Source organism: Eucalyptus grandis, chromosome 6 (assembly GCF_016545825.1).
Source record: "Eucalyptus grandis isolate ANBG69807.140 chromosome 6, ASM1654582v1, whole genome shotgun sequence".
In the NCBI taxonomy this organism is placed as follows: Eukaryota; Viridiplantae; Streptophyta; class Magnoliopsida; order Myrtales; family Myrtaceae; genus Eucalyptus; species Eucalyptus grandis.
The window spans coordinates 797,580-856,580 of record NC_052617.1 but is presented as its reverse complement, the minus strand read 5'-3'; the positions used below and the strand labels follow the sequence as shown (position 1 = coordinate 856,580).

Genomic DNA, 59,001 nt, shown 5'->3' with positions numbered 1-59,001 from the left:
TACCTTGTGTCAATGCACTTAAAAGTATAATGTATGCTCGAATTTGCATTGACGAGACTTCTAGGAAGATATCAGTCAAATCTAGGATGCGATTACTGGGTTGCTGCCAAGAAGATTTTAAGGTACTTAAATAAGATAAGAAATTATATGCTAATTTACAGACATGTTCAATTCTTGCAGCTAGTAGGGTATTCAGATGTAAGCTTTGCTGGCTGTTAGGATGACATAAAATCAATAACGGAATACATATTTATGTTAGCAGGAAATGCAATAAATAAAGTTCTATGTTATCTTCTACTATGTAAGTAGTGTTAGTAACATTTTTTTAGGCTGTTACTTAGGCTATTAGGCTCCGGAACCTCATGACGGAGTTGATCATTTTAACTTTATGGATAGACCCATACGGTTGTATTGAGATAACAAATTTATAGTATTATTTATTTACTACAGAGGTTTCAAGGGGTTTTAATATATGGTAGTAAAATATTTTGATCAAAAGGAAACGATACAAAAATGTGACATAATAATATAACATATTTTCACAAATGATATGGTTGCGGATCCACTGATTAAAGGCCTATGCCCATGTGTATTTGAGCGACATGTCATTAGCATAGGCCTAGGAGGATCATGAGATGCTGTTGTTTAGTGGGAGCTATTTTGGCTTTACACTGATAAATGTTTCATCTGTGTTCGTTACACTTTGTAACGGTTTGATATGTATCAACTTTTGCATTCAATAAAATATTTTTTAATGTGTTGTTATTATGTTGAATACATATTGATAAAGTCTCAAGGGATTGTATAAATCTTGAGTGAAGGCTAGGGGCATCCGGGTATTCGGTTATTAGCTTTGTGCATATGTCTTGTGATACATAAAGAAATGTTAACCATAAAGACAAGACATATGTGAGTTCATTGGAACCATAAAGCATTATCTAGTGGCACAAGTTTTTGTGACACCTAAGGTAAGAGAATGGTGACTGACAAATGGGATCTCTCTATAAGAGATATAATCCATTTGACACACTACCATATTGAATCCATATCAATAAAGTTGAGAACATTCGTGACCATGGAAGGCTTTGTGTGTATACATGCAATTATCGGTGTTTAAAACTTTATGGAATATGATTGACTATTAAGAATTATCTCTGGACCAAATGTGCGCACATATGATACAATTTCAATTAATAAATTCTAAGTGGGAGAATGTAAGAGTTTTCATAATATGGACTACATTAATTGATATTGTAATTTACTGTTTTTACGGTTATCGTAAAACAGGGTTGGTCTAAGATGAGATAGAATGTTTCTTAATTAGTCTAATATGAGGCTGGCTAGTGTGAACCGAGTTGAGCCTAACCCGTAATGAGGGGACCTGGCTGGAAACTCTATAAATAGTGCTCAAGTCTTTCCTCTAACCCTAATTCTCCCATGTATCCTCACCTAAGAGCCGTTTACCTAACGCTACATGTAAGGGGGCCGCCTCATTGAGCTAGTGATACGGAAGGCAATAGAGGAGAATGATTTGATTCGTGGATCCCCTTAATATGTGGGTAATCTCTTTTCTGCTTCCGTTTTATATTCGATAGATCCCAAAATAAGTGTATTAATCTTTCTACTCAATTATGCATGTTCTTATTTTGGTTGTGGAGATCTTGGAGTTGCACAATTTCCGTTCAACACCTGATAGTACAAAGTTGGTGGCATGCACGATTTGTAGGAAGAAGTTATTCACGAAATTCGGAGGTGGGACTGGCCATCTAAGGAAGCACCAAGATAAGCATGAAGCTTTAATCTCCGGGCTCAACGAGAGTAGTCAATACTTTGACATATCGGACAAAGATTACCTTCAGACAATGTCACTGTGACAAACCTGTCGCTGGGACCTCGTTCAAACGGTTTCGGCCAGTGTGCGACGTATTTTTGCCATGCACGATGCCATGTATCATGTTAAGTAATCTCTTCGTGCAAGATGGAGTGCATGACTTTTGCACACATCGTATACGGAGGTGGGCCAAGCATTGGCATCAGGGGTATAACATATGGGGTCGTTGTGCATGCAAAGTGGAAGGGGACACGAGAAGCTGCCGCTGCCGGCAGATGCGAAAATGAGGTGGAATTCCACTTATTTGACGTGGAAGAAGGCATGCGATCACCCTTAGATGCTGGCATTGATTTTTACCTGCTATCACATGACTACCAAGCTACAGCCATTGAAACTGTTAGGGTTCAATGCACAATCACAAAATAATAGAGTAAAAGCGAGAAAAAAAAATTGAGACACAAGCTTTTATCATGCCTCACTCTTAAATTAGAGCTACATCTAACAGAAAATTCTACTATAATTAACACGTCGCACGTCTCTATAACATCTCTCAATTTTAAGAAAAAGAAATTATACATTGCAGTAGCTATTCATAGGTTCAAGTCCAAACTATCAAGAAAATATGAGCTGAAACTATAAAATCCCTCTTGCTTCACAAAAGCCCTGCCCCTTAGAACCCCACCGGAGCAGCTCAAGTTCAGCAGAAAAGCTTTCTTCAATGTGTGATGTACACGAGGTTGATGGGCACTACCAACATATAATCCATCCTATCTAGCAATATCTAGATGCTTTGCCTTGGGCAAATGCAGTGAGAACCTGCATAGATCAGATGTGTACGACTGTCATCCCATAGCGAAGACCCTCAAATTCTCATGTCCAACATAATTCATAGCTTGAAATGTTCGGGTGCAAATGTGCTATCGAGTCCTTTTACAATATAATGAGTGACCAAGTCCTTCATCGTGATTTCTCAATAAATGGGGGGGATTTTCTTCTTATAGCAACTCCTTAATCAGGCCATACAACCTTGAAATATACTCCGGAGGGAGATGCTCGAGGAAATACGCCACTGAACTCTGAGACTAACGCTTATGAACTTATCTTTCGTTCGAGATCAGCTGCAAGATGGAGGAGGAAATATTGAAGTGATGATGAGAAGATCAAAAGCCAAACATTTTCTGAAACAACAATCTGCTAATTGAGATTGGATCGCCAAAGCAAGCCCCTTTTCCACCTCGGTGTCCATTAAAAGACCAAATTGTCAAATCAGCCAAGACGGAGAAACGCTGATGAGGCTAGAAATGCATCGGCTCATGCAAGAACATAGGAAAAAAGAAACTCGCTGATAGAAATGGGAATTGCGAATCTCCTGTCTACTGATCTGCATCATGTCTCCCAAGTTTATAACGAAGGCTCAGGAAATGGGGTAACATTGACCCACCGGTTGGCGGACCTGGAGGCCACCAACATGGTCTTGAAGAAGAATAGTGATAAAGCTACTGTCGGTATGATCACTAGACCCAAGGGTTAACTCCGGTTCCAGACACCAGGATAGTAATGGCCGATGAAGTAGAGTCCCTCCCCACAATGGATGTTTCTCAAATAGTTCAGATCGAGGCCAAGAGCTTCCGACAGCAATTCGAATACTGTATATGCTAATTCCAGGATTCTGCCCTTGTACTCGATCATCATGTCTCTGCAAGTCGATTGAGAAGCCAGTATGCAATGAACATCAGGCAAATCAATCTTCACCTCATTCTCTCAAGAAGGATCCTACCAATAATGATGTCCTCAGGAACTAATCTCGGCAGTATTTGGATTGCATAAATTGGTTTCAAATGTGGGGATATATATGAACCGGGTCAATATACTTTGCCTAAAAACCCGGCTCAATTACTAAATGATCACATCCTAAATCATAAAGTGGGGCTATTTCAACCCATTTTATGTCTAAATCCAACCATATAGTAGAAAGAGACAAAATTGCCCTTAAACATCTAAGCAAAGTTGAAAGTAGTGAACTCTAAATTTATTTACTCTCTTTCTCCTTTTTTTTTTTATTTAAAGTTTTTCTATATCTATGAAGATCTAAATGTCATAATTAGAAATGTCACGTGTTTTTTGTTATTACCTTGCATATTAAAAGAAATTTTTCTTTTTAATTTAACACTATACATATTAGCTTTTTTGAAATAAGTAATTTCCAGAAGACCTTATTCTTTTTCAAGTTGTCAAGTGAATGTATGGATTAATTATAAGAAAATCAAAACAAATTTGAACGTCAACAGCTTTTTAACATTACAAAATTTTATTTGCATTGTGCATATTGCCACCGAGCTATCTAACTTTTAATATACACATAATGAGATGTTTGGATGAAATAAAGAAAACACTCTTACAAGATTTGTTGGAATAAAATTGCTAACTACACTCCCCAATGCAAAATTTAATAGATGAAAAATAATTAAATAAAAAAAATTGCATGAAATAATCAAAATGACTGTTACATGTAATTCGTTTTGGACAAGGAGTTTACAAGAAAAATATCAAGGTGTCTACAAAAACTTTTTACATCGTTGTTTTTAGATACTTTTTAGATACTATTTTCACTCTCCCATTGTCTATACAAAAGTATGTAAGTAAATAATATCAAAAATTATAAACATATAAATGGCTTGATTATGTTTTTAAACTAATCGAAAAACAAATTCACCATGAAAGTTACCATTTGAGGTAGAAATGATGAAAAATGGATAAGTTGCGATAAGATTAATGATGATGTAAGAAGCTAATTTTTATTCTCTAAGCAACAATAAGTTTTTTTCTTTTTTGGTCGAAAGCAACTATAAACTTTCTAAGCTAAAGGAAACTGTACAAATATAGATATTGTCAAGAACGATTTTGTGTGTCTATTGCAAATAAAAATGGATTTTTTTTTTTTTTTTTTTGGTAAAATGGTAAAAGGTATATGTCGCGACCTAATTTTTTCGAGGCATGAACCACCTAGGGTTTGGCTAATGGATTGTTAAGCCTAGACTTAACTCGGGCTCTCCCAAGCCCATACCAATTCGCGACTTAGGTTTGAATTGTTAACATGCAATTTTTTTAATTAGGAGTCGCCACTAATCTATTTTTGGTGGGTCGATTAGAAACCCAAGTAAAGTAATGGGAGAATTATTTTACTTCTACGAATCAGAGATTATGGGTACGGGGACTTGGTTACACTAGATTTCTCTAATGCCCTTTCGGTACCATTCTTTTAATTTTGAAAAATGTTTGGCAAGGAGTTTGGATTGATTTTAAACTAATTCCCTAACATGTGAGGTGTTCATGCAGGTGCGCAAACCACCAATTTAACACTCAAGTAAAGCAGAAAATAAATTGCAGGACTTACCTCAAAGCAACGAAAGCATCTGCAATGTTAAATTAAAATCTACATCAACAACCCTAGATATGGTTTCTAATTAACACGCAATTTTTGTTTTGTTTTCACTTAATTAATGAGAATCATGCTTTATGCAATGCATGCCACTAATTTAACATGAAATGATATGACATGGCAACATGACTTAGCTATATGACCTAAACAATATGACATAACTAAGCATGTAGTCTATCATAAGCATGAGATGATTTATTCTAAATAATTTTTTTTTTGTATTTTCTATGAGATTCGAAATTAAAGAAATGCAACATTTAAATATGCAATCTAAATTAATCTAATGACCTAATTCTAATGACAGGCAATTTCTAATTAAATGCATCTAACAAAAATCACTAAATGACGTGCATTGTATGAAACTAATTCTATATGACGTGCACATGATTTTTATTTTCCTAATAAGCATGCAATCTATTTAGGAGAAATTATCTAAACCTATAATATGCAATCTTAGCATGCAATGACGTGCAAAGAATGCCCTAATCCTACATGACATATGCATAATGACATTTTTTGTGTTTTTCCTTTTTTCCCCTTTTTTAAATTTCGAAATTAACAATTGCCAAATAATTAAACATGCAATCCAAATTAAAAAAAAGAACTAGCAACCTAAATTAATTGATTTGATTTTTTTATTTTTGAAAATTCGAAATAAAATTCCTATTATGAACATGCAAACCCTAAAACTACATTTTTGATTTTTTTTTTTTTTTAAAGAAAACTAATTTAAGTAACACCACAGCAAATCAAGCCATATTGATTTCCAAATCGACGAACCATATCTCGCGCATGAGATCGGGTTGGCCAATTTCACATAAATCACGAATCGGATCTCGAGCGGGAGATCGGATTGGCAATTTTTTAAAGTAATTGCGAGTCGGATTTCGAGCTTGAAAATCGGATTTGACAATCACTAGTTGCAATTTCATATCATGGAATTTCAATTTCACATTAAAGGAATAATTACACTAAAAAGATAAAATAAAATAGCAAAAATAATAAAACAAAAATAAGATAAAGAAAATACCTAAATTTTCTTTTGTTTTTTCTTTTTTTTTTTCTAAAAAAGAAAAAGAAAAACAAAGCCGTGGCCGGTCCGGCGAGGGGGATCACCGGGCTAGGGTTCCGGCGAGGCTCGGAGCGGCGTGTCGCGGCGAGGCAGCAGGAGCGTCGCGGGTCCGCTCGGGCTGGAGGCGAAGCGGAGGCGGCGTCGGGCGGCACGGGCTGCGTCGCGGGGCTGCGTCGGGCGCTCGGATCACGGGCTTCCCGCGGGCGCCGCGAGGACGGCGGGGAGGCCTCGAGTGGCTGCGATGAGGAGCTCGGCGTCCGGATCGGGCTGTTGGGCGCGGCGTCCGGTGAGAGAACCGGATCGGGGCGGCGTCGCGGCGAGGAGCAAGGGCGGCGTCGGATGTGGGTCTTCAACGAGGCTCGGCACCGGTGAAAGGGAAGCCTCGAGCTGGGTTCGGGCCTTCGTCGTCGGGGACCTCGGATTTGCGGCGGAGGGACTCCGCCGGGCGGATCTCGGCTCGCTGCGGCTCTAGGTCACCGGTGGCTTGGGATCGACGGCGGAGACAGTCTGCGAGAGGAGGGTTGCAACGGCAGGGATTGGCGCGGCGTCCGGGGCTTCTGTTGCGGCGCAAGCGAGAGGTGAGGCGGAGGCGGCGGGTCGCGGGCGGAGCGGGGCGGCGGCGTGTCGTCGAGGCTCCGGGGCTCGGCGTCGGGCGGCGCAGGTCGTCGGGGCTCGCGGCTCGAGCGCCGCGGACGGAGATCGACGACGGCGACGGCGGGGTTCGACGGCGACAGGGCGGCTAAGGCCCCCTTCGGGGAAGATGAAATCGCGCAAGGGGGCTTTTCTTTTCTTTTTCTCTTTTTTTCTACTTTTCCTCTCTCCACTCACTTTTTCACCCTTTGCTTTTTTTTACCGACGGAAAGGACCCCCTTCTCTCGTGCTTTTCTCTCTGAATTTGTTCCCCTTCGATATGACCGAATGTCTCAAAATGCGTGGCCTCCTCCAACCCTACGCATTTATTTATAAGCCACGGTTAGGGTTTTAATTTTTCCAAATCCGTATCCACGAAAATTCCTTTTTCCAAATGCAATATTTGCTTTTGATACGATTTAGGATTGCAAAAGGATTCTTCCAAAATTTGAAATTTCACACAAATCAATCCGTAAAATCTTTCCGAGGATACGGGCTTGGGCCTATTTACTCCCTTCGTGGGCTTAGTCCAATTGTCAAATTAATATTCGAACCATCAATTTGAACACATTTGTCACCGGCCCAATGTAAATGCAAATTAAAATGGATGCACCTAAAACTATATGCTATGCAATTAATTAATTAACTAATATTTTTTAGGGCTTAAAATTAATCCCTAATTTTTAATGCAACTAATAATTAAAGGGTCACCAAAATTTAGGTGTCAACAGCTGCCCCTCTTTGAAGGTGAGCTCGCAGAGGTTGCATTCAAAGATAAATTGAGACCTAAATTTTGATCATGCACATGTAATGAATGATATTTTTGTTAGAACATGAATTCCATTTTTAATGCAACTTATATGATGCATGGAAATGCTAATGCCTTACCTTCGAGGAGGATAGAGTAACTCGAGGTAGTGGGTGTTACTTGTCCAGGACCCGTACCATTCTACGGTCGCCTAGAATAGTAACATGACTTTGTGAAGATGCTGCTTTCCCAGGACCCGTACCATTCTACGGTCGCCCGGTATGGCGAGAAAGGAGCTGCTTTCTCGGGACCCGTACCATTCTACGGTCGCCCAATACAGCAGAAATGTTTTGTAAGGGCGCTTTCCCATGACCCGTACCATTCTACGGTCGCCCAGTACAGCAGAAATGTTTGGTAAAGAAATGCTTTCCCAGGACCCGTACCATTCTACGGTCGCCCAGTACGGCATAAATGTTTTGTAAGGAACTGCTTTTCCAGGACCCGTACCATTCTACGGTCGCCTAGTATGACAGTGTTTGGTTGTGTCTAGGACCCGTACCATTCTACGGTCGCCTAAACGGGGATTTACCTTCCAGGACCCGTACCATTCTACGGTCGCCCTGAATAGGGAAATAGGTTTTGTCTAGGACCCGTTCTATTCTACGGTCACCTAAACGGGGGTTTACCTTCCAGGACCCGTACCATTCTACGGTCGCCTAAATAGGAAATAGATGTTGTTTAGGACCCGTTCTATTCTACGGTCACCTAAACGGGGTTTACCTTTGGGACCCGTACCATTCTACGGTCGCCTCGAATAGGGAAATAGATGTTGTCTAGGACCCGTTCTATGCTACGGTCACCTAGGCGAGGTTTTGCTTGGCTAGGACCCGAACCATTCTTCGGTCGCCCAACCTTGCAATAGAGATCAGCGGCGGCCGGGACCCGAACCGTCCTTCGGTCGCCTTAATCAGATTGACTCTAGAGGAAAAATCTTTGGGGGACAACTCAATTGAGTGTCGGTATGCTTAAAAGGGAATACCTGTGCAATGACAAATATTCAAGGTATGGATATAGATATACTTACCTGGTGATATCTCTGATTCCTGGGGATATGACTTTTGAAATTTAGATATCATGTGGAGGTCTTCCACTTCATGGTGGAGGCTTCTAATATCATGAAACATTCTGAAAGGAACTTGAATTATCTGTCAGACATAGTTTAGAGCAAAAACTGATATGCATTCATCAAAGAGATAGAGAATCTAAGCTACTCTAGAATGCACATTTCAAAATTCAGTGAGATTTTTATCAACTCAATCGGGGTTCATGCATAATGACCTTTGCATCACCCAAATTTCCACTGGAGAGAATTGTCGTTCAAGACAACGACATGGATTTCTTAAAAATGCTAAATGAGAGACTTTTAGTTAAAAAGGACTTTCACTCACTCTCGTTTAGAATAGCTATTTTGTGAGAATCACCCAATCTCATCATCATATCAACAAGGATCCAAGTATTCTCGCAAGCGGTACGATCTTACCAATCTGAGAGGTCTTTAATAGGGACCATAATGTGGGCTTGGTCAATGGCTTAACAAAGGGACTCTTCGAGTCAAGGCAATTAAAAGAACAATTCTATAATTATCTCCGGGTTTACAAGTCAAGAACCCTGCAAAATGAGAAAGAAATAATCTTGCTCGCACTTCTTGAGCGATGCTTATAAACATATGAACTCCTACGTTAATTTAAGTGCCATAATCTGAAGAGACTTTGTGAGGGACGTAACGTAGGCTGGGTTCATGGGTTGAGAAATGAAAGGATCATTAGGCTCAAAATGTGTGTGAATGGTGAGAGTTGGTGATCATCTTGGCATTGCCACCAGTTTTCTTTTTCAGTATTGGGGATTGTCTTCATGAAATGCCCCATTGATTGTAAAAACTCAACTTTTGAGTTCTTTGAGTATTGCTTCATGGGATTCAATTCTTGCAATTGAGTCACCTTATCTTGACTCTCTTTTTTCATCTATGGGCATTGGCCTTGCTTTTACCAGGCACACTGCTTTTCATGCCCCAAGTTCTTATTCTTCTTTTTTTTTTTTCACCTTTTTTTTTCATGGGCATTGGCCTTGCTTTTACCCGGCACACTGCTTTTTCATGCCCCTTAGTTCTATTTTGATTTCTATGCATGCGTAAAATAATGACACTCGAACTTTCAAGGGTCTTCATCTGCCTTTTGCCTTGCCCCAGTGTGAGGGATGATCACCAACTAGGTTTAATGTGAAATGAATTCATAGGCTCAAATGGGCTATGCAATGGATAAAAGTGTGTACGATAGAGAAAGAACTGCTCTTCATCATTCTAAGGCACTTAAATTACCACATGAATTCAATGTAATAGCATGACAAGAAGATTGATGCAAGTGAAAGCAAGAAAATTTCAATCCATTTTCTTCACCTTATGGTACCATCTTACCTCCAATTTGCCCCGATGTGGGGTGGCTCTTGACAGGGGTAATTTGAAAAGAATCTCCACGAGTGTATGGGGCTCAAAAGGGGTTAAGCAATGTATCACCTGTAGTGTTTGGGATAGAGAAATGAACTGCCCCTCATCATTTCGGTCATCGTACATTTTGCGAGAGAACTCTTTACCTTATAGATATGGAACTTCCTACACTCATCTCACAAGTGTATAAGTAGGGGTTTGTGTATAGGATAAGACTTGCCTTTCATCATACTGACACGTCTCATTCAGCATTCTTAAGCAGTGATGTCACTCCATTAAATTGTCTATCTTGACAAATCTCCACATGAAATTGGTGAGCTAAATCAATATGAAAATTTTCTTTTCAAAAGAGTTCAGCAACTTTAAGCATAAAAAGCGTTTGTGACCTCAAAACAAACAATTTACTACACTAAAACATGATTTCAAGCATTCATTCAAGGAATTGTCCCATGAAGGGATTGCCTCGGCAATGGATGTCCCTAGATTGCCTCTATCGAAAGGGAATAAACATACAAATTGATCAATCGATGATGAAAATCCGATCTTTGATTTGATGAAATCTTGCTTTTGCCCCTGCACAAAACAACGTGCATGAATAGGATACTATGCAACATTAAAATAAATTCAAATTGCACAACCATTTTGGCTCGGATCGAGATTTTGTCTCAGTCATGTCACTACTAGAACCTGTAGTGCCCCCAGTTCGTCATCTGCAAGGAAAAGAACAAAGCGTCATCACCCAAAATTATTTATGTTTAAAGACGAGATGTACCTCTTTCATCAAAGATGGATGATCTTCTTTTAACTTGCCCCTCATTTAATGGGCGAGAATGAAAATTCCGTCAAGCATGGAAATGGAACACACTTTGTTTGGCCCTTCAAGATGGATATTTCAAGTAGTATCGAGATGTGACCGACATTAACTCTTTAGAAACTTGTTGAGTAACAATTGAACCAATTGCAACCTGATGTGCCTTTTTCAGATGCTTTCTTATCGGGTCAAGAAAGTAATGCTCTGAAACATGAAGTAAATGAGTCAGAAAATTAAACAAGGCTAATCTAATGCATGCTTTTTGGAAAATGCTTGAAAAATGATCTTTTTTTTTTTCTTTTGGAAATTTTTGGATGAGGAAGCATGAAGAAGCCCAGTTCTCAGAATTCTCCTTGGATGATATTTTCTTTTCATTGTTGGATATCGTCACCGAGCTAGTTTGGTGTACCCCATCATGTCCTCAAAACAAAACTTGTAATTCTATTGATATTCATCAATCAAATTACATTTATTGGAATGTGATGCTCAAGCACAGAAGAAATTGAAATCAATCCCTAAAAAGCAATAAGAATTTCCATGCGGGGAAGGTGCATGCCCCTAATTAAATGAGGAAATGGAACAACTTAGGATCATGAATCATGTGTACTTGAATTCTTCACCCTTCTTGATCTTGTGAGGCGAACCCTTCAGGTCAGATATTTTCTCTCTATATATGTCACTGGTCTCTTCATGATGGCATCAAATTTGGCTACCTCGGGAAAATCATACGGTTCAAAAAGTCTTCTTGGCTCTCTCCTTAGAGTCACAATTTCTCATCGAAGATAGATCGCAACACTTTTGCTTGATGAGATTAGCTCTTTTTGATTCGTCATTTTAGCTCTCGATCATGAACAAATGGGTGAGCGGGATCGTTCCATAATCACCTAATTCAAATGAACGGGAACATGTAAGCATGAGGATAAATAAAAAGTCGATCCATGACAATGATCTAATCGATTTTTCCATTTTTTTTCATTTATTCATGAAAAGTTCTTACAAGAAGGGCATTTCCTAAAAATGGACTAGGAAAATAAAGATAGACACCCTAACAAGACCAAATTTCCTAAACATGAATTGAAAACAAATTCTCCAAAGCTTCTTTTTGGCAAATGATTCATTGCATAGCAATTTCCTCATTTCATTTCTAATTGACAAATGAATTAGATCAAACGACTAATCTAGATTGTCATGGATGGACCAAAAGTAAATTGCATAGTATAGGGATAGAAGACTTACTTCACCAAGGAAAATCAATGGCAATCACATAGACATGCGCATGATAAGTGGCTCGATTTCTACTCTATAAGGCTTATCAAGGTGGAGCCACAAGGATGATCGGACTAGCCACGAGCTTGTGGACTATGTCGGGTCCTCATGACTCCGGCTTGGTCAAAGAGCCGACCCGGGTCGCGAGCATGCGGACCGAGGTGGGTACTCTTGACACCATGAAAGAAACTTCGGGATTGAGATGGGCGGCTCGTACCGCGAGCATGCGGTCGGAGTGGCAAACATCTCAATACCATCCTAGATGATCCTAATGCGGCGGAGTCCGGCGGCGGGTTGTGTGTGCAATAGTGTAGTGCAAATGCAAGGCATGCACAACAGTTTATATCAAGCAACACTTCGTGTATGAAAATAAACCATACATTCCTACATCTCCTGCAAAACAAAGGTCAGCAAACACTTCCCCTTATACCTCCCATCTGCAAGAACATTTAACACCTTAATGTTAGGGACGTGCACAGGATCCTTGCTGCCAAACAAAAATATTTTTCAAAAAAAAAGAAAATTGGCCTAAGTCCACTAAGAGTTTCAACTCAATTCCCCGGAGTCGCCAAGCTGTCGCGACCTAATTTTTCGAGGCATGAACCACCTAGGGTTTGGCTAATGGATTGTTAAGCCTAGACTTAACTCGGGCTCTCCCAAGCCCATACCAATTCGCGACTTAGGTTTGAATTGTTAACATGCAATTTTTTTAATTAGGAGTCGCCACTAATCTATTTTTGGTGGGTCGATTAGAAACCCAAGTAAAGTAATGGGAGAATTATTTTACTTCTACGAATCAGAGATTATGGGTACGGGGACTTGGTTACACTAGATTTCTCTAATGCCCTTTCGGTACCATTCTTTTAATTTTGAAAAATGTTTGGCAAGGAGTTTGGATTGATTTTAAACTAATTCCCTAACATGTGAGGTGTTCATGCAGGTGCGCAAACCACCAATTTAACACTCAAGTAAAGCAGAAAATAAATTGCAGGACTTACCTCAAAGCAACGAAAGCATCTGCAATGTTAAATTAAAATCTACATCAACAACCCTAGATATGGTTTCTAATTAACACGCAATTTTTGTTTTGTTTTCACTTAATTAATGAGAATCATGCTTTATGCAATGCATGCCACTAATTTAACATGAAATGATATGACATGGCAACATGACTTAGCTATATGACCTAAACAATATGACATAACTAAGCATGTAGTCTATCATAAGCATGAGATGATTTATTCTAAATAATTTTTTGTATTTTCTATGAGATTCGAAATTAAAGAAATGCAACATTTAAATATGCAATCTAAATTAATCTAATGACCTAATTCTAATGACAGGCAATTTCTAATTAAATGCATCTAACAAAAATCACTAAATGACGTGCATTGTATGAAACTAATTCTATATGACGTGCACATGATTTTTATTTTCCTAATAAGCATGCAATCTATTTAGGAGAAATTATCTAAACCTATAATATGCAATCTTAGCATGCAATGACGTGCAAAGAATGCCCTAATCCTACATGACATATGCATAATGACATTTTTTGTGTTTTTCCTTTTTTTCCCCTTTTTTTAAATTTCGAAATTAACAATTGCCAAATAATTAAACATGCAATCCAAATTAAAAAAAAGAACTAGCAACCTAAATTAATTGATTTGATTTTTTATTTTTGAAAATTCGAAATAAAATTCCTATTATGAACATGCAAACCCTAAAACTACATTTTTGATTTTTTTTTTTTAAAGAAAACTAATTTAAGTAACACCACAGCAAATCAAGCCATATTGATTTCCAAATCGACGAACCATATCTCGCGCATGAGATCGGGTTGGCCAATTTCACATAAATCACGAATCGGATCTCGAGCGGGAGATCGGATTGGCAATTTTTTAAAGTAATTGCGAGTCGGATTTCGAGCTTGAAAATCGGATGACAATCACTAGTTGCAATTTCATATCATGGAATTTCAATTTCACATTAAAGGAATAATTACACTAAAAAGATAAAATAAAATAGCAAAAATAATAAAACAAAAATAAGATAAAGAAAATACCTAAATTTTCTTTTGTTTTTCTCTTTTTTTTTTTCTAAAAAAAAAAAAAGAAAAACAAAGCGTGGCCGGTCCGGCGAGGGGGATCACCGGCTAGGGTTCCGGCGAGGCTCGGAGCGGCGTGTCGGCAGCGAGGCGAGCAGGAGCGTCGCGGGTCCCTCGGGGCCGGGCGAGCGGAGGCGGCGTCGGGCGGCACGGGCTGCGTCGCGGGGGGCTGCGTCGGGCGCTCGGATCACGGGCTTCGGCCGGCGGGGTTTGCGAGGGACGGCGGGAGGCCTCGGTGGCTGCGATGAGGAGCTCCGGCCGGATCGGGGGCTGTTGGGCGCGGCGTCCGGTGAGAGAACCGGATCGGGGCGGCGTCGCGGCGAGGAGCAAGGGCAGCGTCGGATGTGGGTCTTCAACGAGGCTCGGCACCGGTGAAAGGGAAGCCTCGAGCGGGTTCGGGCCTTACGTCGTCGGGGACCTCGGATTTGCGGGGCGGAGGGACTCCGGCGGGCCGGATCTCGGCTCCTGCGGCTCTAGGTCACCGGTGGCTTGGGATCGACGGCGGAGACAGATCTGCGAGAGGAGGGTTGCAACGGCAGGGATTGGCGCGGCGGGGGCTTCTGTTGCGGGCGCAGCGAGAGGTGAGGCGGAGGCGGCGGGTCGCGGGCCGAGCGAGGCGGCGGCGTGTCGTCGAGGCTCGGGGGGGCTCGGCGTCGGGCGGCGCAGGTCGTCGGGGCTCGCGGCTCGAGCGCTCGCGGACGGAGATCGCGACGGCGACGGCGGGGTTCGACGGCGACGGGGGGCGGCTAAGGCCCCCTGCTTGGGGAAGATGAACGATCGCGCAAGGGGGCTTTTCTTTCTTTTTCTCTTTTTTTCTACTTTTCCTCTCTCCACTCACTTTTTCACCCTTTGCTTTTTTACCGACGGAAAGGACCCCCTTCTCTCGTGCTTTTCTCTCTGAATTTGTTCCCCTTCGATATGACCGAATGTCTCAAAATGCGTGGCCTCCTCCAACCCTACGCATTTATTTATAAGCCACGGTTAGGGTTTTAATTTTTCCAAATCCGTATCCACGAAAATTCCTTTTTCCAAATGCAATATTTGCTTTTGATACGATTTAGGATTGCAAAAGGATTCTTCCAAAATTTGAAATTTCACACAAATCAATCCGTAAAATCTTTCCGAGGATACGGGCTTGGGCCTATTTACTCCCTTCGTGGGCTTAGTCCAATTGTCAAATTAATATTCTCGAACCATCAATTTGAACACATTTGTCACCGGCCCAATGTAAATGCAAATTAAAATGGATGCACCTAAAACTATATGCTATGCAATTAATTAATTAACTAATATTTTTTAGGGCTTAAAATTAATCCCTAATTTTTAATGCAACTAATAATTAAAAGGGTCACCAAAATTTAGGTGTCAACGGTATATAGACAATAGCACAAAAAGCTATACGAAGTACAGCAAAGGGAGGGGACCCGGCACCAGCTCACACTCAGAAGGATAGAAAATCCAAACGAGTGGAAGGGGGCCAGGGCCAAGGGGAGGAAAGAGGGGGGGGGTGGGGGAAGAGCTTCAAGAGAGATACATTGCAGATAAAAGCAGCAGCAAAAGAAGGCCAAAACAGCGGCCAAGGGCAAAGAGCACACAACACTGTGGCCCGCACAAGGAAAAGACACAAAGAGGAGAAGAAGAATAGGAGAGACATCAAGATGGGAACCCAACCCGCAACAAGATCGGGAGAGATCCATCAGAAGTATCAACCAGCAACAGCGAGATGGGCAGCAATGTAGCAAGGATAGGTTCATCAACCATCCGGCCGAGGAAGGGGGGGCATCAATAGAAGCCAAATCAATCAAAGATGGAGGGAGGGATGCCCCAACTAAGTTGTAGTCTTCTATTACGGGGGTTGTCCGAGACCTTGGGAAAAGAAAGAGCCCTGTCATTGACAGCTTTACGAAGGAGGTCCTTTAGAGCCGGGATGTATAATCTTTCATTGCGGAAGATAATGTTATTTCTAACGATGTATAATCTTTCATTGCGGAAGATAATGTTATTTCTAACTTTCCAAATGAGATAACATAAGGCACCAAAGGCAAAGCGAGCCAAGGATTGGTGGAAGGATGCATCAGAAAGGTGTTCAATAACCCATAATAGATTGTCATTCCAATCAAGATTCCTCCAAGGTAAGTTACACTTAGCCGCCCAAAAGGATGCAAGGTGATTAGTGATAGAACATCCAAAGAAAATGTGATCAACCGAGCGTGGTATAGAAGAGCAGAAGGCGCAAGTAACATTAGGGATTCTCCCGTGGGCTAATAACAATACCTGGGTTGGCAGTCGATTGCGGGAGATTAACCATAGATGGGTTTGATATCGAGGAGGTAAGGAGGGGTTCCATATAAACCTTGACCAGGGGACCGCAACACCCCTCAGCCTTAGATGGCACCAAGCTGAGGCAGTAGAAAATACTCCTGAGGAATGACCAAGCCATAGAAGAAGGCCTCATTGAGGTTTGGAAGGGGATCATCCCTACTTATTGCAACCACAGAAGATAGGGGAAAGGCATTTAAAGCAGTAGCTACTGTAGCAAGTCTTATTGTCAAGGTAGGGTTATTTAGGCTACAGCTTGTTCGCATTCTTTCTTTTCTTCTGCTGACTTGCTATTATTCCAAAAAAAAAAAAATCATTTTGGAACCTTTGCAAACGGTCAGACAGACACGTGCACGCAAAAACACGTCCACAGCGATCCCCGACAGAGACACGCACAGACCTTACCGACAGACGGCAGCAAACTTCTTAGGATCCGGACCACGAGGAGCCAAGGCGTAGGTCAGCGTGTCCATCCACTTCGCCGCCGGAGCTTGACACAGGTCGAAGCTGCTGTTGTACGCCGCCTTCCTCGACCCGTAGTCTCGCAAATACCACTCGCGCTTCGCCTCGAGGTCCTGCTCGTGGTACCTCCTCACCCCCTCTACCATCTCCTCCATGAGGGCCGCCGACATGCCGTGGTTCACCGCCTGGAATGTCCCCCACCTCTGGCACGCCTCCCCGACCCGGTTGACCGTCTTCTTTCGCTCACTAGGGCTTCGAATTCGGCCTCGGCCTCGGAAGTCTATGACAGGAACGCTCGGGCTCGATTCTCGTGATTCTACGGCACGATGTAGCTCGAGCTTCAGGTAGCAAACAACGAAGAATCTGGGTACTTTGGTTAATTTGGCATCGGCGAGTCCCTTCACGCTGGCCTTCGACTACTCGATGGACTTCAGCTCGGCTTTCCGATCGTAACCACCATCGCAGGTGGACCCTACAAATTGAGTAGTTATATGCATGTGGGATATATACAACAATTGCTAAAGGGAAAATTGCAATTTCCCCCCCTAACAATTGTTCTATAAATAAATAAAGAAATAAAGGGCGCTTTCAAAATGATTTACTTATCGAGAGCACTTCGTGGTGTGTAAGCATTTTTTTTTTCTCTTTTCAAAATTTTAATATTTTAAACAAATAACCGAGAATTTGGAAATTAGCCTTATTTCATGGTAAATTTTGTTTTAGCAGACATTAAATGTTACTCCTAATTAACATAATAACTTTTACATATTTAAATTTAAAGTATATTATAATATCGAATACCAGTAAATTTATGTTATAATAACATAATAAGTAAAATTGCTATTGATTCTTTAATATCATACTATATAAAGAATATGTAAATTCTCAAAAACTCTCTTTAGAAAGAGGTGACTAGTTTCACATGGAAAAAGTAATGTTAATTATGAGTAGACATATAATTCTTGATGAACCCCGATTTGCGGCATGTATAGATTTCTTTTCTTTTTTAAAAAATTTAATATTTTAAACAAATAACAGAGAATTAAAAAATTCGCCCTTTTCATGGTAATTATTTTTTTCAGCAGACATTAAATGTTATGTATGATAAGAAAGGTTTCTAATTAACATAATACTTTTTAATTATTTAAATTTAAAGTATATTATAATATCGAATACAAATAAATCTATGTAATAATGACATAACAAGTAAAATTGATTTTAATTATTTAATATCATACTATATAAAGAATATGTAAAATTCACCGCCCGGGGCAGTGGCGTCGTTGGTTAAGCATTGGTTCCTTTCACGAGAGGTCTGGTGTTCGATTCGCGGTGTCGTCAAGCGACTTGCTCGGGTAGAAGGGTGGCGGTGACTCTACTGCTCCTCCAGGGTTTACTCTGCTACGAAGCAACGCACGGAGATTCCCTAAGTACCAAAAAAAAAAAAAAAAAAAAAACAGAATATGTAAAATTCTCAAAAAGTCTATTTAAAAATAGACAATTAGTTTCACATGGAAAAAGCAACGTTAATATTAGTAGACGTATAGTTCCTTATTAACTTTCCTAATATAATCTTCTGGAGGCATGACTCTATTTCGAACTCAAAATATTCTTAAAAGTAAAAAAGACGACCGTTGCGAGCTTCTCCTTCCCCTGACCCGAACGTCCTTGCTCTGTCTCCTCATACTCTTCCAGTCTCGTCAGGCGTTCCTGGCTATGCTCGCGTTCCTCTCTCTCTCTCTCTGCGAAATCCTCTTCGGAGAAGGTCAGTCTCTTCTTCCGTTCTTAGTCGTCGATTGATTGTTGATGGGCATGATGGATTGTTTTCTCGCTCTGATTTGTTACGCATCTGGTTTCAGAAACTTGTTTTCTCATGTTGCGGAGATTCGCGAGGGTTTCGCTCGGTCTCTCTCCGGGACGATGCCAATTGTTAATCGGAATTATTTGGTTTGAGCGCGTCTTTTTATCACCTATCGATTCCTCGATAGGTCGATCTTTGCATCATGGAAGTGTTTAGTTTAGCCCCTCCTCTGATTTCTTTATGGGTTATCAAACGATTGATTTTTTTTCTGTTTAATTATTTTATGACTTGCTTCTAGATTCGCAGTGGATTCTTTTGTAAGAGTTTTCTTAATATGGGTTACATTAATTGAGATTGTAATTATCGCTTTACGGCGTTGGTCTAATAAGGTAAGGCATAAGGCTTTCTTAATGGTCGAATATGGGCCTAGCATTGTGTGGGCCGAGTTGGGCCTGGCCCGTAATGAGAGGGCCCGTCTAAAACTCTATAAATAGCGCTAATGTCCCTCCTCTAGCTCTCATTCTTCCATGAAGTCTCTCTTAGCTCACATAAGGCAAACCGTGAGTGATAGTCCCATCGAACCAGGAACCGAGGGTCATAGGGGAGAAGATCTTCAGCATTAAAGGCCCGGATTGCTGTTGGATCATCGCCATTCCGCATAAAGAAAGATGGATTCCAAATAAGGTAAATAAATCTGTGTATTCTCCTCCTACATGTTCGGTTTTCTAGCTACGTCGATCCTGGGAAGCCGCTTCGACGGCCAACATTTAGCATCAGAGCCTCGTAGCCTAGAACCCGAACTGTTGCTTCTGGCCTATTTTCAGAAATTTTACTCGTTGAAATTTGATTTTTAAAACATATTTGGGTTCTTCTCATCAAGCCGAGCATTTCGGTGGGTGGCACGCCTCTGGCGGAGGCCAAATGCGCCGACAATGAGAAGTTCGGATTTCACCTACCCTTGGACTGTTTCGCCTGTTTTCATGAATTTTGGTCCGATGAAAGTGATTTTTTTATTGCATATACGGCTTCTAATCTTCCATACGAGCATTTTGATGGGTCGAACGTCTCTAGGCGAGGTCGAAAACGGCTGCATGCGCCTCCACGCGTCGAGACGGAGCTCGGAGGTGGTGACACGCGCCGCCGCACTCTCTCACGCGTGCTAAAGCGTGGCTCGGCGCGTGCATGTGCGCCAACGCGTGGACCAACACAAGGCTTTGCACGCACGCACTGACTCAGCAATGGTGACATCATCCCGACGTCATGATGACGTCACTACAGACCCGACCGGTTGCTGACTAGGTTGACCCAACCCAGTTGACCGTTGCTCGATTGACCCGACCCGGTTCAACAGTTGACCGGTCGAACCCTTGACCGGTTGGGCCGTTGACCGGTTCAATCCGTTGACCGGTCGGACAAGTTTAGTCTGGATAAGGAAGGGGCGCGTGGACCTCACGTGCCGAACATTCCAGTGGCGCGTGAGGGCGCGTGAGGGCGCGTGAGACGTATCGACGCGTTTTTTGGACCGTTGTGCTCGTATGGATGTGCTCGACACTATTATGTGTTTATATTATATTTTTGATGATTTTATGAATGTGAAAATGTATGTGAAACCCTAAGGTACGTGATTTCAGGGTAACGCGTTTTTTTGTGCGTATATTTTTTATGTGTTTATATTATATTTTTGATGATTTTTTTGAAAAATGAAACCCTAAGGTACGTGATTTCAAATGCATATTTTTATGTATTTGTATATTTTCACATAAGGAATGTGTAGAGCTTCGATTCATTGATAACATGTATAAGGTTTAGCTTGTATTAATGAATGGAGTAATATGATCGGCATGATATGTGATTTTAGTGACGAATTACCCCTGTCATCCAGTCTAAAATCACATGTATAAAGTAAACGTGAGTTATAAAGTTTATATCCCTAATATGAGAGTGTTTCAATGATTTAGTTGGGTTGTGACCGCCAAAGTGACACACTTAATTGGATTTGAGAAACATCGGTCTCATATCGTAATGGGATGTCTCCTGTTCTGATGCATATTTATACTCCCAAAATGAGGTAATTGTGTGTTAGTTCATGGAGGGATGCATGTACAACATATGGTTGAAGAGTGACTGACTCTAGTGGTTCATACGCCCAAAGGTGATGAATTCACGAAAGGTCAGAATATATTCTCATGATCGCTGTCATATGGAGAGTATGTAATTGCATGTCATGTATTCTACCCAAATGTGTTTATATGATAATGCGTGTAACTCTCATGATGTGTACTTATATGGTTTTCAAGTTACACAGTACTCACATGGTGCCAATTACATATATTACTTGTTATTAAGTTATATTATCAGTTGTGGCAACTCCATTGTTATTGAGGTTCCTATTGGTCAAATTTTAAGTAGTGATGGGGATTTTCTATTAAAGATGGATGTTGATAGATGTTGATATTACAGTTACTTTGAATAAGCTAACAATTTCGCTATTAGTGATATGGAATTAGAAAAGTATTCCTTACTGCTTGGGAAGTGACAATTGAATTTTGTTCATCATCCATAAGGCATTCCATTTAAGAGCACTTGAAAATGGTTTACCAGCTAACTGCATTATTAGAAGGATGATAAAAGTCTTGATGACTTGAAATTGTGTCTTATCTATGGCTGAGATTGGTATAAATGCAAGAACTCTTCAACATAAGGTGTGATGGTTCTGATGAGGTTAAGGATTACGTCCTAATGATGGTAGATTTGAAGTCCAGAATCATACGAAATTCATGAAACCGTCGGTCAATCTGACAATCTAGTCTTAGGATATTACCTTTAAGAGAAATGGTATCATTCACTCCTTTTGTAGGAAGAAATGACACATAAAGATATTGTAATGATATAAAACTTGATTGTCCAAGTGTGAGTCTAGAGTTAATGATTCATTGGCATTTATTTATGAATTCAATTCCTATCAAAAGCCTCATTTGGTTCTTGGTGGCTAGATAGCGGTACAACAAATTATGTTGCTTACCATAAAAGGATTCATAAATCTAAGGAAGCCAAATTAAAATGAATCATAACTCATCATGGGAAACAACATTTAACGTCGTTTTAGTGGGAGATGTTGTTTTGATTATAGGTGATGGTTAGCATTTGACGTTGAAAAACACTTTTATGTACCTTCCTTTAGACAGAACCTTTTTCCATATCATGTCAGGAAGTGTACGGCCGTTCTTTTGAGATAAAGAATAATGCTATTTCAATGCTTTATAAGTCAAATAAAGTTGGATGTTATAATTGGTCAAATGAATTGTACCAATTGTGCTAATCTCTTAAGGAAATGTATGTATATTAACAATTGAAAAAGTTGTTTCCAATAAGAATAGTCTTATGGATTAAAGAAGAAAGATGATTAAGAAAAAGAAGAAAACTATAGTATGAAGTTTTGAACTATTATGGGTCATTCATGTTGATATTGGTGACCATATATGGTAAAGTTTTATAGAAATATTGACAACTATTTTCTCTTGATTAAAAAAAAAAAGTTTGAATCTTTGGATTTATTCAAATTCTTTTGTATTAAGGTCAAGGAATAGTTGGGATAAGTCTTAAAGATTGTCAGATATGACTGTGGTGGTGAGTGCTTTGACTATGGTAATGTTGGATAGCTTAAAGGGTCATTTGTCAAATACTTAGAAAGATTTTGAGATGGTAACTTAGTTTACTATATCCAAAAATCTTGGAATAAATTGGTGTAGCCGAAAGGCATAATTCCACCATGATGAACATGACAATGAGTATGATCACTAGGACTAATTTATTAGGTTTTCTATTGGGCGAAACAATCCAATATGCATTAAACTGTATTGCTACCAAAAGTATTCCATTCGCTCTCATTTGAGTTTTAGATCGGACGTAAACTTGACTTGAATCATCTTAAGGTTTGGAGCGTCTTGCAGAAGTTTGGTTATATAATCTAACATTAAATAAGTTGGAATCCAGAACCACTCGGTATCATACCTAGATCATTTGAAGGGATATCAGGTTTTATTATCCCAATAGAAGTATAAGAATTGTGGAATCACAAACAGTAAAGTATCTAGAGTTCGACAAAAATGTAGAGGATAGTTGCTCTTAGACTATTAAAGATAATGGTATGATGGGGACCATTGTGTCTTTGATTTTTTCTTTCCTTGTACATATAATTGTTGAGTCTTTTACACTATATATTAAGCTTATGAGGTTTAGGATATTGTTATTGATACGATTCTTGATGAAGTTTTTCAAGCCTCTCAAGTGTTAGATAAAATTATAGTAATTCCACTCAAAAATCTATTACGGAAAGATGTTTAGTTATACAACCATACTATATAGTCTATCTGTAAGAGCATATTTACGATATCTGCTATGTGGTCGATCTAGTGACTTGTATATGTGAATGTTGTTTCTTGTCCTCAGTATGATTGGTAGTTGGATATGATGAAAGATGAAATGCAATTTAAAAATTAATAGTGTTGTGAGCCTATTGAATAGGTTGAGGGTCATAAGCTCATCCGTTGCAAATGGGTGTATGAAACTAAGAGTACTTTCAAGGGAAACATTGAGAAGTTTAAACTCAAATCATTAATGAAAGATTTCACTCAGAAAGAAATATAATCTTTTCTAAAGACTATTTCAAAGTGAATATGGTATTACTGACTCAATTTTTATGTGGAGTTACATTAGATATATGATTATAACCATGTTTTTCAATGAATATCTTGATAAAGAAGTATATGTGGTATAACCCAAAGGTTTTATAGCGGATGATTCAGGTAAGCTTGTGTATAAACTAAAAAAACCCTTATGGCCTTAAGAGAGTCTGTAGATCAGACGATACTTGAAGTTTCATAGTATTATCATTTCATTCAGTTTTACTGAGAATATAGTACATCAGTGTATATACTATAAGATCAGTGGGAGAAAATTTAATTTTCTCATATTCCATGTAAGTGATAACTTGCTTGTGATAATAATATTGGACAACTGCATAAGATAATATAAATATTGTTGAGAAATTTTGACTTGAAAAACCCTGGTCAAGTACCTTTTGTCCTTGGCATTGAGATCTATAGAGATCGTTTTGGCGCACATTAGATTTATCTTAGATTGCATATGCTGATTGTATTTTGAAAATATTCAATAAGCTAGGAGTTGTTGCTGTTGTTAAGGCTAATAAGTTGAATATTGGCATTGTTCTTTTCAAATTTTGGGAAAATCCAAATAAAGGATACACTTTATGCTAGTGCATTTACAAGTGTCATACATGCTTAAGTTTGCACTAGTCTAGATATTGCTTTTGTGGCAAAATTTTTAGGTAGATATTGGTCAAGTCTAGCACATGATCAATGGATTGCTACCAATGAGATTTTGAGATCCTGAAAAAGGACAAGAAAACTACATGTTGTCAAATATGTTCAGGATCTAGAGCTAGTAGGGTATTCGAATGCAGATTTTACTAGCTATAAGGTTGACAAGAAGTTGATGACATAATATATCTTTATATTAGTAGAAGGTGCAGTGTTATGACAAAGTGTTAAACATAAATTTATGTTATCCTCTATCGTATCAACGGAGTTTATAGCATGCCTTTTAGCTGCTACTTAAGATATTTGACTTCGGAACCTCATTAAGGAGTTGACATACGGATGTATTGAGACAATAACTCTTTAGTGTTGTTTATCAACAACAATAAGGGTCTTTAAGGGGTCTAGATTTATGATGGTCAGGTTTCTAACCATAAAGAAATAATACATAATGATGGCACTACAGTAGAGCATATTTCCACAGATGATGTGGTTCTAGACCCACTAATTAACGTTTTTCACCCGTGTGTACTTGAATGACATGTCGTGACATGGGCTAAGGAGCATCATTGGATGCTGTTATTTAGTGGGAGCTGTTTTGATTTTGCTCTAATAAAGCTTATATATGTTGCACATTCAATAAAGTGTTCATGAATGTGTGGTCACCATATTGAATTGATTATATGTAATGAAAATCCCAAGGTATTGTGTAAGCCTTGAGTGAAGGCTGGGGGCATCTAGTTATCAGCTTTGAACATATGTCTTGATTACACATAAAGAAATGTTAACCATAAAGATAAGACATATATGGGTTCATTAGAACTATAAGGATATTCTCTAGTAGCACATCCGGTTTTCTATGACACTTAAGGTAAGAGAATAGTGACCGACAAGGGAGATAACACATAAGGTAAAACTCTTTATGAGGTGTTATCTGTTTGCCACACAACCATATTGAATCCATATCAATAAAGTTGAAAACATTTGTGACTATGGAAGGCTCTGTATGAATACATGCAGTTACCGCCATGATTCGTTGTTGGAGATTTTATGGGATAGGATTGACTATTAAGAATTGCCATTAGACCAACATAAATGTGTGCACATAAAGTACATTCTCAATTAATATAGCCTAAATGGGAGAATGTAAGAGTTTTCTTTATATGGGCTACATTGATTGAGATTGTAATTACCGTTTTACGGCGTTGGTCTAAAAAGGTAAGGCATAAGGTTTTCTTAATGGTCGAATATGGGCCTGGCATTGTGTGGGCCGAGTTGGGCCCGGCCCGTGATGAGAGGGCCCGTCAAAAACTCTATAAATATCACTAAGGTCCCTCCTCTAGCGCTTTTTCTTCCATGAAGTCTCTCTCAGCTCACATAAGGCAAACCGTGAGTGGCAGTCTCATTGAGCCAGGAACCGAGGGTCATAGGGGAGAAAATCTTTAGCATTAAAGGCTCGGATTGCTGTTGGATCATCGTCATTCTGCATAAAGAAAGATGGATTCCAAATAAGGTAAACAAATCTTTGTATTCTCCTCCTACATGTTCGGTTTTCTAGCTACGTCGATCCTGGGAAGCCGCTTCGATGGCCAACATCTTTTCCCTTGGAGCAAATTGCTTGTCTGAGATGTTGCCTAAGGATGATGAATGAAGACTCTGGTTGGTTTGTTTCATAGAACAAAGCGTTTGGGCTTTTCGGAGGATTGAGGATCTGTCTTGCTGTCTTTTGTTGGGAATTGCTTGGTTTACCTCCTCCTTTGATTGTGTATGGATTTATCAAACGATTGATTGTTGTTTGGTGAATTCGCAGTGGATTCTTTTCCATTGGTCCATTGGAGTGAACTGGTCAATTTGTTTCATAAAACAAAGCGTTTTTGCTTTTTGGAGGACTGAGGATCTGCTTCGCCATTTTTTTTTTTTTGGTTGAGATGATGAACTATTAGTAGTCTCTGATCACCTCTTTTTTTTTTCCCTGGGCAATTATCGGTTTTGATTGATATTTGTTCTTAATTATTATTATTATTAGTTATTTAACTTTGGGAGATGATCATGGGCTAGTTCCAATTCTTGGGCTGGAGAAGTGGTGATCTGTTGCGTTATCTTTGTGATGTCGAGTTGATGATCTCTCACAATCAGATAAAGCTACCGCCTTTCTAGACAGTTACTGGTTTGAATGGAGTTTGTTCTTCAGTCCTGTTATTTTCCGATTCATGTGAAAACCAATTCTCATTCCTTCGGAGGTCAGAGTTAGGTTGATGTATGAACTGTCATGGTTCTTTCTATGCATTGTGTATGCTCACTTTGGATCATTGCTGTTGAAAATCTAACGCCGGTGTCCTTCCTAGAAATAGTCCCTCCCTTGTGTCCTCATATGAATTTTAGTTTGTTGGAGTAATGCAAGTAAGAATTATTGAATGAAGTCCGTTTAGTTTTGTTGCCTTCTCTCCCTTTGGGATTCAGATTCCAGATCTATGTTGAACCAAAAGTTCTATCGGGAGGCTGCAACTATATTTGTGCGAGCTGCATCACAACTGGTAACCAATGATGCAATTAAACTTTTTTGGTCACTCCTTACTTGATTTCTTTTTTCTGTTTTGGTATGAGGACCTTGGTTGCTTTTTTCCCCATTTTATTATTGAGGTGTTGGATTCGGATTCCAGATCCATGTTGAGCCAAAAGTTCTGTAAGGAGGCTGCAACTGAAATTGTGCAAACCGATCATCACAACTGGTAACCAATGATGCAATTAAACTTTTTTTTTTTTTCACTCCACACTTGATTTCTTTTTTCTGTTTTGGTATGAGGACCTTGGTTGCTTTTTTCCCCATTTTTGTTATTGAGGTGAATGTCATAGCACTCTCTCTTGTCAGCCTAGTGGCAGCTTCCCCATTGGTTGCAGAAGGATATCACTCTATTTCTCATTACCCAAACAATCTTCCTCCTGTTAAATGGCTTGCATTCCTTTGGTCTTCCCAACTTACAGATTTTTGTTGTTCTATTTCCTGTTATTGAATGGTGCAGAGTCTTTGTAAGGCATACTTTGGTCTTCTGTCAGGCATATTCTGAGCTTATGGTACTGCATCTAAATAATCCAATATAATCACTAGTTACCAAGTTCTCTTATTGAAACTCCAATTATTGTGCACATAAAAAGATTTTATGGATGCTCACTCATTCTTTTACCGAGAAAAGGAATCAAATCACTAGTTGTGTACTTAAGTTTATATATTAGAAATTAGGTATAATTGTGAGTCTCCAATTGACAGGTTGACTATGCTAAAAACAATGGAGATTGTGCCTTCTCTTCCAGAAAATCTTACCTGGAAACCTCAAAAACAACTTAATGAAATTTTGTACATTTTTTGTATGTAAGTGCTATATCCATTCTTGCCATTATTATCTGTTTTAAACAGTGTATATCAACTTCCACTAGTGTACAAATCTAGTTGTTTGTTATGTCTCTCTAACTTCGTGTTTCACTTTCTTTCTTAGAGGTCTGGAAAGAGGATCTTTGTGCTCCAACTATGGAAGTGGGAAGGATCTCTTGATTTTGTTTAACTTTGTGGAGATTGGATATTTTAAAAATAAATGAGGAAGCGTTTTTTGTATAGATCTATTTGCTTTTCACCTTTTCTATATAAGAGTGTTGTCTGATTCTACATTTGTTAGGTGTTGGCTGGATGATGTCATGATCGTTGGCAAATGATGATATGTCTCCCAGATATTTTAATATACAGTTCTAGATGTATCTTTTTCTCATCCGCTCTATGAGGTTTGTTTGGAGTCATCTTCCTTGTAATTGAGATATTAAACAGTTGCTTATGATCGATTTCTTTTGCTTTGGTATTTGCTGTGAAGGCACAAATAAGCTTTGGTATTTACAGAAGGTTTATCAATCTCATGAAGGTTTAAGTCTGCCTCTGATCATATCAATCAGTTTGGTGGCTTCCACGCTGTATGGATTTATTCAGTCTTTTGAGGGGGCTTCCGCGCTGTCATGTGAGGATGCTAACGTATCAGGCTGTTAAAGAATTCAAGTTCTCGAGCTGGTGAATGCAGGAGTTTATCATCTAACGCTGTCATGTTGAGGGGAACTACCGAATAGTTGAAAGGTTCCTAGTTAGCATAATAATTAGTGCTTATTTTAATAAAAAGTATATCATGATATCAATAAATTTATGTTATAATACAATGATAAGGAAAGTTATTACTAATTATTTATTTACATACTGTGTAAGAATATCTAAAGAAGCAACTAATTTCACATGAAAAAGTAATGTCAATTAGAAATATAATCTAGCATTAATTTCCCCAATATAATAAAGTGAGAGAAATGAGTATAAATGTAACAACATATCGTATATAGTTGACAGAAACAATATTTCGGAGGCATATCAGTGGTATTTCGAACTAAAAAATTCAAAATAATAGCCCTTGTCAAAAAGATGACCGTTACTTCGACCAAAAAAGAACAGAAGGACGACCGTATCTTTTTCCTATTACAATCCAATCATCATCCTTCCCCTGCTCAGTTTCTCTCTCGTTCATTCTCTCTCGCGTGACGGGCCTTTGCAAAATCTCTTCGGAGAAAATCGGTTTCTTCTTTCTTCTCTGTTGCTGATCGATTGGTTGATGTGTCCAATTGCTTTCTTGGTCTGATTCGCGAAGCATCTAGTTGCAGAAACTTATTTTCTCGTGTGTTGCGGAGACCCATGAGGGTTTTGCACTTGGCCTCTTTGGGACGTTGCCAAAGGTCATCGGATTTGTTTGGTTTAAGCTCGTCCTTTGATCATCTATCAGTTCCTCAACCGGTCAATCTTTTGGGTTGTTTTCCACGGCTCATTCTGAAATTTTCGTTATTTGGGGGATTGGCAGTATCCTTTTTCCTCTTGATTCATATATGTGTTTGAGGATGTCCTTATGGAATTGTTTGGTTTAGCTCCTCCTTTTGATTGTGTATGGATTTATCAAACGATTAATTGTTATTTGGTGAATTCGCAGTGGATTTTTCCCCTGGAGCGAACTGTTTGTCTGAGGATGTTTTCTAAGGAAGATGAATGGCGACACTGGTCAGTTTTTTATTCATAAAACAAAGCGTTTTTGCTTTTTGGAAAACTGAGGATCTGCTTCACCTTTTTTTTCGGTTCACATTATGAACTATTAGTAGTATCTGATCACATCTTTTTTATTTTTTTCTGGGCAATTATCAGTTTTGATTGAAATTTGTTCTTCAGTTTTTTTAAAAAGAATCTTTTGGAGATGATTTTGGTCTAGTTCCAATTTTTTACTGGTTGTTATTTTGCCGGGCTCAAGAAGTGGTGATCTGTTGCTTTATCCCGTGATGTCGAGTTGATGATCTCTGATGATCGGATAAGCTACCACTTTTCGAGGCAGTTATTGGTTTGAATGGAGTTTGTTCTCCAGTTTTGTGATATTCAATTGATGTTTAAACCAGTTTTTATTACTTCGGAGGTCAGAGTTTGGTCGATGTATGAAACTGTCATGGTTATTTTGGCCCTGCATCTTTGTGTTCTTTTTATCTGTTCATAAACAGATTTTCTGTTTTTTTGTTCCCGGGAACAAAAAAAAAGAACAGATAACAAACGTTTTTGTTCAAAATCTGTTTTTTTTTTGTTCCCAGAACAAAATTGGAATGGAACTAAGAAAAAAAAAAACAATTGTTTTTTTTTTTACGGAAATACTTCGAAGAACAAATTTTCTCTCTCCTTTCTTTTCTTCTCTTTTTTTCTTCTTCCTTTTTCTTTGGCCGGTCGCCGACCCTTGGCCATGGTCGGCGATAGGCCGTCGAGGTCCATCGACGCTCGGCCTAGCCAGATTTGGGCGAGGCCAAGCTCGCCCAACCAAGGCGAGGCCGAGCCTCACCCATGCCGGCGACGGCTTGCCCAGCCAAGGCGAGGCCGATTTCTATGCAACGGGTATGCTCGCTTTGGATCATTGCTGTTGAAAATCTAAAGAAGGTGGTCCTTCCTAGAAATAGTCCCTCCCTCGTGCCGTCATCCTCCAGTCTCGCACCGTGCCTTTGATTCTGCACACAATTCCTCTCTTGTTTGCTCTTTGCCTGACAGCCTCTGCCGAGTACTCTTCAGAGAAGACATTGTTCCTGAATCGCGCTCTTGATTGATCCTTCTTCTTTTGTTTCCGTTTGTCATATTTTGGAAGTTATCTGACAAAAGTCGACTGGGAAATGGAGAAAAAAGTTTTTTGTTCTGTATTGATTCATTTACAGTTACACTGTATACATTTATAATGTAAGAAAGAACGAAAGTGAAAAGGAAATAATATACAATGAATAATAAAATTCCTATTTGCTAAATAGATCCCACAAATTACTCTTTCTCCAATTCAATCAATCCTTGATTAGGATTACCAGCAGATCTGGATCTCGGAATCTTTGATATCTTCGATACTATCTCCAACATTATCTAGTGGAGCCAAATTGAATCAGCAGACCATATTCCTGCAGGGGATAAAACTTGGTTTGAGGTTTTCACACATTTGGTGAGCATGGAGTTCAGTTTTCTTCTTTTTGTAAGTTTGTATCTGCTGCAACTGGAAAAGACACCTTCCCATTTACCCTTTTGATTCTTATCATATTTTGATCAGATGACCGATATCTACGTTATTTTTATTTTATTTTATCGACAACGAACATGATACTTGCTCAAGTAAAAAAGTCAGAAAGCTTCTAACTTTTCCTTCTGATTTTTTATGATATTTCAAAATTTGGATGGTGATATTAATTCGTACATGTAACCTATTTTACACACATTAAGCATAGCTGTCGAATCTATTTATAATAAGAACACGATTTGCAACATGATTCTTTTGTTTGTAGATGATTTGTCTGCCAGATGATTTGACTTTTGGTTCTAAATGCATCGTTTTTTCATCAGCCTTATGAGGGTGGTTTGTGTTCATTTTTCTTCTTACTGGAATTATCAAACAGTTTCCTTTGATTTGTTATATTGCCTTTGAAGGCACAGATTTTTTAGTATCTGGGCAGTCTATTGCGAGAATAGAATTGGTTCAGGTCCCGATTGAATTTGTATGAATGTCTTGAGGTTCATCAACATTATCTGGTTCAAGTTTCCCTCTGATCATTTTAATTAATAAAAGTTGAAATGCATGATCATTTTAATTAATAAAATTGCTTGCATGAAATGCATGGACATGAAATGGATTATTCAGCTAATATTCTCTTCTTATAAATAAATTTGAATTTGTATCCAAGAATGTCTCGACTGACTGGTTCATGTTTTTGAACTGGAGTATTTTAAATATTTGCGGCCATATGTTACTCTACCGTGTTGAGCTTTACTTCAGATTTTGAAACATCTTTGGTGGAATCATGTTTAGACTGGCTGGACTTGGAAGTATTTTTTATATTAAGCTTTTAATTAGCTGACAGCGTGGTTAATAGAAATGCCATTAGATCTGGAAGTATGCACTTACGTCTGGCTTCTGGTACTATTGACTACCTGTAGTAATGCTGAGCACTTTCGAGTTTTCACTATTGTAACATCCTATTTCTTGTTTAAAAATAAATATTCTGGAAGTAAGTACTTACGTCCAGTTTCTGGAAATATTGACAACCTGTTGTAATGCTGAGCACTTCCGAGTTTTCGCTATTGTAACCTCCTATTTCTTGTTTAAAAATAAATGTTCTGGAAGTAAGTACTTACATCCAGTTTCTGGTACCATTGACAACCTGTAGTAATGCTGAGCACTTCCGTGTTTTCACTATAGCAACCTAGTTCTTGTTTAAAAATGAATGTTCTGGATGAAGTTTGCTACCTAACTAACCTTGAGTCATGTATATGAAAGCTATCTCTAATTCTGATTTTAAGTATTTGTTCATATTAGTCATTTTCCTTCTTGTTGATGATGCTTACCTTGCAGGGCTATATCGTTTTCACTGTCATATATCAAAAGAGGTAATGAAAATTGAGAACTAACTGAGATGCCAGTCAACTTGTAGATATTTGATGGTGCTGGTGTATCTCCTTCGCCTTTAAGGGACCTGAATCTGTTATGGGGAATTTGTCTGCCTATGGTTTTTCTTGAGAGGTTGGCAAAGCATGATATAATCTCGACTGACTGTGAACTGTTTTTGTGGCCATATGTTACTCTACCGTGTTGAGATTTACTTCAGATTTTGAAACATCTTTAGGAGATGATTATGATGATGCAGCTATCTGTAGAAGTTTGATGTCCATGTTTGACTTCTTTCAGAATCTCCCTCTTTATTATGAAGTCTGAACACAGTTCTGACTTTTTCTCTGGACAATCATCGCTTTCTTTGGATGACAAAGTGGGAGAAGAGGGTTGTCTTGCTGATTCTGACTACGTCATATGTGCTTGGCAGCATATGGATCAAGCATAACTGGGCAGATCTTAGGACAAACTATAACAGGGGGATGGTGACAGCAAATCCATCTTAAGTATGGTTCCTAGCAGATTTGGGGTCCTGTCTCTTTACATGATCTTGCGTCTTCAGACAAACTATAACAGGGGATAATTGGCAGAATATAGATCAAGCATAATTGGGCAGATCTTAGGACAAATTATAACAGGGGGGTGGTTCTTAGTTGGGTTATAAAAGTGTGTTTGGCAGTAACTATGGCTTAAAATTTTTTCTTTCACGATGCCTTTGGGTTATTCTATTTTTTCTATTTAACATAAGCCTAATGTCCCTGGACAACAAACAACATGCTGTAAACAGGAATCACTTAGAGGTTTTTAGTTTGGATGGGCAATTCTCTTCAGAGAGTCTTGCAACAGTGATCTGATTGAGAGAAGGTTTTTTCTATTTACTGGCTAGGGTGGGTTTCAATCAGCTTCATCTTCCAAACATCGCATATGTTATGACAGTCTTGTTCTCTCTATCATGAAACTATGCAGTAATTTGGCCTAGTTTTTCAGCTCCTAAGAGAGGATATTGAGCAAGATGGTCCTTTATCTGCGAGATGAGTCTCCTTGCTTGATGTTGTATTCAGAAAGGTAATGACTAGGTCATGTTTCCCACAATACTTTTGACCCATAATCAGATTATTAAGAGCATCATAGCTATGTATTTCAAACTCTGAAAGTCAAAGTTTTCATGGCTTATTTTTTCCACTAAACTTTTTGTTTAGATGCATCCTTAATACATCTCATGCTTCTTGCCCCCTGTACTTCGGCTTCTTCTTTCAAAATTAATACTTCAACAGAAAGACAATGTCGTAATCTAGAGCTACTTCATCACTGTTCAGATCACATTGAAACAGATCCTACTTCTCTAGATTTTAAGTTTCATCTCAACAAAGTATGAAATTTTTTTGATGAATTCTGAGCAAGCTTAGCAAGCATGAAATGATCATGCCGGCATCAGACAAAGAAAAATAATACTGGAAACACAAGCCATCCGCCACAATTTTGCAAGTACTTGCCCTCATGTATGCATGAAGATGAAGTACATTGCCCACGGCATATTAGAAAGCATAATTTGCTCATAGTTAAAAAAATCATATTTTTCTGAAGATACTATAATTTCCAATTTAAACTTGATAACATCACGACATCAAAGAATTTCACTGTGGTGAAAGCCAGTGAGGAAGAAGAGATGAACAAACTGGGGGCAAAGGGAAAAGGAAAGAACAAACTAATGTTAGCTTAACTTGTGGCACTTCCTAGAACTGTAAATTTTTTAGGTGACATAAAGAAAAGGAAATGTTTAACCAGTCACAAAGAATTTAAGAAAAAGGAAATAAAGCGAGGATAGAAAGAATTAATATAAATCGACTTCTTAACGCTTCAGGAAACTCCACTTTCTCGAATTTAGACTAAAAAAGGACAGAAAAGATAAAATTAGTTCCATGAACCTTTTTCTATTTCATGATTATGTGTTGCAATATTCAAGGTGCGATAGCAAACAGAATCACTACAAAACCACATCCATCAGTAATCAACATAAGGAATCATAAACCTCCAGTAAGCCAGAGTTGTCAATTCTCACATGTCACAATTTCATAGTGGAGCTAAGTAGATACGAAATCAACAACAAAAGCTAGTTTAGAAACTGACCTAATGCATGCCTCAGAGGTACTGGAATGCAACGACGGTATCGAGCCACAGCCTCCAAAGTTATCATTTGCACGGCCATGATACACTTCATTTGCACGGCCATGATATACTTCATTTTTAACAAAAAGTGGTTAAGAGTCCTCTAATCATTTATGAACAAACAAATTCTAAGAAAGTTCAGTTTTATTTTAGTATGATAAATTGATGTACCAATGATTGATAATGCTGCTGCATACATCATGCATGGTTCAAATGTCACATAAAGGGAGCATGCTTAAAACTTTTCTGCTACTTTTGCAGCCAAAAATCTTGTCCTCTGCCTATTGAAGAAGAACATCAAGAGCGTCCATCTCTGCATGTCTTGTTGCCTATGAAAGCACAAGGAGAAAAATAAAGAAAGCATATCAAATTTAGGAGCTTTGCCAGAGAGAAATTTGCTCTTAGTGTTGTTTCATCATAAAGTTAGGAAATGCATTCCATGAGAAATGTTTTCTCCAACAAGTTATCTGATTGAGTATATAAAAGATTGGCGAAGGCATATACTGCATGATTTCAACAAGTTTTGCTTGCTCGAAGTTGCTGAGAATCCCACATGAAAAAAGAGGCTTCTTATTGGATTGGCCACCTCCACCTTTTCTAACAGTATTTTTTGTATACCCTATAAGGGCCAAATTTTTTTTCACACCGACTATCTATTACTGTCCGCAAAGTCATCGATAGTAGCATTTTGTCACCACATAACTATAAATGATTACAGAAATAGACTATGAGATAAGAGATTATCTCTACCAGTGACCAGGCTAAAAATATTTGTGTAGATGTGGCCATTGTGTTAAAAAAATGTTCCCAAGAAGCAGGTTCTTACATCTTAAAAGGCAATGAAATGCTCACAGTTCGTTTTTATACCAATTAAGTATACCGAAGTCTAGCTAACACGTGGTCTAAGGAAAAAATTGTTAGGAACTTCACAAAAGCTGATAGAGACCATAATATGGTTCAAGACAGAGCACATGGTAAATGAAATTTGTAAAACATTGCGCATAATGAAGCCAGATTTAACTAGTGTTAGCGGAAGTCATATTTTACGAAAGACTAATGGGAACAAAACAATTTACAGCCTAATAATGCATAAAAAAATTCCACTTATTAACAGATTTGTTCTGATAATTCTTTTATCATCTATTAAAGAAATAAGGAAAAAATCATGGGAGAAACATAAAATGATCAACAATTACTACAAGTGGATAATTCGAGGGTATCAATTTAGAACAATAACAAAGTGTCGTTAGTCCAGTTTCTTCATGCCACAATAACATGCGCATCCTCAACAATCTCACAGCTGTTCAATCAGAGAGTACAATATGAAATCATTCACTAATTAAGACTGATTTGTTCTGGAAATGCATGTGGTTACTGAAAATTAGTTTTTTAACCCACCTGGAACATCAAGGCTGTCCAAAGCAAGCTTTGCCTTATATAAGAATAGCAAATAGGTTTTGTTACTTGTGAGGAGAAAAAGAGTCAGAAATTCTAAGCATGCATACATGCATACAAGCAATTCAAGAGGAAACCAGCATGAAGTGTCCAGCAGTAGAAATATTTAGTATCAATGCGCAGCTACTAACGGAATGAATGCATGTTTCGCAGCTATATAATCAGGATCCCACAAGTCCTGTATAATATACCGGTCACAAACTTCTAAACAATGATTAGTACAACATATTCGTCCCATAATTCAGATCCAAATCGCACCTAACTGTTAAACTGATATGGCTCTAACCACACTGAAGCAAACACAACTAATTTGAGAAACTATACGTTGCTCATTCCAGTGTGTCCTATCGTTGGTACCTCAGAAGCATATATTTTGTTATATAGGTTTCTCTCAAACATTCATAAAGGCTGTGGAACATAAGGACTAAAAGAGAACCCAAAACTGTTGCAAAGGCCCCAGAAATCATAATTGAGAATCAGCGTCTTGTGCTTTTGTGTCTATTCTACTGAACAACTTATGCAAACTCTGTATTTCTTGTGATTCTTTCCCTTTCCCATATATCCACGGTCTAAGGGTGAAAGAAAATAACCACTTAACTAGTTATCTATGGGCACAACCGATGTTCTTATTACTCTCTCGCTCCAAGTAAATTTGGTTTTCAATTCTCCCTAGTTGCCAAAGTCAACAAGTGGTAAAAGGATTCGACTGTCAAAGTGGCTTGCCATCTCACTTCGTCAGTCCCCTATGGTTTTGCCGGCTCGTTGTCCACTTCAATGCATGGTTTCGCATAAGGGAGTTCCTGACCTATGGCACCCAGATTGGCTCAGTTTTTGGCCAAAAAAGGGGATTGGACGAACCCATGTACACCCTCTTCGCATTGTTTCGCTCTCCCCGGCTTGTATGTCCTTTGAATTTGGACTTCACCCACTTCTTTCAATAGCCACCTGACCAAAAAAAGGCAAAAAGGCTATACCTTCTAGGGATCGTCACTGATTTTTCGGCTTGCAAAGTCGATTATCAATGAATTCACTGCGAAGCATCCACAGACGAAATTACCAAGAAACACTTAGTCAACGTCTCTCGAATAAATTCAACCATACATTTTTCAAGTTCCCGCGCAATCGCACCATACAAGTCGAATTTCGATATTCATCTCGAGTATTACATCAACTGATACAATTTGGATGTGCCAGGCGTTACCTGATCTACAGCAAGCTGCATGACGCCCTGAACCTCAAAGGAGAGAACCATTCACCCAAAAGCTTCCCCATCAATTTCCGTGGCTCCGGTCAGCCGTTGTCGCTTGCTGGCCTCCGTCGCCGCCGGTTCGCTGGGGACTCTGTTTCGGGAAGACGAACTTCTATTCATCCGTCGCCTCCGTCGGGAGGTGGCGATCTTACATATGTCAGAGATCGCCGGTGTCTGATGGAAGATGAGCAGTTCTTGATGCTGAAACTGGCGTCGGTAAAGTTCGAAGTTTGCCCATGGTGAGAAAAAGAGGATTAAACCAACAAAAAAATTATACTTGTGTGTAATACCTAAAGAAAGAAGGTGGAGAGAGAAAGACTACAAGAAAATAGATGAAGAGAAGGAACCAAGAAGAACAGGGAAAAAGGACTTGTAATCAAGACCAGCTGAGTTTACTCACCTACGAATTGCTCCCTTGGCAAATTCCCATCATTTTAGCAACCAGAGCAGCGAGCAAACATGCCATGATCAATCGACTTAGAAGTCCACATAGTCTTGATTCGCGCGTCAAGGAGATTTGACAATGTTTCTTGATGCTCATTTGACAATCTTGGGAGTCCTCCTGTAGATTGCTTCGCTCAAATTATCTTCGTGCATAAGTAAACTCTCGGCTGCTGAATGAGTTGATTCATGACCAACCTCGTAGAGTAAAGCTAAATCAATCAATTGATTGTCTCGAAGTTTAACCTTTAAATCGTCCCCTAGATGTTTGCATATTATTCGGGATCCCCACTCTTTCACACTTTCACCCTATATTGTAACCCCGAACTCTACATCATTTCGATCAATTTGACCAAAATCAATTACTCCCCATAGCTGAAAGGGTCTGAAATACAAAAGCGCAACATGATCCGAATCCAATGAATGGGAACTCTCTATTGGTCCGTCGCTCCACTGTTTACCATCAACGGATAAAGCAATCTTAAAATCATGATGACCAATACCAGAAACGAAAGAGAGAGCTATTCCAAGAAACTTGTCATATAAGTCCTTTGAAGCCTTAAAAGATAAGGAACCCATTTCAATAGGAAGGATCCAATGTGGCATCTCTCCTCCACATAGAAGACTTCCATACTCAAACCAATACTGTTACAAAAATAGATCGGTAGAAAGTAGCCAAGTTAGTATTACTATCCAAATGAGAAGATCCATTGATCCTTGCTTGCATCAATACACAAGTCTCACATGATAGAAATCATTCCGATAGACGGGAGCCACCTACATTACATGCATATGCATATATTTGCAGAACCACTTCATATTTGTTTGTTTTTCTTAAGCCTTCAGTCTTGCATTTTATGCTATTGCATCATACAAGCACCCAATGGACCCAGCATATACTTCATATCGTGTGTGTGTGTGTGTGTGTGTGTGTGTGTGTGAGAGAGAGAGAGAGAGAGAGAGAGAGAGAATCTAACCTGGCCAAGTGGGTAACGAGTATCAACCAAACCTCTATGGACAAAATGATGAATAGAGTTCAAGCCTTCGTTTTTTTGTAGAAGTTTGCAATTATCTGCCCAAAGATAACTCAAAAATGGGGGAAGCTCAGGAATCTCTTGTAATTGAAGGCAGTTTTCAACTCCCAATTGAGACAAACGACCACGCTTACTAATGGATGTAGGAAGGGCAATAATATTGTTCTCCGTCAAATTTAAGTCAACCAAGACGGGAAAACAAGAAAGATTCCCAAGAAACTCTACTTCAGACAAATTACATCCCGTAAGGTCTAAACAGTATAAATTTGAAAGTCCGGTCTTCATGCACGGATCAACTGAATCCTTGTACTTTGGAAACTCGTTTAAATTTATGCAGTAGCTTACTTGCAAGTGTTTAAGGTTTTGTAACTTATAAATGCAAGATGGAAGATGTTCCAAGCTTTTGCAATCTTGTATATACATTCCCTCCAAAGAGACAAGATTTTCTATTGATGCAGGAAGTTCTTTAATACCGGTCCCTTCTAACCAAAGCTTTTTCAGATCTTCGAGTTTACATGGAATATCAGGGAACCTTTCAAATTTTGTGCATTTTTTAATATTGAGAGTTCGAAGTTTTTTTGACTTGAGCAAATTTGGAAAAACACTAAGTTCAAAGCACTCCATTAAATTCAACACTTGTAACTTGTCATGAAATGCAATGGACTCGTGGGCTTCCACCAAGTTTGTGCAATTACTGATATCCAATTCCTCAAGATTTGGAGTACACACGATGTCCGGTGTGCAAACTAGGGACTTGCAATCATTGAAAATAATGTACTTCAAATTTTGGAAGTCCTGCAAAAACAATGAAACCAGCTTTGGTAAACATTTGAAAGGGAAAAAGGGGTGTTTGTATGATTATCTTGCTTCCTTACACTTAAACCGTGTGATTCCTGTTTGAGAATAGGTTGCTACTGAAGCATATTCGTTATTGATATTTCAAAAAAATATTATATTTTGGGTTATCAATCGTAAATATTGAGCAATTTGTTTATTAATGTAGAGGTGAACTCCCGCGGAGTCCACAAATAGGCCTATGTAAGTTATTGCAAATAGACAGGGAGTCAAACCCGTGAAATGTGGAAGGAAGCAAGGAGCTTCGGCAGATTAGACAAGTCGGAACCTACTATTTTGGTCTCTAAGTAAATTACTTAACCTATTAATTAACTTTTCATTCAAAGTTACTATAAATTGATTTTGTGAGAATTAAATATCGTATTGAGAAATTACTAAATACTTAGAAACTTTCTAATAATTATACATATGTATGTATACTTTAGCAAATTAGAGTTTAACTCTTATCATTTTATATTTTAGATATTATTTGAAAAAATTGAATGATTTATAGACACAATATAAAATAGTTCACAAAGAAACTTGGGTTAACAATTTTAAAAAATTAGAAAAAGTATCGTTAAACCCCCCAAATCAGCATGCAGATTTAGCCTTTACTAATTTTCGTCTTACAAAATTCCCAAACCGGTGCTCCTCACCCAATCCTACCCTCCATTAGCAGACCAAAATTAGTTTGGGATGAAATTGTGCCATGTGTCATGCATGTGGCAATTCTAAAATCCAAGTAAAGTGTCACATGGCAAGTATGCAAATGTGGACCATGCGACAAAATTATGCCATGTGTCATGCCATGTGACAATCGTAGAAACATAGTAAAGTTCCACATGATGTGTGTAGATGTGGGCCATGTAATAGAACGATGCCATGTGTCAGGCCATGTGACAATCATCAAACCAAAATGAAGTCTCAAGTAGTAAGCACAAGAGTGAACACTTTGTCGAATTTCAGCTGTAACTATATATAATAGATGAAGGTCACTAACATAAGTTCTTCTTTCACAATGAAATTTCTCAAAAATCAATAAATTTAAAATTTGTTAAAAGTTTTTCAAAGACAATTAAACCAACTTTGAAAAACATTCAGAAGAAAATACAAATTTTGTATATTGAATTCAAATAGGCTAATATAGGTAAATGCTCACCTTCAATTGATTTGGCACTACTGTGCTACAATTGCTCATATGAAGTCCCACTAATTTCTTTCGACCAGAGGAAAATTTTGAAATCTGGGGAGCACATCCATCCAATCGAATCCATCTTAGCTCATTCGGAAGATATATAGGACCTTGGAAAGAATTATGCACATTTTGCAAAATGAGTAATCTCAACCTTCTCATTTTTGTTAAAGCATCAGAACTGACATATATTTCTGTCAGCTCAAGTGGCTCCAACACTATGGCTTCTACAGCACAATCTCCCTGTATTTACAAGACTATTTAGGTTATGCATGTTTAATAATTAGAGTCGCAAAGATAAGGAGCAGAATTTTGATCGTATCTACAAGTCTTACCATGTTGTTTGACACAACATCGGCAACGTCATCACACGACCATAGTCTGCTACGTCTCCAGGGATCTTTGCTTTCTTTGTTCACAATATCCATACCCATCAATTGAATCAAGTCATGCATTTGTATGTTTCGGGACTCCATTCTTATCAAGCACCTCTCATTGAGAACTCGTAATCCTATTATTGCCACAAGATCACAACTCTTGAGAACTTTCTTTATATACTCAGTTGTCCATCCCTTAAAGAAGCAAGCAATGTGAAGAAAAATCTCTTTCTCATTAGCTTCTAATCCATCATAACTTATTTTGAGCACATCATTGATGTCTTTCTTAGGAAACTTAGAAATTTTAGCTAGTGTACTTTCCCATTCATCTTCTCTTCTACCACGTAAGAAGGAACCAAGCACCTCTAGTGCTAAAGGAAGGCCTTTAGCATGATTTAGAACACCATCCACTAGATCTGTTCTGATTTTAAATTTTTGGCAATTTAGAAAAGCATGCTTACTGAGTAGCTCATGAGCTGCACCATCATCGAGTTCTCTAACTTTGTACACATGATTTAGATCTATCCCGTGACTAGTTAGCAAATGTATATCTCTTGTAGTAATGATAATTCTACTTCCATTACCAAACCACTTGCTTTCTCCTGCTAAAGCATCTAATTGGCGTCGGTCATCCACATCATCAAGGATAAGGAGAACTTTTTTGTGACAAAGTCTATATTGAATTTGATTGATACCTCCATCAACACTGGACACCACTAATCTTTCTTTCAATTCTAATATCTGAAATAGTAATTTTTCTTGCAAAGTAACTATATCCTTGCAATCTTTTGAAACTTCTCGAACATTTGCCAAAAAACATGAATTCCCAAATTGATCGAAAATACCATTATAAACGGCTTTGGCTAAAGCTGTCTTTCCTATGCCTCCCTTTCCCCACAATCCCACCATGAGAACATCATCATCAGACCAAAGGTTTAACATCGATTTCAACGTAACCACCTGGGAGTCTATTCCAACCGGATATTTAGCAACATGCAAAGGTGTGCGGTCTAGGCGAGATGAGATTTCCATCACAATTCTTTGTATAAACTTTGACTCATCCCTGGAAAAAAAAAAACGAAAAGAAGTGGCATCGTTTTAGCAGTAACAGGCAATTACTAGCCAACAATGACAAAAGCGGTGCATCACATTTTTACATACCACAACCAAAACAAATGGTATTCCCACCGAGTCGAATTAGAACTCCGAGAGCTCCACACCGACCAAAACATGCATCCATCTACTTAATGATTCATGTTATTTTGTATTATACATAACAATTCACTTATTTTTCTTTTTGATTGTTATACGTGATTTATTTATACACTTGATCAAAAAGAGCTATTTTGTACGCACTAATTATCCTTTATCAAGCGTTGCAAACCTTCTTAATCCTTCCAAAGAAATGGGGTAAATGCAACAACACACATATTTAACATTTTGTCCATTGATCAATCAAGTTTTAACACTTTATTCTGTTCAAATAAGTCAGTAAAATTTTCAGCCGATGAAGTCCTACTGTCAATTTTTATTACAGGAAAAGCCATGCGTCTATTCTACGCTTAGCCGAAATTGTAACCGGTAATCAGTTTATGACTTCGTTGACCAGAATTGAAAATCTGTAGAACAATTGACCAAAATGAAAAGTGAAGAAATCAGATAGCCCACATAACCTTTTATCATGCTTCGAGGAGGGCAACAGGGATCCAAAGACAGAACTATAGACCTTGCCCGAATGAAACTGGGCTTAGTAAAAGCCAAATGCAAAATTCTATTCTTCCACGCCCAAAAGTAGGGTTTTTCGTTTTTTGCTAACGAATTTTAGTAAGTGTTGATAAGTGTCGAAAAACTATTAGTGAAAAAAAGAACAGTGACTTTTCCTTTCTCGAAACATGTTAGCAACTTAGCAACAATTTTATGAAATCACCTATTTTTTTCATAATTTGCAAATTACCAATTTTCTAATAACTTACTAAACTTGACTTGCATACCTTGCAGGCTTGAACTTACTAACTTTTATATGATATTACCAACATAAATTGGATTGACTTACCAACACTTTCTTTTAATTTACTAATTTTTCTATTAAGTTACCAACTCTCATTTGAGTTACTTACTAACTAATTTTAGAATTCCCAATCTTAATCAAAGTGACTTATCAACTTTTCTCCCATTAAGTCACTAGCCAATTTTGGATTGTCAATTTTCATTTGAGTTACTTGCCAAGCTTAATTTTCTTTATTTATCAACTTTTCTTCTCTTTTGCCAAATTTTATTTTTCTTTTATAACTAAGTCTTATATATACCAACTCTTACATGGAATTACTAACTTCAACTAAAGCCACAAAAATTTTCAGGAATCTTGAGATGAAGCATCTATATGTATACTTATAACCATGTGTGTGTAGATTTTTTTTTTTTTTTATAAACAATCTCTATAGTTACTTGTAAAAATTATCTTCTTACACAAAATATGAACACCACTACACTTACCCATCTTTCAAATGCCACCCGTACAAGCTACCAGCATCGAAAAGAGCTTTCTTCCATCTCTTCACTTCATATGAATCCGTCCCAATCTTGGACTCATGTTTAATCATAGCTTCTCTGTACTTCTCTCTTGGTGTTTTCACTTCTTTAGGTTCCACTTTGTAAAACACTGGAAAGACCATGAGGTTTCTTTCTTCCTTGCAATCCATGATTTTGGCCAACTCATCCAAACAACACCTTGAGGAAGCATAATCCTTGGAAAAAATGATGATCGCAATATGCGATTCCTCGATCGCCTTCATAAGCGCTGGCGCTATTTGTTCTCCTTTCCCGAGCTCCTCACTATCAACAAAAGTGTAGATTCCTTTCTGGTCAAGAGCTCTATAGAGATGACTGAGAAAGTTGTTCCGAACATCCTCGCCTCTGAAACTCAAAAAAACATGGTAAATCCTTTCAAACTTTGATGAAGAAGCCATTAGATGATGTAGTTCAACAATCAGCAATGAGTATTAGCTTAAGAATTGGTATGGTATTTTGAGGTAGTTGTTCACTATTTAATCTTCTTGTTGATTTATTCTTATACTAGAGGACGGAAATTTTTTTGATGAGTTTGACCGTTCAAGAGGCGAAATGGCCCACAAAATTAGGGAATAATATTGATCACTGCTGGTCCTAGTGGACTCGATCATTGCACAAATTGACAAACAACTTTAGAGTGATGGATTCTCGCGGGTTAGGTTATGGGCTCACCAATAACTAAATAAACAATTTTTTTTGGCTTCCTTGAAATGGCATCCCAACCTCCAGAGTTGTTGTTTCTTGTTTGCTAAATAATAATTGAACACATGACTACTCAAAAGATACAATAGTCACAATTAAGTATATCAGAATAGAAAAATATTAGATCTACTAGCATAGCAGATATTTGGAAAAACTTGGTGCTTAAGTGTAGACCAAGATATCTAATAGGTATGAACAAATGAAGTTATTTTCACGTAAACCATATACCACGGCATCATTCAAATTGTCTTATTGAAATAAGTTTCTTTATTGATGGTTAATATTGTTTTAAAAAATTTTATGAGTATGAAGTTTAACATAAGATAAAGTTTTAGTCAATGTGCTGCTTCCAGGGAGTTACTTGCATCCGTTTAGTCTTCGTTTTCTTTTTCTTGCAAGGAAAACGAAGTATTGCCTTTCATTAGGTTTGCTTTTATCATAGGCTCACTAATAAGCCAAACTTTGCTGGCTTCCTCAAAACGGCGTACCAGACCTCTGAGTAGCTATTTCCTCTTGCTAAATATTATTTTAACGCATGACTACTCATGAAATATATAATTATATATGCAAAATTCAAGTATATCATAGCTAAGTGATATGATATTCCTTCGATCAGAGGTGAAGATATATTATCTTGTGTAGCTTTATGCATGCGGACTCTTTAATGGCAAATTTGTGAGTGATGATTGATGTACCTCTCTATTAGTGGACCAGACACTAATCAATTAAATAATTTATTTTCATTATAAAATGAAAGGTGATAAGAAATCTGTGGGGGCATCATGTGCACCAAGATCGTAAGTTCGACGATCAAGATTTTGTGTATCGAACCCAATAATCTTTCTTTACTCAAAAGCCACTCTGCGTGTTCTCTTCTAGCCTTTTATCGTGAAGAATATCTGAATATTGTGTGCGTACGTGTGATTTGGCTTCGATTTAGTCCACTTGGAGTAATGTGGTCAACGACATGTCGTTGATCTCACAAAATTGTGAGAAATGGTGGATCTAGAAAAGCGCGTGTGTATAAACAAAAACAATGTTAGCCTGCTAGGAATTGAGGATATGTGAATGTTCATGAGAAATTAGAAGAATAATATTTTGAAGCATGTTATAATAGCATTTGAACTCTGGTATAGATATAGTTTCCCTTCCAGAGCTAATCTTTTCTGAGCTTTTCACTTTTTCAGCAAGCACGCGCACAGGATAAAGATGAACTACATCATGTTCCACGTGTCAAAAGCTCAGCATGCGTGTTGATCCTGAAGATAGGAGTGTTTGATGAAATCTTCTTTCTCTTCATCTTCAAAAAGGATACTTTGAGGATTCGCTTCAATGTGGATCACAAGGAAGGCGCCTCACCAAACATTGGCTGCAATTAGACTACTTAAAGTACCGAAGACTGCCGTCGACATCCTAGGGTAATATACGTGCGCACTAGTCTCATTCAAACAATGTATCTTATCAGTAAGATGAAATATATTTTCTTTCCGGCAATGAATATTGATAACAAGCTGATGAGCGGTTGATGTTTGGAATAGGTATTCCCACCATCCTTAACTTTACTGGCTGCATATTTGCTTGCAATTACTCTTATCATTCGCGGGTTTATGACTTCCTCACCACGTTTAGTTGACAATTGTGGTTATTATTTTGTAGGTGTTATTCCTTAAGGAACGCTTCACCTCTCTCTTTTTTCAATTGCAAAACTAAACCAAATAAGACGATAATCATTCCATTCGCAAAAACCAAAAAGCGGAGACTTGGACGACTCCTTCGAAAGCAAGGGACCCGCCTCAAATATATAAATGCAAAGTGGTATTCCCATCATCCCCGGAAATTGCAATTACTCTTATTACAGGTTTATGACACCGTGACTTGACTTTAGAGGGCTTCACCTCTCTTTTTTCCAAAACTAAACCTGGGACTTCTTCCACCCGCCTCAAAGTGGTCCGGAAAATTTAATATTGACTTGGGGTAAAGATTGACGAAGACCTGGTTGGCAATAAGAGAAACTTTTGTTGGCCGACTAGCAATAGAAGAAATTGACAACCAGGAGAAAGGCCCACCGTTGATAGTGACTTCTCACCGAATTTTCGCCCTAAGTGTAGCCGATGTGGATCAACATCCTTGATTGAGTTGTAAATTCGATAAAGCTCCAATAAGAGAAACTTTCGTTGGCCGACTAGCAATAGAAGAAATTGACAACCAGGAGAGAGGCCCACCGTTGATAGTGACTTCTCACCTAATTTTCACCCTAAGTGAAGCCGATGTGGATCAGCATCCTTGATTGAGTTGTAAATTCGATAAAGCTCCAATAAGAGAAACTTTCGTTGGCCGACTAGCAATAGAAGAATTGACAACCAGGGAGAAAGGCCCACCGTTGATAGTGACTTCTCACCTAATTTTCGCCCTAGGTGAAGCCGATGTGGATCAACATCCTTGATTGAGTTGTAAATTCGATAAAGTTCCTTTTGTTTCATGCATAAATATTTTCCAGAGAAAATGTCATCCTCATTTTTCAACATTTAGATTACTTAAGAAAATGAATTGATAAAAAAACCTAAATTTAAACTCAAGAAAATAGTTAAAAAGCGGAAATCATTCTCTAAAATATAGTAAATATTAACCATTAGATCAGAAATTTTAGGCTTGGGCATGGAAGTAGGGACCCTATGTCTCAAGGACCAATATCTGGGCACTGGTGCCAAGGTCCCAAGCTTGGCTTCTATGAACCCAAACCAAGGCATCGGAAGCTCGAGCCTGGCCTCCGTGAATTGAAGCCTTAAGGACACTTGTGTGATGTAAGACATGACAGCAATGGCATTGCAAGTTTTTTTCTTTTGTTTTTTGTTTTGGTCTAAAAACAGTTGATATATTCAACTCTCGGCTTTGAGGTTACACTTAGGATAAAGTCAAAATACATGAGATCTTGCAGAAAAGGAGGATAAAGGACCCAATTAGGAGGAAGTAAAGAAGCCCCATGGGCCTTCGCGGCCCGGTCTGCAACAGTGTTGGCTTCCCTTTTGCAATGTGTGATCTAGAGATTAGGGCATCGAACCAACGGCCTCGTGCTTTCTTCGAAGAGGGATCTAAGCTCCCACGGTGTCTGAGAAGGGTTTCTAATGGCGTCCGCAAGGGTTAAGCAATTGGATTCCAGAACCAATTGATCCATTGCTCTTCCTTTATGTAGCAAGTATTGAAGTGTGAGATTAAGGCCAATCGCCTCTACTTGCAAGGCCGAAGAGGCAGGGACGAAGCGCGTAAAGCCATCGATCAAGATGTTGGAGGAATTTCTACACACACAGGCCACCGAAGCGTCACTGCAATCGGACTGGTAAGCCGCATCTATATTGATTTTTAACACTCCTTGATCTGGGGGATGCCATCGTTGATCCGTTGCTAGCTGTTGTGAGACGCGCCTCAGCAGCGTGCTATTCAAGCATCGGCTGGATCTGGTGTTTGCTAGAGCTAATTGCACCACTTGCTTGGAGTTCGGTTGTTGTTGGCGGAAGATGAAGTTGTTCGGCCTTTCCAGATTTGCCAAAGGATGGACGTAGTTGTCTCCAGATTTGGTAAGCCATACTGTTTTCCAAATATATCTACCAACCAGATTTCTATCCGATGCACTCTTGTTAAATAATTCTTGACATTGACTGCTAGATGAGACCAAATTTCTTGTGTCTATGGATATAAGAAGAAAATGTGTTCTAGTGTCTCTAGTACCTGTTTATTGCACATACAGCAAATCGAGTCTGATAATATGTGTCTGTTATGGAGATTTTTTCTAGTTGCCAGTGCATTGTTGCAAACTGACCAAAGGAAGGATCGTAATTTAGGCGTAGTGTTCATTTTCCAAATTGCATTCCACAATTTGCAAGGCACCTGAAAGGATGAAGATGCTTGACTATGGTTGTTTCTGGTTTGTTGTGCTCTAATAGTATTATAACTGCTCTTCACCTGGAATATCCCATTCTGCTTTCATCTCCAAATTAGCCTGTCCTCCATAAACTGAGGTCGGATTGGGATAGAAGTAATTTCTTCCCCTATTTAATTGTCAAAACTCTGGTGAAGTAGGGTAGTATTCCAAGCGTTTTGATCTGGTATTATAAAATCGGCAACTTTTTCAGGTTCGCCTCTAGGAATAGGTCCACCAATAATGCCCTTGGCCAGCCATCTATCCTCTCGTATTTTAATTTGTGTTTCGTCACCAACATACCATAGTATCTTGTCTGCAATAGAGTCTCGGCCTATCAATATGCTCTACCAACCCCAAGAGGGTCTTGTTCCTTTAGTCGCATGCTAGAAATCTTGAGAGTGAAAGTACAGGCCTTTTAGTACTCTGCTGTAAAGTGAGGAGGGTTGTTGAGACAGTCACCAAGCCTATTTTCCTAGTAGAGCTTTGTTAAAAACAATAAGATCACGAAAGCCCAATCCCCCATCATCTTTCCTACTCTTAATAGCCTCCCAATTCTTCCAGTGTATACCAGACTTGCTGTTATTTGTTTGCCACCAGAATTTAGCTATCTTTTGTTCTATTGTTTTACAAAGCTGCAACAGAGATTTTGAAAATAGACATTGCATATTGTGGAATTGCTTGAACAATGGTTTTAATTAAGACTTCCTTACCCCCTCTGGATATAAGCTTCTCTTTCCATCCTTCCAACTTTGAATGTACTCAACCCAAAATCCACGCAAACATTTCCCGTTTAGATTTCCTCCAGTTTGAAGGTATTCCAAGATACTTGCCAGTTTTGTTTAACACAGGGACTCTGAGTTCTCTGGTGAGATTCTCTTTCAAGCTGATAGGACAATCCTTACTAAAAAAACATGCCTAATTTGTTTCTATTTATAGCTTGTCATATAAGCAATATTCATTCAGAACAGTAGCTAAATTCTAACATTCAATAATCTTTGCATCTAGGAAGAAAATGGCATCATCTGCGAAAAATAAATGTGATAGGGTAAGACACCATTGCTTTAATTTAATACCTTTAAGGTTTCCCATGTCCACTGCATTGTTGAAAAGAGTTGATAAGGCATTAGCCATCAGGATGAACAGGTATGGGGATAGAGGATCATCTTGTCTCAAACCTCTAGTAGGATGAAAATATGGTAGAGGTTCTCCGTTAAATTTAACGCTCAAAGAGACCATAGTAATACATTGCAAGACCTAGTGCACCTATTGGGTATAAAATCCGAGCTTTAGGAGATAGTCTCTAAAAAAATCCCATTTGACCCTATCATAAGCCTTTTGCATATCTAGTTTAAGCATAGCTTGAAACTACTTTTTCATTTTCCTTGTCCTTATTTGGTGAAGCACTTCTTGAACCACGATGATATTATCTTGAATTTTCCGACCACCAACAAAAGCGTTTTGTTCTGGCGCTATCAGCTTTGGTAGCCAGGTCTTGAGACGATTAGCTAGGATCTTGGAAATCACTTTGTAAATAAAGTTGCAAAGGCCGATTGGGCGGAATTGGTCCAGTCTTTCTGGGTGAGAGATTTTTGGGATCAAAGAAATATCAGTCCGATTATATTTAGGTAGCATTGCTCCCGTTTGAAAGAATTGCTACACAGCTCATAGTATATCATCTTGTAATATGTCCCAGTGTGATTGATAGAACTGGCCATTCAAACCATCAGGGCTCGGTGCTTTAGTTTTCCCTAATTGGAAAACCGCGGTTTTGACTTCCTCACTAGTGACTTATGCTATAAGACTTTCATTCATCTCTGCTGTCACCACTTGAGTGCATTTTGTTAGAGTTGGCCCGTAGTCTCTATATCCTGCAGATGTATATAAATGCCTGAAAAAACTAGAGGTTAGCTCTTTGAGTTGGTTCGGGTCGCGTACCCAATTATGATGATCATCATGCAGCATGCTTATCCTGTTATGTTGTCTTCTTTGAATTGTGGTGGCATGGAAAAACTTCGTGTTCCTGTCTCCCCATCTAAGCCAGTTTACTCTTGATCTCATTGCCCAAAATTTTTCCTCTTGCTGCCATAACTTATGGATTTGCTCTTTCAGGTCAAATAACACAGCCTTATTAGAATGACCTTGAGGGTGATTGGTCAGAATTTGGAGTTGGTTCTTGAGGGAATTTATCTGGTGTCTGGTATTAGTAAATTTGGATCAACTCCACTGTGATAGAGCAACAGAGACAGCGTCTAACTTTTGGGGTAGCGTCACTTCTCCAAGCTAATAAGAAGCCCAAGATTTAGCAGTTATGGAACGACACTCCATATCCTATAACCAGTAAGCTTCAAAGTAGAAAGATCTTCACTTTTGATGCCATGTTGCTTTGGTGGACAAAAGGAGCGGGCTATGATCAGATCCAAGAGCTGGTAAAGTCAATATTTCAGCAAGAGGGTAGGTCAATCTCCATTCCTTAGTGCATAGCATTCTATCCAACCGGTCTTTTACAATGTCTTCGCCATCTCGGTTATTAATCCACGTGAAAGCGCATCCTTTGTTGCCCAGGTCCATCAGATAGCAGTCATTAAGGAGTTCACAGAAAGAATACATACGATGAATTTCGACAGAACACCACTCAACAACTTCCCGAGTACGCTCCTTAGTCCATAGGATTCGGAATACGTGGCAAGTTCGATGAATTGTAAATAGCATTTTGATGGGATCACAGTTTTTCAAAAGTTTCAAAAAGTCATAATTATCGAGCGTGGCAATTACTCCACAAAAAAGTTGTGGGAAACAGTATCATCCGGTGCGGCGCTCCTAAGAAGTAACGTTAGTCACGCAAGAAATCTTGCAGGCACGTGATTTTGTTAATGTACTCGGAAGAGAGATAAATGAATATTTCGGGTTTGCTTAGACAGAGAAAATTACGGATGACTCGGGGCAACGACTTGACCAATTGGAGTCTTTGTTCGATGTTTTCTTTGTGGGGTTAACTTTTAAGCTAACGTTTCAGACAGTTCTAAATTAGACCTTCGACAAAAAAAAAAAAAATTGTAAATTATGTGAATATGGTGAAAGAGGACCGAATAGAAGAAGAAGATTTGGGCACAATGTTTCCTCAAGAGAGTATCTTCTGTGCACTAATTTGTTATACAACACAATGAATATATAACTGCTAAGCACTAGGTTTACAAGTGATGTGATTCTATGGGATACAATATTTAGAGAATAATCTGTCTTGAGGAGCAAGTCGTAGAGGAATTGTATGTGTATTCTTGTAAGGAAATGATCTAACTTCATGACCAAATCGTGGAAGAATTGTAGCAGTTCCATAATCAACGTTGTTGGGATTTCTTTCCTTTAACACCCCCTGCAAGCTGATGGGGTGGCAGTCACAGTAGGCTTGGCCTAAAGGAGGCGAAATCGGGATCCTGAAAGGGCTTTGGTGAATATGTGCGTTAGTTGGTCCGTCAAAGAGATATATTGAACATGTAATTGGCGCTCATGAATCCTTTTGCGAATAAAATGATAGTCAATCTCCACATGTTTCGTCCGAGCATGAAAAACAAGATTGCCATTGAGATTAGATGGCTGAAATATTATCACACAGTAGTACCAGGGACTCCTGTAGGGTGATCCTTAAATTAGAAAATGAAGCTTGAATCCATATGATCTCAGTAGTGGTGTCAGCAAGACATTTGAATTTTGCCTCGGTACTTGAACGAGCAACTGTTCTCTGCTTGCGAGAACTCCGGGAGATTAAATTAAAACCAAGAAAAATAGCATAACCACCCACAAAGCGTCTACTATCATGGTCACCAACCCATCCTGCATTGGAAAAAGTATGAAGGGAATCCTGAGATCCTTCGGTGAAGAGAATGCCGTGACCAGGAGTGCTAGAGACGAAGCATAAAATACGTTTGACATATTGCCAATAGGCTTCTGTAGGGGTATGCATGAACTGACAAGCAATATTCACAACATAAGCAAGGTCTGGTCAAGTAATGGTGAGATATCGTAATGCGCCCACCGTGCTACAAATACCGTGTGGGATTATGTAATAAGGCACCCTGATGAAGAGAAGGAGGATTTGAACTGATCAGATATGGTGTAGCTATAGCTCATGCTTTGTCCATATTGACCTTCTTAAGAATTTCAATAGCATATTTCCCTTGATGTGAGGAGATCATCAAGGTCTTTGATAGCGAACTCCCGTTGTAGAGATGCAATTAAAGTGGATAGTGGTGCCTAGGGAGTACCTGTAAGGATGATATCGTCCACATATACAAGGAGAAATACTTTGTATGCTGATATATGTAGGACAAATAAGGAAGAATCAACACAAGAAACATGAAAACCAATAGATAAGAGAAAAATCTTAGCCTTTGATACCAAGCTCGTGGTGCTTACTTTAATCCATAAAGCAACTGTTGAAGTTTGCAAACGTAGTCGGGATGATTAGCATCAACAAAACCTGGTGGCTGTTGTATATAAATCTCCTCGGTTAAGGTGGCCATGAAGGAATGCATTCTTATCATCAAGCCGTTGAAGTGTCCAACCCTAACTGTAGGCAAGTGAAATCACTATACGGACTATTACATGCTTCACAATGGGACTTAAAATCTCATGGAAATCAACTCATTCCTATTGTTTATATCTCTTGGTCAAAAATCTCGCTTTGTACTGTTCAAATGAGCCATTTGCACAATATTTGATGCAAAACACCCATTTGCATCCAATTGCTTTAAATTGTTATGGATGAGGGACTAGAACCTAGGTTTAATTCTTCATAAGGGCTGTACATTCTTTGGTTATGGCAACCCTCCATGCAGGAGCGGTAGCTGCTTGATTGAAGCAAGTTGGAGTGGGTATCAGCTACACCCAAGAATGAGGGGGTGTATGTGTGGTCCTTAGCGAGATGACGTTGGGCCAAAGTACTGTCTCCAAGCCACGTGACCATAGTGTATGTAGAAGCCACGTGTGGACCAAGAGAGGGTCCTGACCAAGCCGAAGAGTTGATGGTCTGGTCAGTAGAGGGGCTAGATTGATCAGTGGAGCATGCGGTAGAACATGCAGAATTAGGCGAAGCATTTTCTATTGATGGTGCCATAACACGCAGTGCTATTGATTTAGTAGAGGAGTTCTGCGAAATTGAGGTGAAATGATTTTGATTTTGAGAGGCCATGAGTGGACTAACAAGGACGAAAATACCACTAGGTTAGAGGTAAAATTCCGAACCTAGTGATAAATCAAGAGATGGGCTAGTATGAACTGATAGCATAGTAGAAATAAAAGGAAATAAGTCTTCATAAAAAAATAGCATTAGTGGTAATATAAGATCGATTATCCTTTGAGAGAATGGCATCGATAACCACGGAAGCTAGGAGGATAACCCAAACAAATGCAGCAATGAGATTGATGTTGTAGTTTATTCTTTGTGTAAGGTCAGAGGTTCGGATATACAGCGTAGCCAAAGATGTGTAGCTGATGAATTGAGGATTTAACATTGTGGAGAACCTCCCAAGGTGAATTATGGTTGAGCACTGCCAAAGATAGCCTATTAATGATATGAACAGCACTTTCGAATACAAGATCCTAAAAGTGAATTGGAATTGAGGCATGATGGAGTATCGACAATCACATCCCTACAACAAGTCAGTGCTTTCTTTCAGCAGTACCATTTTGGTGATGAAGTGTTGGATAAGAGATGCGGTGGTGGATTCCTCCGTCCTACAAGAGTTTGCAGAAAGAAGCAGACTAGAACTCCCCTACATTATCACATTGAACAACTTTTACCATAATATTAAGTTGATTTTCCACCAAATTAAATGCTATAAAAATGGAAAGAAACTGATCATGGGATTGAAAAAGATATATCCACGAAAACTTTGAGAAATCATCAATGAAGCATATATAATAACGGTTGTCTAAAAAAGACGTTGACACCAAAATTTTACCCTTTTATTTAGGAGTAAATCGTATGGGAAAAAAAAAAAAAAATAAAGCAAGTAAAGTAAATAATTTTCATTAAAATACATTGTGTATATTTTCCTTAAAATGCATTGCATATAGATATTAGGGAAATTTGCATTACTAGTGTTAATCATTAAGTTTTGTTTAAAAAATATTAAAAATAATAATAATGAACTAATAAACAAAAACAAAAAAAAAAAACTTACCAAAAAAAAAAAACTAATAAACAAAAAAACGAACAAAAAAAAAAAAGAAAAAGGAAGAAGAAAAAATAGGGCCAGCCCAAGGTCGGACCGGCCTGGCCTTCTCTTTTCTTCTTCCTCTTTTTTTCTTTTTTTCTCATTTCTTCTTTTCTTCTTTTCCCACATGTGCTGGCCCATCTCTTCCCCTTTCCGGCCCAGCCCGTCCATCTCTTCCTCCTCTCTGCTTTGGACAGAAGGGTGGCGACAAAAAGCTGGGAGAGACGTCGTCCAAAGGACGACTTGCATGAAGCGAGGACGGGGAGGACGTTAGCGAGCTGGCGTCGGCTGGAGGAGAGAAGAAAAGGACCGAGAGGGAGGCTCGTTCTTGGCGAGGGAGAAATCGGAGAGAGAGTTCGAAGGAGAGAAACCGAGAGAGGGGGAGAGACAGAGAACGTGAGTGAGAGTTTGAGGGAGGGAAGAGAGTTGGAAGGAGAGATCCCCGGCCACCGCACAGTCGACAACCCGCCGCCGTGCCTTCTTTCCCGCTTCGAAAGTCCGGTAAGCCTCGACCCCATTTTTGCTTTTTTTGGGCATGCCGGGCCGGAGCTCGCGGCCGACCGGCAGATGCGAACTCCGGCTTCGTCTGTCCGTCCTTCCTTTTGCTGCCGCTGTGGGTGCTGTTGTTGTGGCCGCTTCTGGTCTTCGTTCGAACCAAAGATCTCTTGTTTTTTGTAGCATATACTACCTGTTCGACAAAATGTCCAAACGAGATCCATTGTTTTTCTCCGGGTATGGTTTGTTTCGGAACGGTGGTGACCCTTTGATCAGTGAGTGCGTAGGGGTGGCCAGAAGCTGGTCGGTCCCTTCGGCCGTCGTGGCGGTCCTCGAAGGCCGCCGGCTTCATTGTTTTGGGCGTTTGGTGGCGAGGAGGTTGGCCGACAATTGGCTGTCAGAGTGACCACCCGATGCAGGGCGGTAGCTCGGCGGCGACTTGATGCTTTGGCCGAGGTTTGTGTTTAAAAAAAAAGAAAAAAAGCCTGAATAAGATGCGTCCACCTCTCCCTTAAACTGAATAATCATGTTACATGAATAAGATGCTCTTAACAGGCCCAAATACTATAAGATCAAAATGCGTCATTAAGTTACGAGGCTAACTCTCATTAGTTCCTTTATTCAGTCATATGATGCTATTATTATTGGCATCACACTTGCCCAGAAATGTTACTTTATATGAGGAATCCGTTGTACCCTGAAATGCTCCAATTCATGTCAAACATGCAGTCATCTCAAGGATGGAACGTGCATGCTGTTTACGTTGAAAACAATGGACAATCAAGAGTAACAGTAACCGGATTAGGACTTAATGGGTCAAGATTAATTCGATTTCAAGTTTAGTTCATGTTTAAATAAACCTTTTAGAAACATGCTACGCAAAATCTAAGATCATTAAATACCAAACAAAACCCTTTGAATTAGATAAGATGCAAGTCAACACTGGGATGATGGAACCAAACGTGAGTTGGACACCATTCATCTCATGCTTTAAAGAGTTCGTCATAAAGGTTAATTAGATGTACAGGATACTTAAGCTATGCCTTACGAACAGTGCATGTAATATAGAGAATTCCATTAGGACTGAAATTTGTGCACTTCTGGATTGAGCAAAATGAGTAGTAGTCTTTTTGTTGAACACTACATACGAACTCTGTGCGGCTTCGATATTGCAATCAAGAACACACCCTACTTTTGTGTCATGGAAAGGTGTCGCGGTAAGTTAAGCATTGTATAACATTTTCTCACTTTCTTTCTGTAAGAAGATGAATTTTATCTAAGATTATGTATATTTGGTAAGTTGAATATGACTTGTTTCCTATGTCTGATGGAAATTGAGAGTTGCTTGTGTGAGAAACTCTGTTGGTTTCTTGATCAAATTATCCAAAATATATTCACCACCATCTTGTTTTCTTGCTGAATGATTATGTCGATAAAGGCAGACATTACATGTTCAATAAATATGTGCCTTTTTAAGAAATGGCATTTCAAATACACAGAAAAACTTCTTCAAATAGAGACATGCCATGTTTTCATGTTAATCCAAACTTGTCACATAGCGGTGATTCTATGCTCAAGTTAGACCTTATCATGGTCTCTTAAGTAGTATATCAAAGCACAAGCTGACTTAAATTTTTTGCCAATGTTGATGTCCATCATTCAAACTTGCAACTTCTTATTGATGAGCTTACTTGTTTCAGGATGTGGCAGCCTTACTCGAGTGGCCATCATGCTATTAATTTTGGAGTACAATCCACAAAAATTGTTTGGTCAAAATCTGATATAACACTAGCTTTTGAAAGAATATTGCCGGGTGTATTCTGACCGGTTAGTATTCCTTTTTACTGCGGCATGCTTTGCTCTTGAGAGATATTAGGAATTCTTGATATTGGTTAAGATGCTTGGATACATCGTATGGACTGGTTTCAGAATGGAATCCATGCTGGTTAGAAATTACAAGGACTCTTACTATGTCCAAGCACAAGCAACATGTTTCATAAATGCTTGAAAGGTAAAACAACAACAGAGCCTCATAGCTCCCATCAAACTGGTCTGGTATCTGATTAGAGTTTGAACATCTGTATTCTCTTTCCAATTTTGCCTTTAAGTTTCCCGGCGCCCTCGGCAAGAGATTATCTTCGTCTGTATTTGTCACTTCATTTGCTTGCTGTCGAAAGCAAAATGTTAAAGCATAACAGTGGTATGTGGATCTCAGTGGTTGGCCTTTAGCTTTTCCTATTTGAGTTACAGATTAAGGTATACGGAAATCGATCACCTTGTCATTAAGTAATTTCTTCGCCCTCTCGTTCTTTTTTAGCTAACAGAAGAAGAAAAGTTATAGATCTTTGGGCGTAGTGAAATATAATTTCAGCTTTTCTATTGAGTTGTAGATGGTATGACGTTTCTTGCTTTTCCTACGTCTTGTGCCATGGGAATGAAGCGTTTTGTATGCATTCAAGGAAAATAGTCGAGCCAAGAGTTTGGATGCCCTTATCATCCAAGAAAGGAAATTTATCTTAGCGTACTGTAGAGGTCCAAAAATCTAAAGTCGTTTTCTGCAATTATAGATTAAGAATTCAACTTGGTTAAGAACTGCAACAGAAATAAAAGCCCCATTAATTTGAATATTTTCATGGTTATTAGGTAAACCGGCAATAGCAAAACTTGAAAAGATATAGTTTCTTGGAATGCATGTGTTTCGCGGAAAGTCAACATTTGGAAAAAATGTTTTTATAAAAATGATTGCTTGTACAATTTACACAAATGAATGAATGGAAAAATATATTTTTCGTTGGCAGAAATATATTTGAAATAAATTGTTAATAATGAAGAGATTTTCAATAAAACAAAAATCAAGAAAAAAATTTCGTTAAAAATGATCACTTAAATCGTTTACGACAATAACTATATGTATAGAGAGTTGTAGAGGATGAAAATATTTTTTATTGATTAATTATTCTAAGAGGTGTACATAATTATGTGTAAGAAAATATATTTTGAATTATTTATTTGTGAAAGTTTGTTAGTTGCTTTTCTAGGTAATTTACCCCCAAAAGATACTGTTTTCAATAGCTATCAACTAAATTTTGTTATGTCAAGAATATCATATCCATATTCACATGATACCGGAGAAATTTACGTTAACAAATGGGAGGATCTGAGAGCAAGAGAATAACAATTTCCTTTTTATCAGCAAAAGAAAAAACAATTTAGAGGGCTTGATAGTTGCACCTTACATTATAAATATATACGCAGTGCGCCCCTCTTTCTCTTTCTCATTATTTTACAATTTTTTTTTTTCTGATGGGGGTTCACGGGATGCTACATCAACATTACGTGCCTGCAAAAAAGAGGAAACGTTATTCAAACTAGGGGAGGACACAATAATCGAGATTACAAGAAAAAAAACCAGAGCAGCGGTCCACAGCGGTTTCATATGCACGTAAGTCCAAAACCTTATGCCTTATTTGTCGTTATATAAATGGGAGGCAATCAATATATGGCAAGTGGGACCAATTAAAAAAGAAGAAGATAAAAGCAAGTGCAAATGTTTGGTTGGCGTGCATGAAAGACACGTGGGGTATAGAGAGAGAGGGGAAGGATCCAGAAGCCCTATTACAAAAAGATGAGGCAAAAGCAAGGCAGGTAGCCCCCACGGCAGTCTCAAACCGAGGGCATGCGGACGTTGAACTTCTCGTTGCATTCCATGGAAATTAAGCCTATCCCTTTGATAATATTTCTATTTTTATCAAATTAAGGAAAGGATAAAAATTCATTTAATAACATCGATTAATTTTCTTTTTCAAAATAAAAAAAAAAAATAACTAGTGAATAAATTTGGAATATAAGTAAAAAAAATTTCTCACTTCCAAAAATAATTTTTAGAAATAAGTAATTTTTTTCTTTTCTTGTTCTTTCTCACTGTCGGCCACAGTAGGTCGTCAATCGCTGAACACCGTCGTTGCTGTTTCTTGGCCACCACCAGCTGCTATTCCTTGGCCACCACCAACTATCACCGCCACCACCGCCGACTAGAGGAGAGCAAGAAGAAAAAGAGAGTAAAAAATCTAAAAATTTATT

At 38.6% G+C, this 59,001-nt stretch overlaps 1 protein-coding gene and 3 long non-coding RNA genes across 5 annotated transcripts; 2 read left to right on the top strand and 2 right to left on the bottom strand.

The window, feature by feature from the left end:
* The first annotated feature begins 26,301 nt into the window (after positions 1-26,301).
* On the top strand, positions 26,302-29,335 carry LOC120294677. Its single transcript, XR_005551910.1, has 2 exons — positions 26,302-27,051; positions 27,814-29,335. It is a non-coding gene; the product is annotated as an uncharacterized LOC120294677 (long non-coding RNA).
* Positions 29,336-30,527: 1,192 nt separating this feature from the next.
* LOC104414543 lies at positions 30,528-37,653 on the bottom strand. Of its 2 annotated transcripts, XR_005551909.1 has the most exons (5): positions 37,548-37,653; positions 37,100-37,354; positions 34,615-34,772; positions 34,405-34,513; positions 30,528-30,799 (listed from the first exon to the last, which is right to left on the bottom strand). It is a non-coding gene; the product is annotated as an uncharacterized LOC104414543 (long non-coding RNA). The 2 variants fall into 2 exon arrangements; XR_005551908.1 differs by having other exon boundaries at positions 34,405-34,772.
* Positions 31,627-33,405, top strand: LOC120294678. The gene is made up of 2 exons (XR_005551911.1): positions 31,627-32,409; positions 32,575-33,405. It is a non-coding gene; the product is annotated as an uncharacterized LOC120294678 (long non-coding RNA).
* Positions 37,654-37,664: 11 nt separating the features above from the next.
* On the bottom strand, positions 37,665-44,127 carry LOC120294675 (TMV resistance protein N-like). Its single transcript, XM_039315061.1, has 5 exons — positions 43,522-44,127; positions 40,987-42,091; positions 40,619-40,894; positions 38,566-39,417; positions 37,665-38,233 (listed from the first exon to the last, which is right to left on the bottom strand). Exons 1-5 carry the CDS (start codon positions 43,992-43,994, stop codon positions 37,898-37,900), a joined length of 3,042 nt encoding a protein of 1,013 aa, XP_039170995.1. The 5' UTR covers positions 43,995-44,127; the 3' UTR covers positions 37,665-37,897.
* Between the last annotated feature and the right edge of the window lie 14,874 nt (positions 44,128-59,001).

What these genes read in the sequence shown, in the direction of transcription:
- LOC120294675 (XM_039315061.1), bottom strand. Translation starts at nt 43,994, where the DNA reads ATGGCTTCTTCATCAAAGTTTGAAAGGATTTACCATGTTTTTTTGAGT. An exon ending in GGGTGGCATTTGAAAGATGG is followed by an intron (nt 42,092 to 43,521) that starts GTAAGTGTAGTG and finishes TTTTTTTTCCAG; the next exon opens with GGATGAGTCAAAGTTTATAC. An exon ending in TAGTGCCAAATCAATTGAAG is followed by an intron (nt 39,418 to 40,618) that starts GTGAGCATTTAC and finishes TTGTTTTTGCAG; the next exon opens with GACTTCCAAAATTTGAAGTA.